A 54373-nucleotide genomic window follows, 5' to 3' on the forward strand; every position below is an offset into this window, starting at 1 on the left:
ATGACATACATCTACATGTCAGCACCTGAATTTCTATTGCTTATACTGAGGTGTGACAATGTCTATAAAGTTTAAGTTTGAAATGCCAAGTGTGGAATCTTATGAAATGTTAGTTGTGTAGTTAAAGTCAGTGTGTTTTTGTTCAGGAAGAGCGAGGATGAAATAAAAATGGTCATGCCACATGAGGATTGGTATACATGTATGTGAATATATCAAAAATAATACATGTAATAATAATAATTATTATTATTATGATGATTATGTGACTATTAATGCTCTGTTCCCATTGGAGACACTTGTCAGTGTAATGGGTGAAATGCATAAAAAAGTTGCAATTGCTGGTAGGCAGTTGCTTCAAGCACAAGCAATAGCTAGCCAAGCAAAGGATCATGCTGCAGCAATTGCTTTACCCTTTGCAATGTTTGAACCCTTTTCTTGCCTATAGAAAGCAATTGCTAGTGGTTTGAACAATTAATAGCGACATCAAGCTGGTGCAAGAAACGACTCACATAAGGCAGGACTCTAACGCATAGGTGTGGCAGTGCAAATTACTACTTCTCTCCTATAAAATCTTTTTCCTCAGACCAATAAATAAATTCATATATTTGGCATTTGCTTTGCGCTTATTAGGAAAACATGTACATGTAGGCTACAGTCCAACTTCGGGTTCTCTCTCAGGTGTATAAACATAATTTAAAAAGACGTGAAGGCCCTGATCAAGCTGCTCTGATGGAGCTTGAAACAACTTGGGTATTTATAAATGCACAAGCAAAATGTTTGCTTTATGCATAAGCTTTTAAGCAATAGCTTAATCGTCAAGAGAATGCTAGCAGTCAGCATTTGCTTGAACTTACTAGCAAAAGCATTTTCTCAATTTAATGCATCCGGAATCAAGCAAATTAAGCATAGCATAAACTACTTTTTATGCATCTGACCCCGGCCTTACTTCATGAATACCATTTGAAGTCAGTCTACTGGATCTGTAAACTTATCTCTTTGTGCATTGAGCCATAAACCCTCTGTGTGCTGCATCATTTTTAGCAGTGAACTCTTCCTACGTGGTATTATTCCCTCTTTAATATAGAGGGCTAGGTCTATAACTTTTGTCTAAATACATTAAAAGGAAATAATCAGCAGCAAAATTGATGATGATAGGCTATTACATAGCGCAGGTTCCGCCTCTGCTTGGCGCTCACGGCGCTCGCTCAAAAATAAGAAATATCTTTCAAGTTTCAATGTCTTTACAAGCATAGAATCATTGTTCAGTTCAAATACATAAATAAATAAATTTATTGCATGACTAATGTAATCCGGGACTGTACCGTAATAAAGCACGGTATATCATTTTCATAAGCACTCTCTTCTTACATTTCCTATAAAACTACAATTTCCTATTTTGTTTCTCATGTCAGGGGCATGATTTGGGATATTCATATGGGCAGTTCATTACACAAGCTATATATTGATATTACTCTCATGATAATCAGATCAAAGTATATTTCATAAATGTTAAAGCACCTATTTCACTTTTAGGTGTCATGATTTCACTTTTAGGTGTCATGAGTCATAGCCCCTAAGCACGAACTTGACCTTGGCATTGTTTGTGAAGAGGGATTTATTGATTTTTTTTCTCCTCTTTTTTTTTCAATGAACTTCCTGGGTCTAATGAAGATTGTATAGATTTTTATTTAGCTTGTATTGAACGTATGATAACTCTCCCTTCATTGTGGTTTTGAAAGAGAATGTTAAAAATAAGACATAGCTTAGCGGACAAAGGGGAATCAATACTGACAATAGGGAAATATGTGAGAACAAAACGCATCTACAGGTGTGCACTGATACGTATGAAGCACACAAAGAGTAATATAAAATTGGCCTGTGTTTCATTCTTCTCTTGTGCATTAAAGGTATCACAAACAATTGCATGTTCAGTCATGGATGTTGGTGAAGAGCATTATCATATGTTCACAGATCTATGATTGCGTCCCCCAAATACAAAAGATAATTCTCTACTCTGACGCCCATTATACATCAGTTTGGGTTTTTTGACAAAGTATAATGCATTTTTGAAAATATCATGCATATTGCATTTAACCAGTCCATTTCCATGCATGCTATTTACACAACATTAGCCTGAATTTATTTAAAGAGTTTTAAATCTTGAGTATGAAACCATAATTTATGCGGATTTCATGATCATTCATAATTCAGCATGTAAAATAACAAGTCCAATTATAAATGGCTGCATACTTGTGTCAAACGGTTCTAAGATCATGCATGTTTTGGTTAAAGCAAGTATAATAAACCCACTGATCATGTACATGTAAATTAATTTACCCAAACAATTGCCTCATCAGTAAGTGAAAACAAGTCTCGTCTTCACCTCTGGTGGGTGAGACACAAACATACTATAATTTGGTAGCTGTTTATTTACATGTACATGCCAATAGAAATCAAATACTTAGTATTCTACCAACTTTCTTATCTTTACTGGATTTTCCTCATAACCTTCACCGATAATTTCTATAATTTTTTGTGGTATCTTTAAAACAAACTTGTCAGGGTGAGCTTCCCCTTTAATATAATCTTTAATGAAATGGAATAGTGACACACAAAGTTATTTTTTGGGGGGTTACTAAAAATAAAGATAGACTTTAAGCACATCCTGGTTAACATGAAAAGTGTGTGAGATCGTTAATACAGATAACAAATTAATATATTCCAGGTCATCCCTCACATACTGATGTGTCATTACAATGTAATGTAAAAAGACATTGTAATGATCTATATTTGCCAAAATACCAATACGTTTTTTCTTGTTCCATTATTAATTACAGAGGACCTATGATTTGGAATAATTTAAAATCAGAACAGATATCTTGCCAGTCAATGTCTCAGTTTAAAAAACACTACAGATCATTTTCTATCCATCATTCAATAGACTTTTTGTTACCTGTTTGCCCTTTGTATTTTTTAATACTTTATTTGAATGTCTTTTGGGGACTAGCCTTGATAGGCCTTCAACCTTTGTTGGTCCCTGCATCTGATTTGTCATGCTCTTCATTTGTTATAGATTGTGATCTTTTGAATTGTATTTTGCGTTTTTTATCCAATATGCCTCTTTATAGTATTTTCAAATATTGTTTTATCATATTACATGTATGTTTTTATATTGGATGCAAATAAAATGCTGTATGGGCCAATCAATCTCGTGCAAAATGCTCAATAAGTATAGGCCTATCTGTGACATACTGGCAGGGTCTGCAGCCATGTCAGACTTGGACAAGCAAGATATTATATTAATCAATAAATATTAATCTTTATCACATAGTGGAGTGAGATTCATCAGGGGATGGTTAATAGACAAGCTGACCATTGTATGAGCGACTGCAGGGTGGGCGTATTCAATCAATGGACGAAATTTCTATGAGACGGCTCAAAGTATAAAGTCGCTAGAGCCATCTTTGCACAATTATGCGAGTCATTGAACTACATTGTACCTGCGTGTTCACCGATAATACTTCTCCTTAAATATCTTTCACAGATAAGGTAAGTATATAAACCTCAATGTAAATAATAAATGTACTCATATTTAATCAATAGAAGAGTTATGGAGAGACAAGCAACAGGCATTTTGGTAAATTTTCATTGTGCTGTGTGTTCACCATCAAGCCTACAGGACAATTAAATATACAGGTGGTACTATAGGCATAATACAAGCTTACGTCAATATCTATGTCAATCTGCGCATCAAATTTCGTATGAAGAACAATTCATATTGGAGATCTATGTTCCTAGAAAGATTATTATCTTAATAATACTGCATATATATATATATATATATATATATATATATATATATATATATATATATATATATATATATATATATATATATATATATATATATATATATGTTCATTGAACTCAAAGGCTATGCAGTTTTGGGCACATTATATATCCACCCAAAATTTCATGATTATGATTGTGTGCCTAGGTTGGTGTTCAGATCTGCAACTTGACCAATGATCATAGGATTTTACCACAAAAACCCCATTTTCTTACAAAAAAAAAAATCTTATACTGATATGTATTATAACTACAGACATAAGATATAGAGTCATGTTGCTGGGTTTCAATTTTTCATCTTTAATTTACACCATCTTTAGGAACTGAGTATGTAAAAGAAAACAGGATTTATATTAAATCTATTACGTGATAGGTAACATAACTCTGAATAAGTTTCAAGTGATTAAAAAGGAATTGACAAAGAGAAAGCATAAGGTTACAGAGCATTGATGAATCTGGTCATGAGTATTTTACAAAGTATTAAAGGTTAAACATTTGAATTGTAGATTTAAAAAAATTGAACACCAACTATTTCTGTCATTTTACTGAATGAAATATCTAATGGATGTTGTTCTTAACTACGTCTCACCATTTAATTTCCATTCTTTAAAGATTACTTTGTAGTTATTGAAAGCAGTGCATGTAGTAACTTAAATGTACATGTAATGTCATCAGGCAATTTATCAAAAGTCCACGTCCCTCATTTCAGCGGGACTCCTAAAATATGCCTAAAACAAGAAGAAGGAAGGAAGGAAGGAAGAAAGAAAGAAAGTTCAGTCAGTCCGAGTCCGGGTCCGACCTTCCAAGTCAGCACATGTGCAAATATAGTACATAATCAATCATAAACAAATTTCTCATTCAAAATATCTGTGCTATCAAAAATATTATATCTATATACAAATAATGCACAAAATAATTAGGGCGTAAGAATGTAGTTGAGTTTTGTTTTAAAATTACAAGCAGTTTATTAAGGAAGTCCTTAGAAACATACGAAGATGGCGATTTCACTTACTTCTCAGCACGCTTCCTCTTCTATTGGCAATAATTCCCAAAACATTTAATACATAATTCAGTGATTGCATAATCTATGTGCATGCATGCTCATTACGTCAAACCTCATTAGGGAGGTGACCGCACTATAGCTCAGGGCTTTGCTGCTGTCGTATATCCCAATAACAAAATCCTCGTTGGAGGAACCATTTCGATCCCAAGCACTATCAAAACTGAATCGCCCGATAATCCCTCTTATGTAACATTTCTCTTCCGCAGGCAAGCCCAAGGGAGAACATAAACAACAGCTGATATTACGTAATAGCAGCTCTGCCTGTAGTGGGCCTTTCAGAAATAAATTATTGTATTTGATATTTAATCAAGTTTTCAACATGACGAAAACCTCCATTTGAGAACACTATACCCCAGTTTTTCTCGATCAATTCTCTTCTCCAAGTACGACAAACCCTAAGTATCAAAACACCTGTTTCTTGACCTCGGTCCGAAGATAACACAACAGCCCGAGCATGGTCCCGGCAAAGCATGCCGCCATTTTTTATTCACTTACTTTCCTTATTTCGAGGTCGATTTTCTTCGTTCGAAATTGAAAATGGACAAACATTGAATTTTTTAATACAATATGCCTTTGAAAATGTGATTAAATATTGAATACAATAATTTCATTCTGAAGGTCCTACTACAGGCAGAGAAGTATCCTTTCTTTATCATTTCGTCCCTGACTCAACGCTCATAATCTGGCCTGTGGTGAGACGGTAGGGATTACCTGGCCAAGCGGGGTTGATCAGGCAGGTGTTTCCTCAAGCTGTTAGTAAGTTAAGAGCGACTGGTGATCCTGTCTTACGGTAAATGGTACACACCATTGGCGATGATCACCAGTCACTCCTAAAGTCGCTCTTAACTTACAAACAGCTTTATGAAACGGCCCCAGGGCTTGGAAATGATCTAGAACACAAATTGGGGTCTAAAACCGCAGTTTGCAATCTGAACTGTGGTCTTTCTCCAAACGGGGTTTGACGTAATGAGAGGCATATTGTATTTTGAAATCCAATTTTAATATGTTTTCAGTTTTGAACGAAGAAAATCGGCCACAAAATAAGGAACTATTAAAGAGAAATAAAAATGACTGCATGCAATGCTGACCTTGCTCGAATTGCAGCGGTTTAGATTTTTTCGGATCCATCGAGGTCGTCAAGAAACACATGTTTAGATACTTGAATAACTGGCCCTGGGTGATTTAGCTTTTCCATGGTTCGTAACAGGGATTGGCCTTCTCCAACGATGGTTTTGCCTCATATGCTAGCCCCTCTTCCTACGTGGTCTTCTGCGTCTAGGCAAGAGGTTTTTTTCAACGGATATTCACGCAGCTCGATCAGACTGCAAAAATAGGCAGCCATTGTGTGTGTGTGTACTATCACACCTAGTGTACTGCAAATACGGCCATTGCATAGACATTGGACTGCTAGTAATTAAGTACTCCATGAGTCAAGATTGAAGATTGAAGATTTGGTTTCCAATGGCCTTAACAATAAATATACACAAGATTAAAAGTACAATATATCATAACAATATTGAAAACTTTACATGTACAAAATAAATTATTAATAACTGTCAGCAATTACAAGGGTTTACGACAGCAGCAAAGCCCTGAGCTAGTTGGCCGCCTCTGCAACGAGTGTTTGATGTAATGATAAGATTTTGCCAGGAGGAGGATTCAGCCACAAGATGATTAGGATGAATCTGCCCTATTTGCTCATTAATGGTCTGACTGAACACTCCCCTCCCAATCCTTGTATATGCAGAATATATTCATCATTAAATTGATGATTGATTTGACTATGCTAAAATATTCGTGAGTGATGTTTGATAATATTGTCCAAATTTTTTGGAAATTTCAGAGAATTTTGGAGCAATATAGCACCAAAATTATCCAGTCTTGTCACATTTTATTGGCCTGTAATGTTATAATCCTAGTGAATGCAGGGCATGACTGTATTGTTTACTTTGTTTGAGACTTTTAGTTACTCCACTTCAGAATTGCTTCCAAATGCACAGCTGGGAGAATTCGATTCACATGTATTTTTCTGCTTTGTTTTAAAAAAGGATTTTATTTGTTGTGCAGTAAAACAACTGGCAGACTGCGACAGGCCAATAGCCTATGTGCTTTTATACACCACATATTTGCAACAAGGCAGTCATTAATCATTACAAGGTAAATTCAGTGATGGAGTTCATGCAATTTTTACATTTTGAATGCATTTTCTAAGATGAGAATTCAATAGATTTTTTAATTTAATTTGAAATGAAAACTAATACCTTTTTATTATGTTTATTACAAATACAGAATCAGGACCAAAAGATGGAGATCAAGAAGCATCAGGTCAAGATTTATATTGCACTCAGCTTTCTTGTATGTATAAAGAGTAGGCCTATGAGTGCCTCAACAGAAGTCGCAATTCGAGAGTGCCCCCAGTATCAAAAACTAAAACCGAAAGACTTTTGTGTACTGGACGCCCCTCAGTATGAAAATGACTTAAAAGTGGGAGACAATTTAAAGCTAGAGTGGCAATTCCGTTCTCCAATGAACTTGAGCGAGACGAAAGTCTCTATCTCAAACGAGGAACATATGATTATAAATGGAACAAGAGTCGCAACCATCTTGGAAAACCACAATAACTGGAGAGCAGAATGGAAATGTACAGAAAAAAATAGTTACTTTATATGTAACTATACTGTTACTGTACATCGTGCAGAATATTCAGACGAGATTGTGGCCCAGGTGAAGATCAATCTTCTTGGAGTACATGTAATACTTAAATCAGCCTTCTTTCACATTCGTGTACAACCTGAGAGCCCAACAAGTACAGTTCAAAGTACTGAAGTGAATACACCAGTACAACCTGAAAATCCATCTGAGCTATTGACTAGTACCACCACTACACTTCCACTCACTAGTACCACCAGTGCACATCCTAAACCCACAATCGTCAATGTACCAAGTGGACCATCAAACAGGGCAGTAATTGCGATTGTGATAGTTTCAGCTATTGTCCTGGCTGGTTTGATACTGAGAAAACAGATTCGCCGTGTCATATGTAAGAGCTGCAACTGGCATCCCGAAAGCCAAAGGACTGGTAAGAGCATCACAATTTTTCTGATGTTTCAAATACATTTACGATATGATAATCATGACAACAGAAATATCTAATGCAAAAGTGTCTGGTCATGGCAGGAAATAATATCCAGATCATCAGAATAGATTTACATCATTTCATTTCTTTAAGAAAAAAAATCTACTTGAACATATTTGTTCCCCTCTTCATCAATAACACCTCATTTTGATCTGAATATTATGGATTAAATAAATGATAGTCATCATATAATTTTGCACCATTTTTACACCAGCACATGCAGTCATTTTTATTCTCTTTAATAGTTTCCTTATTTCTGCATGGGTTGATTTTCTTCATTCAAAATTGAGAACGAATTGACATTGAATTTCAAAATACAACATACCGAATGGCCTACTACAGGCAGAGCTGCTCTTACATAATATCACAGTTGTTGTTTATTGTCTCTGGATCAACACTTAGGCTTGCCTGCGGAGGTGAAATTTAACATAAGAGAAATTAAATTGGTCATGCAGGCAAGGTTTTCATTAGTGGGGTATTAAATCATCCGCAAGTTCAGGTCCTCAACTGTGAACATACATGTAATGAACCGTTCTTCACTTGCCAAAGTGTAGAAACAATACATGTAGGTATAAAGTTTTATTCCCTGGTGCTTATATAATTTGCAATGATAATTTATATTGCATTCTAAATTCTTGTGTTTAGATTGAGTTAATGGCATTATTATGTGCATGCAATTAAGAAATTATCTCCAAATTTTATGTATGTGTGTAAGTGTTTTTCTTTTTGAATGTATCATTACTTCAAACCCTCGTTGCAGAGGCGACCACACGACCTTAGGGCCTTGCTGCAGTCCTATACCCCGATAACAAAATCGTCGTTGGAGGAACCATTTCATTCCCAAGCGCTATCAACCCTGTATCGCCCGATAATCCCTTTTATGTAAAATGTTTCCTTTGCAGGCAAAGCCCGATGGGTAGATCAACAAAAGCTGATATATTATGTAAGAGCAGCTCTGCCTGTAGTAGGCCTTTTGGAATTAGATATTGTATTTGATATTTAATCAACTTTTCAAAGGCATACTGTATTTTGAAATCTAATGTTATTCTGTTTTCAATTTTGAACGAAGAAAATCGGCCCCAAAATAAGGAAACTATTAAAGAGAAAAAAATGACTGGATGCGATGGCGAGCAAGTTTCCTTGAATCAGCGCGTTGCCTATCTGTACATGTAATTGCGTTTTAGTTTGTTGTTCGAGACTCATCAAGGTCAAGAAATATGTGTTCAGATATAACTGACCCGGATGATTAGGTTTCCATGGTTCGTAACAGGGTTTGCCTTCTACGACGATGGTTTTTGCCCCATAAATAATTATAATTCATTACTTTAGATGTTTTATGATACTTTCTGATATAATGTTTAAATTCGATTTAAATATATCAATTATCAATCTTTGTAATATGAAATGTGTAATTGTAAACCATTTCCTTCTGTACATAATCCAACCTTGTAAAATTTACAATAAGGTTGCAATAAAAGATTGAATTCCTGAAGTGCTTAAACTTGTTGGTCTTAAAGTCGCTCTTAACTTTAGAAAGGCTTTAAGAAACAGCCCCCTGTATTTATAAATGTACAGTGGAATGTATTCATTCTGAAGGAATCCCCCAATGTTGTAAATTTACTAGACTTCCAAATTAATCACATTCACATAATCACATAAAAGAGATTGTTGTCAGATAAAATAAGGTTGCCAATATTGCTTTACTTTTAAAAGACGGATTTTTCTTAGCCATTTTTTTTTTCCATTTTGAGGTTTAACAACCCAGGGGCCCATTGCAGTTCAGCTGTAATAAAAAAATCAACTTGATTTTCAACCAATGAAGCTCGCAAATTACTAGGTCTTGCGATTGACTTCTTAAGAAGCGTTAAAATACAACTCTTTCTGCAACAGACCCCAGGGATCTTGGTTATACTCCAGGATCGTGTCAAAAATTTTCAAAATGGTACAAAATTAAATAATTTACAAAGTTGCTAAATCTCACAAAATTTATACACTTTGAGAATTAATTATGCTAATTTACGCACGGAATAAGAATTTGTTTTTTAAAGGTCATGTCCACCCCAGAAAAATGTTGATTTGAATAAATAGAAAAAAATAAAACGAGCATAACGCTTAAAATTTCATCAAAATCAGACGTAAAAAAAGATAGTTATTCCTATCTAAAACTTGCATACAGTGTAATATAAAAACATAGCAGACGACATCAGTACAAACCTCGCGATCATCGTATGACTCATAGCGTGCATAGTGCAGAATGTTCCATAGCAGCTTTATGGGGGAAATCGCATTACAGAGGGATAAAATGAATACACAAATGATGTTCAGCATTGAATCGCAATATTTTGTGTCAATTTCATGAATTACAGTTGATTTGAACATTGAAAACATCATTTTAAAGTGTTAAAGTGAAAGGCACAAACACATGTAGGAAAAAAGACTTTGCCATGTATGCAGTGGTAAAGCTTGCATGCACCCCTCGTATGATGGGCCTGTCACAATATTCAGAGACATATCCAACTTTCAAAGCATAAAATTGATTTGTGGTGGCAAAAATAATGGTATCTGATATCATTTACATCTAGTTCGAACTGAAAATGTATATATATTTATACATTCCTCATAAAATGTTCAGCAAAGCAATGGAAAATGCTGGAAAACCTTCTACTTTGACTCGAATAACACACAGACGTATACAAAAGCTCAGACCAGCCCTATATGTTGACTACGTTTCGCATGCTCTTCGCACATCACTATCACAAAGAAAATCTCCTCTGATTTGATGAAAAAGGGGCAACATTTTCTTATTAACAAATCCTCATGGTTCTTTCATGAGGATTTGCCTTACAATGTGCCCTTTACAGGGGGCGCGGAACGGCTTTCAAAGTGGGGGGGCTGAGCCAAAAGTGGGGGGGCTGAGCCAAAAGTGGGGGGGGGCTGACCATGCTAAAAATCACAATCATATGGCCAATTTTACGTTTTTGTACACGGTTTTGGAAAAAAGGTGGGGCGACTGAAGCCCCCCCCCCAGCCCTCCCAGTTCCGCGGCCCCTGCTTTATTATAATCTGAATGGAAATTCTTGATATCATCATCTGCCCATGTGATGAATATAATCCACCCGCGTACAATAAAAATGTCCCCCAAACCCATTATCCCAATACATATTCCTGACTTCGATAGTTTTTGGTGGTTTAATGTCATAAAGTGCCACATTTCCCACCTATTGAATGTAAATAAAATTATAATCATCTGATAGAAGAAGTTGTTAACATCCATTTCAGGGGGACAGAAACTCTTAATTCAATTCTTGTCCTTGTTACACATTTGTTTGTGAAAAAAGGGTATGATGCAAGGAAATTCTGCATGTTATAAGGGTGCGCGCGTGCAGCGAGGACCTTCTGTCCGCTAGTTTTCCATATGCATTTTAAGATTTTGCTTATTTTTCACAAAATGGTGATATGCATGGTTCAGAGACATGCAAATCAGACAGTCAATGATGTCCTTCTCTCACTATTTATTTTGTTTTTCATTGTTCGAATTATACAATATTTCATTAGTGTTACATATTTGAAAATAAGGATCAACTTGACTGAACCATATTAACTATTACTATAAGCAATGCTAATTCCACAGTTTCAGGGAGAAATCAATTGTTGTTTCACTTGACAATGGGAGAAAATTTTAGTACTTCATATTTCATATAAAAAAAGTAATAGCAAGTGAATGACATCATCAGACCCCTTATTTGCATACCGACCAGGATGTGCATATCAATGTTTTGTGAAATTAAGCAAAACTTCAAAATATCATAACTTATTTCACACCGAATTTGACGAATTTTTCAGTGTTAGGCTTGTTAGATTTTTCTCTTTTTGTTCAAATCAATTTCTTGTTAGGGTGGACTTCTTCTTTAACTACTAATTTTTTGTTCAGAGGCTTTTTGTAGGATTCTGATAGTTTGAACAGTAAAATATTGGTATACAAAATTTCTATCCCTTTGGTGTTTTGTTTTCACTTTAATTTTTTTTCATTATTTAATGGCATTGTTGACGATACTATTTTTCAAAATAAAATACAACATGAAATAAATTGACTACAATTAATTAAATAAAAATAATGATGCAGTTATTAATTCTGGCTACAAACAGAATTTGCATTTGATTTGCACAAGAAATCAAAAGTTTTAAAGCAATTTTGGTTTGGCACACACTTACATAATGTTGTAACAACCTACCCAGGTATCACAAACTCACCCTAAAATGCTGTGCAAGGCTTTGAAAAAAGAAAGATGGGGCAACCCCCCCCCCTACTACTACACATTCATCACAAAAACATTGCGGTGGGCCATTATCCCCCTCTCTTAAGATAAGAATTGAAATTTAAGCTAGAGTAATATCCTTGGCAAATATGTTTTAAACCTTCCCTTTTAGCTGTAGACTCTTTTAACCTCTTTTTTAACATGGCCTACGTGTTAAATGAAATAGCACTTAATTACACTCATGCCAAATATTCTTTGCAACAGAGGACCGTCTTGCATCTGAAGGTGTAAACAAGATTGTGATAAATGAACCAACTGAACGGCTTCAGCGACAACTTAGATCATCTTCCACTGCAATAACCAATCAAGGTACAAGTACATCTACAAAATAAATCTAAAGTACATGTGATTTGTCTCAAAGGGGTACAGGTAGCTAAAAAGAGAAACATCCACATATTTCCTAGTTATTATGCACCATGCAAACATATTTATTTCTTTTGGGAAAGGATTACTTGTCAACCCATAGGAAAAGATCACCTAGTATTAATGTACAACTACCACAATGCTTATCTATTACTATTGACTAAAACAAATCAGAAACTACATGTGCATGTCAGGTTCAATAGATTTGATTACTTAATACCTTGATAACATGTATCTCCTTTATCAGTCACCTATGATGCATCAACACAAGCAATCCGGATTGGAACCACAGACCCTATTGAACCACTCGACCAACAACTGACACCAGTCAACCAATCTGTTCTTCCTGCTACAGGTATAACTCATGTTTGAATTCTAATTCCACAGTTTCAGGGAGAAATCAATTGTTGTTTCACTTGACAATGGGAGAAAACTTTAATACTTCATATTTCATATAAAAAAGTAATAGCAAGTGAATGACATCATCAGACCCCCTTATTTGCATACCGACCAGGATGTGCATATCAATGTTTTGTGAAATTAAGCAAAACTTCAAAATATCATAATTTATTTCACACCGAATTTGATGAATTTTTCAGTGTTATGCTTGTTAGATTTTTCTCTTTTTGTTCAAATCAATTTCTTGTTAGGGTGGACTTCTTCTTTAACTACTAATTTTTTGTTCAGAGTCTTTTTGTAGGATTCTGATAGTTTGAAGAGTAAAATATTGGTATACAAAATTTCTATCCCTTTGGTGTTTTGTTTTCACTTTAATTTTTTTTTCATTATTTAATGGCATTGTTGACGATACTATTTTTCAAAATAAAATACAACATGAAATAAATTGACTACAATTAATTAAATAAAAATAATGATGCAGTTATTAATTCTGGCTACAAACAGAATTTGCATTTGATTTGCACAAGAAATCAAAAGTTTTAAAGCAATTTTGGTTTGGCACACACTTACATAATGTTGTAACAACCTACCCAGGTATCACAAACTCACCCTAAAATGCTGTGCAAGGCTTTGAAAAAAGAAAGATGGGGCAACCCCCCCCCCCCCCCTACTACTACACATTCATCACAAAAACATTGCGGTGGGCCATTATCCCCCTCTCTTAAGATAAGAATTGAAATTTAAGCTAGAGTAATATTTCCACTATTAAACTGTCATATATCCTTGGCAGATATGTTTTAAACCTTCCCTTTTAGCTGTAGACTCTTTTAACCTCTTTTTTAACATGGCCTACGTGTTAAATGAAATAGCACTTAATTACACTCATGCCAAATATTCTTTGCAACAGAGGACCGTCTTGCATCTGAAGGTGTAAACGAAATTGTGAAAAATGAACCAACTGAACGGCTTCAGCGACAACTTAGATCATCTTCCACTGCAATAACCAATCAAGGTACAAGTACATCTACAAAATAAATCTAAAGTACATGTGATTTGTCTCAAAGGGGTACAGGTAGCTAAAAAGAGAAACATCCACATATTTCCTAGTTATTATGCACCATGCAAACATATTTATTTCTTTTGGGAAAGGATTACTTGTCAACCCATAGGAAAAGATCACCTAGTATTAATGTACAACTACCACAATGCTTATCTATTACTATTGACTAAAACAAATCAGAAACTACATGTGCATGTCAGGTTCAATAGATTTGATTACTTAATACCTTGATAACATGTATCTCCTTTATCAGTCATCTATGATGCATCAACACAAGCAATCCGGATTGGAACCACAGACCCTATTGAACCACTCGACCAACAACTGACACCAGTCAACCAATCTGTTCTTCCTCCTACAGGTATAACTCGTATTTGAACTACATACTATTTTAACTGACCAATTATGCTACTTCATAAACATCAATTTCAATTCATATCATTCACAATTAAAAACAATTACAAGGTAAAAAAATACATAAAATGGAATGTGGAGACAGTTTAGAAGAACATTGAAGTCTTATGAAACACTGCCATAAATGATACAATTAAAACCATGCAATATACAAGAACAAATGAAAAGAGAGTATATTTCAAATGAGTAACTAGATGATACATATGAAATAAATTGAGCGATAAACAGACATAGCATTAAAAGACACATGAAAATGAGCCTGATAATGCATGTAGTTTTGTTACAATAGTTTCTGATAGTTCTTTTCAAAAACATTTTATGAAGGACTTGATTTAATTTCTTCTTACAGAGCATTTCAAATTTTTGGTCCTTTATTAAACAAAACTGAATTTATGCCAACATTTATTTTGAAAAGAGGTAAATAAGAATTCAACTGCATGGTTTCAAATGTCATATGTTATTTCAGAAATCAGAGTGCATTTATGCATGAGACATATTAAAATCATATAACTTGAATGGAAATAACAGATAAAAATACCCTCTTTACTAACTACCTTCAGTACTACCATGCATCTCATACCCTTATTTCACCTATTTTTTAATACATGTTTTGACAGTTATTTCAAAGAGTACCCGTATTGGTGCACAATAACTACATAGGTGCTATACTTGCAAGCTTTGAACTATGACAATGGCATTTATTCCTACTTACCATATCAAAAGTGAAGAATTCATGACTTTTATAATGAAACTGCATTTGATTATTTTCACACTTTGAAACATTTACCTATATGTGTCAACAGATCAGACTAGGATTCTGACCAGAGACCCTAATGAGCCATTCAGCCAACAGGTAACATCATGCGCCACTGAAGGAATCGATCAACCTGTTCAAGGTAGAACCCATGCCAATTCAACTAAATTATTGCATTTATTTGTATTTACTTTATAGAAATTTAGGATAAAATGAAACTTTTCTTTAGTTGTCTCAGAATGAAAAAAAAAAAGAAAGGATAGATGGACAATTGACCTAAGAACATAATGCTTCTTGCATCCACTTACAGTGGGCGGTGGCATAAAAAAAACACAACAGCTCCAAAATATGTGAACATGAGATAAAACAAGATAAAAGTTGAGTTACTCGATGTGTTTCTGGAACAAATATATATTACAAGAATATATTACTGCCATTTACTGGAACAGTATTTCTATGAAATTTTACCAATGTATGGAAAAATAAGGTAACTTAATTTGATACGATTTTATAGCCTGTGCACAAAAAAAAGAATCAGTCCCAATCTAGATCTGGTCAGTTGTGTTAATCAAGAAATGAAGCACAAATTATTGGGCCAGCCCAGTAGAGAGCACTCAGTCTGGTTGTCTTCCAGTGTAATATATAACAAGATATAGTATTGGATATATGGGGAGGCTTCAATGGCTTGTATTTAATTTTATCTTGTTTTTCAGAACTGGTATCACACTTTATCACAAAACCATGTTTTTATTGTAAGAGACTGAGAACTCTGATTTGTATTGTTTGTTTGTTTACAGACATGGAGTCTTCCAGTATGGAAATTGAGGGTAACCTCTCTGAACGCATGACATCAACACTCGGGGAAAGAGAGAAATACTCTGGAGCTGATGAGCAACATAGACTGCTTCAACCAGAGAGTACAGATGATTGTGCTGATCATTCTTCATTCCTAAAAGGTCAAGTCCACCCCAAAATACATATATTGGTATGAATCAAAAGATAAAAATTAAACAAGCATAATGCTGAAAATTTCATCAAAATTGGATGTGAAATGAGAAAGTTATGACATTTTCAAATTTTAAATATTTTTCACAAAACAGTTATATGCACAACTCGGTGATGTGCAAATGAGAGAGTTGATGTTGTCCCTTATTTACAATTTTTGGGTATTGTTTGAATTATGGTAAAGTGTCAGCCCGTCGAACCAAAGATCGTGGGTTGGAGTCCACCCCGGGCGGATGACTAAAGGCAGTGCATTGTGTGTAAACATCTCTCCCCTGTTTCATAGGTGCAGGCTATGTTACAGTGTAAAACACTTTGTCCCTCGGAAGGGATGTTAAATGGTGGCCCCATGCAGAGGACAGTCACCAACTTTGCACGTTAAAACCCATTGCACTATTCGAATAAGAGTAGAGGGAAACCCCGGTGTAGTGGTCCACCTGCATTCCCCAAACCAGTTATATCGGGAGGAGAGACCAGCGGGTCGCACTTCTGTGTGCGCCTCCTTCTAGGCAACCAAGATTGGCTGGCTCCTACAAAAATGTGCCTTTGAATGTCTGACAGATATATGGCGCTATTCAAATGCTGTGCATCATCATCATAATTACATAATATTTCAATGTTTGCAGATGAACTGACCAGGATGGGCATATAACTGTTTTGTGAAGCGAAAATTGAAAAATGTCCTCATGACTTACCTATTTTACATCTGATCTTGATTAATTTTTATTGTTATACTTTTTGGATTTTTCTGTTTTTTATGACAGTCAACTTTTGTTTGGGTGGACATGTCCTTTAACCATTTAAACCTGAAAAGCCAGAATACCAGCTTCATGTCATGTGATTCGAAAAGCAAGGGTATTAGGTATCATTCATATTTGAGACAATTGGATGTGTACAAACAGGAATGGAGTGCAGCAAGATAGTCCAACCCCCTTTGTAGTAATTACAGAATGGCTAATAATTAGCTAGTCTTTGTAGATCACATAGATTGCATGTAAATAACAGTAGGTTTGACTCCACTTTTTAGAATGAGGAGCAATGTACTCTATGTTCATCTTTGGATATAGGGGAAGAATACCATTTGTATACCCATTTTAGGGACGTAGAATTTTCTTGCCAAGAAACTGATTCACATTCACACAGTTAATAAAGCTTGCCTTCTGAAAAGAACTGTGCAGGAAATGTGTAAAATACTTATGCTTCACCTTGCACATGGACCAAGCAGAAGGTGGTATATTTATGATTGATTACAGAACAAGGGCCAGTTGCAGAAAGAGTTGCAATCAATCGCAGCTCAAAAAATCATGCGCAACTTGGTTTTCAACCAATTCATCAGCGCGCATTTTTTACTTGCTATTGATTTTTTGACTTGCGTTTAAATGCAACTCTTTCTGCAACGGGCCCAAGATATGTTTACTTACTCATGGTAATTTTCAAAAATATTGGGTAAATAAAAATTGCATTTCACAGTGCAGCTCTCTCCCACATTCTCCATGGTTTTGTCAATGAAGAAATGTGACATGGCTCTCAATACAGGTGCCTATATACATACTTCCATTGTGTCTTCCTTATGAAGAAAATATATTTTCCAACTTCATAAGTTACAATCTATTGCTGAGAAGATTATTTTGATACAACATGTGTATATGTGTAGCTTGTTCCACAGTTGCAGAGTTTTTTAAAATCAATCTGTAACTGTTTATCTCTCTTATCCACTATCTTAGGTTTTTCTTCTTTCCAATGATTCCCCATTTCTGTATAACTACTTTATTTGGCTTTCTTTCCTGCATAATTTGCTTTGAAATGTGCAAAATGTTATGACATTAAAATATTCTTTAATTGTACCTAAAAATGTGTTTTTGCAAGATTTTATTTTATGGTACCAAATGCAGTATCTTCTTCCATAGACCCTTCAAATTCAAGCTTTTACGGGAACAAGGACACAAATGTAAAAAAAAATTGAAAATCTAACATTCATATTCTATGGGACAAAGGTGCACTTACATGTTTGGAAGCTTCACAAATTGTTCATGGGAATGCTTGGTGTCAGTTTTCCTTTGGAAGAAGTTCAGAAAAAAAAAAATCATGAATGAAAAGTAACTTTAAGTTACCCCCAAAACAGTTACCAAGGCTTCCAAACACGTTTTGGATACCATTGTTGCATAAATTTTCAAAGTCTGATTTTGCCTTTTACATTTGCGTCCTTGTAAAACCTTTACAAAACACTTGTGGGCCTAGTAAAAAAAAACTTATCAGCTGGACATAGATGATATATGACGTCATTGTAATTAAAAATCTTGGACTTTTGGCATGTCATGTAAATCTTATCAGTTGAAATCTTGTTCTTTTACAAAAAAATGCCCATATAAGTTTTATATGTAATCAAAATCAAATACATCTAGTTTTACGACTAGAAAAAGGCAGTTTTATTGAACAGCAATGCTAGAAGCTTCTATTAATTAAAAGAATACAGATGCATTGACTGTGATTATGTGTTTATTGGTATTCTTTGTCCACTTTGTTAGCCTATTATCAAGGCTATCTGCTATTGCATTATTTCATCAGAATTTTCTTTACTATTTATTTTTCGCACTTATGTTTGTCGCCAACTTTTCTCGGAATTGGCTGAATCGATTCTGCTGATTTTTTGTCATTTATAAAGTCTATCATAGAGACGTCATACTGAGCTTTTCAAGGTGATATGGTCATGATGACGTCATCTACGCGCCATTTTGTAAAATTCTTAATTTGATCATATCTTCATTATCAATTATCAAAAATTAACAATATTTACATGTCATTAACTTCAGGTCAAGGGTCAACTATCAATTTCATCAAAGGTCATGTAAAGGTCATGACGCACGCGTCAAAGCTAAAAAAATCTCCAAATGGCCTATAAAAATTTTTGGGTACGTTTCAGATCATTTTAAGCATTTCAAAAATTTGTGTGCGCGTGTTTCCGCGCGTAATGCCTTAATGTAAAGACACAGAAACACTTTTTTTTATATCATTGAATTGATAACATATTTCTGAGCAATTTGATACCTTGATCAAACTTCTACGACCATTAATAACGAAATTAACAGCCGTTAAAGTTTCCAGCACGTGTGCGCGCGAGCTCTCACTATAGGCCATATATGGGCAAAAACATGCCTATTGCAAATTCACTGTAGCTCTTTAAATAGACCGTTGACCCTAAGAAAATTTTTTTTCATATATCGATAGACTATGAGTTGTTAATTTGATTTCATGTCACCACTGTCCGTCAATTTGATCATGACGTTATGAAAATGGCGTCGGAAGTCAAAATATCAATTTTCCTTGTTATGACGTCATAATAATTATGCAAATTAGGCTTTAACTCTGTGAACATTGGTCAATTTTCGCCCGATTTTCGATATGATGTAGCTTAGGTCTTACTCTTTCTGAGTTATTGCCTTAATTTTTCATTTTGATAAACGAATCATCCTGAAAAATTGCAAATAATAAAGGCATGTCATTTTTCCTCATTTTGTGTGTAATCTCTAAGGGACATGACTTTTTCTCAAAACTACATTCGACATTCCTCTATTGCGTGAGCCATATCTCCATTTTTTCTTGTTAATTTTCCCTGAGCTTTTAGTATGTTGTATCTGAGATTCTGAGCTTTCGCAAATGTTCCCTTCATTTTTTGATCATGCCCGATTCTTGCTTGCAAAATTGGACTTGTAATTCTCAAAATTGCTTACATGTAATCTCTATGGGGAATATCGTGGATCAATGGATAACGCACTTGACTTGCGTTCTCGGGGGCGCAGGTTCGAATCCTGGGGTGAACAAGATGATTTTTTTTTCCATTTTTTTTTCTTTTTACCACCTCTTACATGATCCTTTATGACAATTGAAAGGTATAAAAGTTGAAATTTAGCAAGATAAAACAGATTATTATTACTATTTTTCATATCACATGTATTTTGCGTGTAATCCCTATGGGACATGACTTTTTCTCAAAACTAGATTCTACATTCCTCTACTTTTTGGGCCATTTCTCAATTTTTTCTTGTCAGTTTTCCCTGAGCTTTTAGTATGTTGTAGCTGAGATTCTAAGCTTTTGAGAATATTTCCTCCATTTTTTTATCAGATGCCGGGATCATGCCCGTTTTTCGCTTGCAAAATTGGATTTCCAATTCTCAAATTTGCTTACGTGTTATCTCTATGGGGAATATCGTGGCTCAGTGGATAACGCACTTGACTTGCGTTCTCGGGGGCGCAGGTTCGAGTCCTGGGGTAAACAAGATGATTTTCTTTTTCTTTTTTTTCTTTTTACCACCTCGTACATGATCCTTTATGACAATTAAAAGGCATAAAAGTTAAAATTTAGCAAGATAAAACAGATTATAATTACTTTTTTCATATCACATGTATTGTCATATATTGAATAGACCTTTTTCACAGTGCTTTATCATCTCCCTTCTTTCAGAAGCATTCTGTTAATAATGAATATTCAGTTGTCATCATCATGATGATCATGTTGATCTGCATGAACATGGCGATAGTGATCATGATGGCCAGAATACGGACAGACCACCTAATTCGTCCACATGACGAATTAAAATCTAGTTTAATCTTAGACTTGTTCTACATCTCATGATATCTGTCATTTTTTATTCCGATTAAAAAACAACCGTCTTTTTTGACTGAAAATACAGTTTCTCATGTTCTTGTGTGAGAAAAGCACTTTAAGCCCTGTTTTGGGCTCGATCTTCTCTTACAGCGTGACTTTCAGGTCAAAATGTCTGAGTTCAAAGACTATCAGATAGACAGGTTGTAACTCTTTCTTGCTATATAAGGTTCCACCTGATTGGTTGAAAAAAAAACGCAGTCTTTTTTAGGTCAAAATTTACAATCCAATGAACTTTTTGTACTTATCACGCATAATCTACGTTGATTAGTCGCACTCCGCAGATTGTCTTTTAGTATCCCTATCAACTGTTTACTCTTTCCTCTCCTATCAAAAATTGAAAGGGGGTTCAATATCCTCGTCCTAGATAAGAAGAGAACATTTTCTTTTAATTACATGTAAAATCATGCCCATTCTTGAAAAAAAAACCTTCGTCACTTTTAAGTTAAACTTTACAATGCAATTAACTTTTTTGTTCTTATCATGCACAATATCCATTAATTGGTCGCATTGTGCTTGATTGGATTTTTGTATACGATGTTCAACCTCGCAGAAGCGGCGTTTTGCGTTAGATTTGGAAATCCTCGTTCCCAGACAGGGATATGTAACATGTAAGTTTTTCATACTGTACAAAATTCACATTGATTAATATTTGGCTCCGTCAATTTTCACGTTAAATCATGCTTGTCTCATTTTAAGAAGCCAAATCCAGGGATAAATAATGTGTGCATACTGGTGCATATACGTATACGTGCAGCGCATGAATGGTGTATACACCACACAGAATACGCTGAATACAAGGTCTCTATATATGCAATAATCGAGTACACACAATGCGAGCAGTAGCAAACTACGCGTCGCTAAGACAACTGAACCTGAACTCGGGAGTATATCGAGGAAAGGAGCACAGAATCAGAGAAAATTATAGTCAATATTTGGTCAGAAAAAAATTTCCTTATATGTTTATATCTTAACATAAACAGAAGCTGCTCCGTTTTCCGTATGTCGTACCACAGTCAATATCATAAACAAATTACAGTGATTTATTCTATTATGTCACAATTAATAAACTTGATTAGGGCAATTTATGCACCCCCAAGAAGTAGTGTTTATGGCCTGGCCTATCTCTACCACACAGACCATACAGACTTTGCACAGTTCGGTCAAAGGCGGTACGCGTATCACTGCCAAATATAGCCGACCCAAGCTGAATAAAACCTTCAAATTAGCTGAACAAAATAGGGGGTAACAAATTCATATGATTGGGATGGAATTACAATTGTCATAGTAAAGAGCCTTGCATGTAAACTTTAACATTGACTTGAAAATGTCCTTTGACCATACCATGTGACCTTTGACTGCAGCATAACATGCAGGTCCCCCAAGTCCATCTACCATCCAAGTTTGGTTGAAAAGTAACTTAAAGTTGCGGAGTTAGGTGTCATAAGAGTCTTGCATGTAAACTTTAACCTTGACCTGATAATGACCTTTGACCTTACCATGTGACCTCTGAGTGCAGCATAACATGCAGGTCCCCCAAGTCCATCTGCCATCCAAGTTTGGTTGAAAAGCGATTTACGGTTACAAAGTTATGTGTCATTAGATTTGTGACAGACGGAAGACGAGTCTCGCCTTCACCTCTGGTGGGCGAGACAATAATGTGATTCTGGAAACCACCTGGAGATGGTGATGAGAATGCCAATGAAGCTATTTTCTTCAGTGTAAGACCTGTGATGTTCTCTGGTTTAATTTAATTTTTTTAATTTACATAAAAATACCAAAATGCGAATGTAGATGGCCTAAAAAAATCAGCTGAAAAATGCTGCAAACACCCAATTTACTACACTGCGCTATACTTACCTATACCATCTCATCAAATTGCTATTCGTTACCCTGACTCGAATAGCCACCGGTAAAAAACTCCCCGAAAGAGGCTAACTGCAATCAGATAGCCTGGGAAACCCGTCACGGGACGAGACCCATAAAACCCCCTCGCCACATATAAGCCTCCTCTTTCGTTACCGCGACGTCGTTGAGTTCACTCGAAACGTTTAGCCACCGCGCAAATTTTTTTTATGTATCACGATGTCTGAAGAAATAACTGAAATAAACATTATTAATTCCCAAGCCTCCCCCAACCCAAAAGATCTCAATAAAAAGGGGAGATCAACTCGGTCAAGATAAAGCCGAGGGCCATTATCTCGGTCAAGACAAAGCCGAGAAATAATAACAGCACGATGATAAGGCGGCCAAGATAAAGCCGAAGAATAAGAAGTCTAGCACTTATAACCCGGCCAAGACAACGCCGGCTAATGACACTACACAATCAGACACCCAGCCCCTTAGGCGGGAGGTAGACAAGGGTACGGATAAATCGGAAGAGGCTGTTTACACTCCTTCCGATCGGGTTAGCTCCTCATCAAAGACTAGGGCGGGCAAAAAGAAGCCTCGCGATGACCACTCGTGTTCTAATGACAATCGGGCTCGAGTTAACGACCCTACAACCCCTATATTTCATATCAGAAGCTTCAACTGGCCCGGGATTGTGACCGGTCAGTCCATTCATTGCCAGACCCCGCCGAGACGGGTCATCATCAGTTATCTATAATACAGTCCACCAGGTTGGTGTATCATCGTACTTGTAGAATTGTGCAGGAGTTCATACAGTGCTGTGGAATTAAGATCTATTCTACGTACATGCGGTTTAAAATAATAATAATAAAGAGGAATTATTAACAATTGTAGTAGTTGGATCTTGGAAGCCTTGCAGGCGATCCTCCCCCATCGGGTGCTGCAATCGACCCATCCCGAGCCGCTCGAGACAATGGGCTAATGAAAACTCGACTCATTCTAGACCATTTTTCAATGCTCTAGACGTAGAGAGAGAGGCCTAGATCGCCTCATACAGATCGCGGAGTTGGGGCTAATGATAACTCGCCTCGTACTAGCCGTAGATAATAGTTTTCTATCGTGGGAGAATCTGATTCGGAATTCGATTACCACCGACCCAATTCATTAGAAGAGATTGGGGGCGATTTCCCCCCATCAAATTCTTATAGCAGCTCCTTGCATTACCTGAAACAGAGCTGCCAAGTAGTACTGATTTTCAGTATTTAGTACCGAAAAGTGAGAAAAATACTGACAGTTTCATGTAAAATACTGATTTCTAAAGTTTCAGCTTTATGTGTTGTCCTATGGTATTTTTTTTGTAAAATACTGATTTCCTCACCAATATACTGATTTTCAACTTTAAAAATACTGAAATGTTCTTTTTCTGGTTGGCAGCTCTGCTGAAAGCTGCCCAGAAAATGGGATTCGATCGAAGAGATTCACCATTAGGGGTACGAGAGAGTTCTGGCTTACTCAAACGCGATACTCCGACTAGTGGGAACATGCCTTTTAAATACTGCCCTCATCTTCGGGCCGAAAACAGTATACCAGTAGCGTAGCGAATAATGAGCGAGAGAGAAGTCAATCTTCCGCCTGAACTCGTCCGTCTACGATCAAGATGGACGCTCCGTATATAGATCCTGCTTTCGGGACGTCCGCTCCCAGATAAGCAACACTCTCGGCTTATACCCATCAGTAAAGAAGTCTCGAACTTTTATCGGTTTGCCGCTCAAGACTTTGAGATTTTTTTGTGCATCCCTTCGGCCCCGGACGTTGCTTTCCGTGTCGGGGATGCGGGAGCGAGGAAGACTAGATCGGGCCGTAACCCTCGCCGCGGCACTGGTTACCACTCAGCCGACTATCAGCTTACAGTTGCAGCGCTGGACGTGGCCGTGGCCGCCCGGAGCGGTATGGTTTTCGCGATGTACTAGGGGTATCTGATATCCGCTCGTAGTGAGGCTGAGCGGCTTGGACTGAGTCTCTACCAATGACAAGAACTTATTGCTAGAGTCACAAAATCGCTGATCTCCAGTATGAGCAAGCAGCAATCAACACTGCTATGCACAAGGGCAAGGAGGGCTAAAGACTAGATGCTCTCAAGATGATTGAGAAAGGGGCAGCTACTGAGCTGGACTTCTCATTCTCAATAAGTTTCCTTGCAAAGGTAAGGACTTGTTTCATGGACACTTTCAAGAAGTATTGCACAAGTCTTTTTCAGCCAGCACCACAGCTGACAAGACATTTTATAAGCTCTCCTCGAGTAGACCTAGTCCGCCAGGCCCTAGTCCAGGGCCAGACCAGAGACCTCCATACGCTAGCTCTAGCTCCATACCCTAGACCTAGTGGTAGCGACGCCAGGAATGAAAGGGGCCGCTGGGAAAGTCATAGGAATCCTCATGGTGGGGGACGGGGCCGCCAGGCGTTCTTTCAATGCACCAAATTCAGGGCCCCCACTCATAACCGGGACTTATGACAATCTAACACTAACCCTTCCCCACAAGCAGTAGGGAGAAGACTATTTCTTTGCCTTTACTTTTCATTATTTGAAATCTGTTCCAAGTCCACAGCAATATGTAATATTGAGGTGTTCATGTGCAAAAAAAAAAAAATACCCTTTCATATCAGAAGAACATAGAAAGGAGGAAATAGTGGTGATGGATGAGGTTGTCAAAATCATACCAGGCAAATCATACAGGCATAATGGTAAAACTTGCCAAACTTGGGTTACTTACAAAGTTGCGTTCACTTGTATAGAATGTAGACCTAGTAATATTCTTGATAATTTTGTGGCATCTGAGGTATATATCTACACTATTTTTGGCTTATAAAGCAATGACAGAAGTAACTTGTAGATGTGGTTTATGGAGTGGTCTTTGGATGCTCAGACAGTCTTGAGATCTCAAACCAAGGCCTGAGGGTGGTGAACCCTTAAGAATTGCTGCTATTGTCCATCAGTTTCTACCACACTTGCCATAATGATATCAGCTTCTCCTTGGAAATATTTATGACATAAATCTACTGTGTGTTCCAATGATAAAGATTCCCATACAATCCCAGAGTTCTCAATCAGGGATTGTGATTAAGATAATATTTTAATGTTCGTAATAGAAATCTGAGTTTAGAAATATTCCAAAATTCTTTTTACCCAATTTATTGTGAGCCCGGCAGCCACTGTGCAGTTCCAGACCGATGAGGCTCTATACTCTAAATGTTGAACGCCGAACAGGGTGGTAGCAAATACCCCCCCCCCCCACACCTGTTTGTGAGAAGTACATTCTACCAACTGATCCAACTAACTGGTTCTGAAAGTGTACAAGGGGTGGTCAATTTTTTGCCTACATCAAATTGAAGGCCAATATGGTATCTCATATATTTTGCCTGCAACCTTCATTAGGAATTGGTTAATGATATTAAATCAGTTCTTGTTTAGCACATATCACATTATGTCCAAAGACCTGGATATTATTACCCTGGGTTTTCGAGGAATAAAGTCCTGCCAGGTACCCATTCATCTCTCTTGGATTGAGTGCTGCGCAATGTGGATAAAATTTGAAGGTAATTAAGCCATGACTGGGATACGAGCCCACGACCCTCTGTTACAAAGTTGGAAGACTAATCCACAGGTCCACAACGCCCCACATCATCTGTACGATATTCATTACTAAGCAAATGTCATTGGTTTGATCATGAAGCCCTCGTATGATATCAAAAAGTCGCTATGGACCTTGCAGCAATCCAACAACTGTCAAAAGGGTTGAGCAAGTGCTGTGTAAAGAGGTTTCCATCCAAAATAACTATTTGAAAAGGATAGAAAAGACAATTCTAGATTTGTTAGGGATTCCACCAGAAAGGTTATATCTTATGATATGACAGGTTTGTTCTCAAACCAGGGCCCTGTCTTACAAAGAGTTACGATTGATCCAATCAATCGTCCAATTAATCGTAACTATATTGAAATCCATCAGTGCATTAAAATTTTTTCTACAGGAATTTTGCATAATGTCATTTGTAAACAAGAGAAACTCACTGAAATTTTAAGATAACAATGAATGCATGAATATACATCATAATTAGAACACTCATGATTCTAGACTCCAGAGATACTTCAGATGGTGTGGCAGTTTACAAATTGATCCAATTTCTGCCTCTTTAAGTCAGATAGCAGATTTATTTCCTTATTACTTGATGAAGGTTTATCAGTCTCTTTTATAAGGGTTTACTGGTCAACCATAGCAGCCATTCATTCAGGCTTCTATAATAGGGAAACTACCTCAATTCAGCTGTCCTTACCAGACTAACAAGATCCTTCTTCTTAACAGATTCCTCCCAGCCGAAGACTCTTCCCCAATTGGAACCTGCCAAGAGTCATTCGGTGCCCTAGCCAAATTCCCCTTTAAACCCATACATAATTGCTCCCTTCTTGATCTTTCCATTAAGACAGCCTTCTTGTTGACTATAGCTTCAAGTCTAAGACGTAGTTTGCTTCATGCACCACGGTGAGACCGGGTCATATTCGTTGGGAGAAGGACAGAGTCCGCTTGATCCCTAGACCTGATTTCCTAACTAAGAAAAAGAAACCCCTAAATCCTGTGATGTTGTTCTTCCAACCATTAGGGGGATATCATGGCTGAATGGATAACGCACTTGACTAGCGTCCTTGGAGCCCCAGGTTCAAGTCCTGGGGTGAACAATGTGATTTTCAGTCTCTCGTCAGTTTCCGAAGATAGGTTATGTTGTCCCGTACGTGCCTTAAAGTGGAACATTGATTAAAGTACATTCGCACTTCCCACCAACTGTTCATTAGTTCAATAGAACCTCACAGCCCTGTTAATCCAATTACAATTTCTCGAAGGTTAGTGCAGGGGATCAGGTCAGATGGAGAAAATGCCATTTTATCAGGATCCTTTAGAGCCCACGATTCACGGGGCATAGCAGCATCTTGGGCGCTTTTCAGGGTACCTCTTTGGAGGAGATCCTCCAGGCATCCTATTGGACCTATTCAAGACCTTTGTATCTTATTACTTATTTGATGTAATAGCCAAGACACAGGTTTTGCCTTGGCGGTTCTTGTCTTGTCCTAATTTTTCCTAGGCTATTTCCAGTTGATATATTTCATTAACGTGGTTGATGATTCTTATCCCTTTATTACAAGAGTAGCTTCTCCAGTTGGGAGACTACTCCATTTTATAGTAAATCAGGTTCTTTATCATTGTTATGCCTACTTGTCTGGAAAGGGTCTCGTTTCTGCCCCTCCTCCAGTTTTTCCGTGCTATTCTAGCAATTTGATGAGATGGTATAGGTAAGTATAGCGCAGTGTAGTAAATCAGAATGCTCAGTAGTGAGCATATTATTTACTAACAAGCTATACTTACCTATAGCTCCCCACCCGTCCTCCCCAGCAGACCTCGCCCCTCCTTGGCAACGAAAGAGGAGGCTTATATGTGGCGAGGGGGTTTTATGGGTCTCGTCCCGTGACGGGTTTCCCAGGCTATCTGATTGCAGTTAGCCTCTTTCGGGGAGTTTTTTACCGGTGGCTATTCGAGTCAGGGTAACGAATAGCAATTTGATGAGATGGTATAGGTAAGTATAGCTTGTTAGTAAATAATATGCTCACTACTGAGCATTCTGGTTAACAACACAGCCCCTAGTCTGAATTTATCAAGAATTTGATCTTCCATGTCTCACCTTGGGATTTAATCCAGCTGACTACAGTTTAGTGTAACCCTGGTAAAAGACATAAACCATTAGTTTTCCAAGCCAAAATGCTCCAGATGGGAATGGGGTATACATAATAGTGACCACTACAATTATTGTATCTGTGTTCATCACACAGAGCAAATTTTGCACAAGAACGAATGGGGATCTCAGCAAAATATAACTCCTACTGCCCTTGATCAACAAGCAACAGGCAACATAAACTGTGATTACAATTGCCCTGTTGGTGAGCAAAGATCATTATTTGGCAATTATGGTACATGCTATGACTCCATTTTTTGCCCAATCAGATAATGGGATTATTTTACCTCTTTTAAAAGAGAGAGGTCTACAGATAAAGTTGTTTTCTAACCCTAATAAACTTTTTACAGATTTGGTAATGGATTCCGTAAATCTTAATGTAATAGGTTGACAATTTTGCTAAAAAATCGTGAAGAAACCATCATCAATTGGACTAATGTCTCCTCAACACTGAGAAACTGCCGAAACTGGCATGCAAGGGCCATATTTACATATGAATATGGCTACACAAACTTCAGCTATTCTGTAGAGATGGAGGATCTATCAACGGCGGATTTAACATAAGAGCTCAATTTGAGTTTGTGATCCAGGGAATTAGACAAGCGCTCATCAAATATTTGAAATCAAACAAACAATCCCAACAACTTCAGATAAACCAAAAAAAATACCAACAAAAGCAACACTCATCACTACCTTCTCGGAAGGAAATCAATTTGACACTATCGAGGAAAAATTAGAGAAGTGTGAAGGATATGCACTTTTCTTCAGGATATGTTTAGGAGTATTCTTTACCCAAATATCATTAGGCCTATTATTCCTTGTTGCATGGATTTTTAGGGATAGGATCAGGATACTTGTGGAGAATAAATGTTGTTCATGGACTCAGAGATACCCTATGTTCTTCTCAAGCCAACAGGGATCTAAGGATGATGTTGAACTACTACGACAGGGTAGAGTAAGTATCAACAGACTTCACCACATAACATAAGGCCATAGTAGAGTGGCACAAATGGGTTAGCTGTACTTCTGGAATATCCACAGGGATGTGGAGCAATTATTAATTTCCATGATACTTGATTACTCGTATGTCCAAGTTTCATGAATCAGATCCATAAACATTCAAAGTTATGATGGTAATTCAACAGATGCCCCCAATTTGGCCAAAGTTCCTTGACCTTTGACCTTTGGTCATGTGACCTGAAATGTGCACAGGATGTTCAGTGATACTTGATTACTCTTATATCCAATTTTAATGAACTAGACCTATATACTTTCAAAGTTATGATGGTAATTCAACAAATACCCCCAATTTGGCCAAAGTTTATTGACCCTAAATGACCCTTGACCTTATTCATGTGACCTGAAACTTGCACGGGATGTTCAGTGATACTTGATTACTATTATGTCCAAGTTTCATGAATCAGATCCATAAACTTTCAGAGTTATGATGGTAATTCAACAGATACCCCAAATTCGGTCAAAGTTCATTGACCTTGGTCATGTGACATGAAACTCATGCATAATGTTCAGTGATACTTGATTAACTTTATGTCCAAGCTTCATGAACTACATGTATGTCCATACATTTTCTAAGTTATGATGACATTTCGAAAACTTAAGCTTAGGTTAAGATTTTGATTTTGATTCCCCCAACATGGTCTAAGTTCATTGACCCTAAATGAACTTTGACCTTAGTCATGTGACATGAAACTCAGGCAGGATGTAAAGTAATACTTGATCAATAAATTGGCTAATTCTATAAGCATGTCAAACAGCATATTTATGTCATCTACAATACTTTAAAACATAATGATTGTATACAAGTGGTGAAAATAATTGACTAATATAATGTTCATAATTGCAAGGAGAAATAGAGCACATATTATACAAATAATGTGACATACTAATGAGAAAAAAATCAATTGACAAGAGCAGCAGTCAGAGAAATACCATACTATAGATGTGGGTTCATTATTAAGTCAATATAAAGTTATATAAAATCACAGGATTGTAGCCCTTTAGTACATAAAATGGGTATTGTATGAATAGCATAATAGATGGTACAATATAAGGTCAACACATATCAGCATAGGGGATGGTATTTTGTAAGGCAACCTACGATCATGCTAAGCAGAGACATCATGAAATCTTGGTATGTAAATATGTGGTTTTGTTTCTAGGCCCTCAACAACATTTGCCCTACATGAAATCCTATGATGGCAATACCAAATAGGCAATGTAAATACAAAAATTATAGCCACCTGTAACACAAAAAATTACAAATTAAACCATTGTATGATGATTCTAGCAAGATAAACTCGGTGTGTTGATTGGGATACTTAGTCATAAAGGAGAAGTAACGAGGAGTGTAGATAATTTGTAATTTGCAAAAAAAAAATTCAATCTATTCATGCATTCTTATTAACATATTTCTGCTGATTTGAACTATTTGCCAATGAATTAACATGCAAAAATCTGTAAGTTCCGGAAATTGTGTATTTCATAATAATAAAATATGACTTGGAACTCAAAGTTCATCAATATTCAGTAGCTTATTTTACATGAATCTATGTACATTTCTTCTTTCATTTGCTATCTGTGTTCATTTAGTGTTAAGTGAATTACTGTTCCTGAAGAAGGCAATGTTATTAATCTTACGAATTTTGAAAAACTGTTTGGTATAATAACTGATAAGTTTGTAACTTACATTTTATTGATTGTGAAATATTACATATATATTTGTAAGTTTAGAGGTGATACTCCAAATGTTGAATCCTTTAAGAATTTTATCAAATCTCAAAGGGAAACTGAATACTATATGGCCAAAAAAAAAGAAGCAAGCTCGTTTTACATAAAAAAAATTGAGATTTGAGCTTTAAAGAAGTTCACTTGTAAAACATGTTTTTTTTTTAAACCCCGCAAATACAGGTTAATTTTCTGCCATGGCTCATTACTTGATATACTGGTTGTCAGACTCTAATCTTATCAGTGATGTTACTTGTCATTTTTTCTTTATTACTGTTGTTGTTTTATTTTTGTTTGTTTACGATCATGTCTAATTATGTCAATATTGTGATTTCTTGTAATTGATTATTTATGAAAACAATAAAAACATAATTAAAAAAAAACATATTTCTGCTGATTTGAACTATTTGCCAATGAATTAACATGCAAAAATCTATAAGTTCCGGAAATTGTGCATTTCATGATAATAAAATATGACTTGGAACTCAAAGTTCATCAATATTCAGTAGCTCATTTAACATGAATCTATGTACATTTCTTCTTTCATTTGCTATCTGTGTTCATTTAGTATTAAGTTATTCAAATAAACATGTAAATATATAGAATTGTCCCACCAAATTCCAAAGTTTGAAAAGAGCATTACAACTCATGCTCATGCAATCTTCAAGTTAACAATTTTCAAGTGTCTTGGTATTGGTTTGAAATACACCCTTTATTAATTGATTAGGACTGTCAATTTGAGATTTTGTAACTTCCTTTATACATTACGAAAATTTCCCGTTTGATTCTCGACCGCACTTCGGACTGCAAACTGCGGTCGTATACCCCATTTTTCGTTTGGAAAATCTCAAACAACATTTCCAACCCCGATAAACCCATCTTGGCCAGGTAATCCCCTTGTCTCAATTTCACCACCACGGGCCAGCCAAACGAGCGTTGAGCCAAGGACGAAATGATAAACAACAGCTGTGCTATTACGTAAGACTTGTCTGCCTGTAGAAGGATCTTCGGAATGAAATTATTGTATTCGATATTAATCACGTTTTCAAAGGCATATTACATTCAGACATCCAATACTAGTCCATTTTCAATTTCGAACGAAGAAAATCGACCTCGAAATAAGGAAAGTAAGCGAATAAAAAAGAAATAAAGAAAGGAAGAAAAAAGTTTCTATCAACGCGTGTATATGGAACTCCATGCACTCACCAGAACTACACACATTGCAATCCATCGTGTGTGGCCCCCTGCTGTGACCGTTGATGCTGGGGTGTATTATCTTCGGACCGAGGTCAAGAAACAGGTGTTTCTATACTTAAATTTCATGCTTGAGGGCAATAGGGTTTGTAGAACTGGGAGAAGAGATTTGATAAGGGAAACTGGGGTATACTGCTCTTCAAAGCAAGATTTTCGTCATGCATACAAGTGTACTGTAATTGATAACCATGAGATAATCATATAACTGTGCACTAATGATAATATATCATTAACATTTTGTTGTGTGCAAACGATTTGTATCATTTGCCAATGCTTGTCATTTTAATGATAATTTTTCTGACAATATGCTATCATAAACATGACAATGATAGACAACATATATTGCACCATATATCTGTATGAAAATTCAAAGATGCATTATCAAATCACAAAGATTATATGACCATGCAACAAAGTGATAAATGTCAGTAAAACAAAAAATATTATTATCATCATTATATATTTAAATATTCACCTGTGCCTGGGAGGCGATCTGAATCACTGTGACACACAGGTCTCTCTTCCTGGTATAACTGATTGGAGGAGTGCAGGTGGACCACTACTCCAGGTTTTCCCCCTACTCTTATATGAATAGTGCAGTGGGTTCTTAACGTGCAAAAGTGGTGACTCTCCTCTACACAGGACCTCTATTTAACGTCCTATCCATCATGAATAGAATATAACCATTTAAGGGAGTTTGATATCAAATATCCAAATCATAAGAAATCTAATATGATTCGTGATCTGTTGATTTCATAAAACAACAGAGTCTGATGTCAGATAGTCATGTAACAATTTCATTAATCATATTACTAAAAGCATGGAAACTAATAAATACATGTATTTTTATATAAAATATATATAAAAAAATCCTACATCACACAGAAAAGGATTATATACATGTTGTGTTTGTTTTTTCAGCATTTCCCGACTCCATGTGTTTATACTGTGCTGTTTTGTGTTTTTGTCCTTCCACTATACTTAAATATTCTCACTTATGTTATAATGTATTTTATTTGAAATATTCATATTTCTTGATTTGTTTATTTTTTATAAAGATTCTGATTGTGGTACATAAAGTTTCAATTTCCATGCATCAGTTCTATTCATTAAAAAGTAAAATTCATGTTTCGCCATTACTTGTTTGTAATTCTTCACATAAAAGTTAACATAAATACAAACTTTCAATTCAACCATTGCCTAACTGGGCTTGCGTTGTCCTAATACAAAGCCATCGGGATCACAGAATGCAGTCAGTCAACAGGTTAATGTAATTTTGTGACCTAGTGAAGAATTAACTAAAAGTTTTCAAAAGTAGGAAAGGGTAGAAGCATCATGAGACAGTGACAAAAATTCCAAACCACAGGGTAGATTGATGACAAACATTGTGACATTATGATACTCTAATATTAACATCACTGCACAGATATTTATTTTGGGAGGCAGGTCTTTCTTTTTTATCATGTCTGGTGGATGGATTTCAATATTAAACTTCAATAGCTTTTATATGTAAATGGTTATTGTTTTCATTAGCACTGTGTTCGCTATTTGAAAATGCATACAAAAACAAAGCAAAAAAATATGAACACAACTTTAGAGAAAATATTGCAGATGTCCAGGCTGTCTGTAAAGAAAAATTAACAACACAGACTCTCTGCCTAATGTGTTCTTATTAGAGAAAATAAATAGAAAAATGTCTAAGTCATAATACTTTTCTTTGAGATGGATACTGATAAGCTGCAAAGATTTTTTAAGTATTATATACATGCTGAATCTCTCAGACTCGTAACCCTCTAGTATCATTTTTCTGTTCCTGCAGCATAAAGTTGTCCAATTATAATTGTTCTATGAAATGGAAAAATATGATTATAATGGATTTCAATGAATTGTTACAAGTATCATTTTTCCATGAATATGTAAGAAAGAAGATGTAACATATGGCTTTCCATAAACTGTGCACTAAAATTCTTTAGTCTCAGGTTAAAACAGGGTTTCATTGTTATTAGAATACAACCCACAAGGCCACAACAATCAAACTCTAGCAAGATCACTATTCTATTTTTCATTTTATTTCTGGAAAACACACCTTTTTATGCACCAATATCCATTGAGAAATGCTGTTTAATAGCAATGTCATCTATGGAAATGCACGTGAGGTATATGCGAAAATGTCTTTACAGTGATTTCTTTTTTTTAACAATAAATTTAGTTTAATGTCTTATCACATTATATCATTTCCAGGACACTATCAGCCAACAAGTCTTTTGAAATATTTCAACATTCTACATAAATAGTAGTACTCTTATCAATTATCCCACTTTTGTGTTTCCATTTAATCATTAAAGCAAATTCACCTCCATGTGGAAATATTGCTATAATTGAAGTAACATATAAAATAGCCCAAACCTATTCCAAGTTTTTATGCTACTTTGCTTCAGAGCATAGTTATGATTAGCTACACAGTGAATAAATTATGTCTACACAGATGCTGCTATGATGCCTACCATCTGTAGATATGCAAGATAAAAATTTATGTCAGATCATAATTTTATATCATATAGGAAAATAAAAAAGATATGTATACATGTAAGAATGATTCAATTTAAAAATAAAATTTGAAAATTTAAAGAATAAAAAAATCAAAGATAAAATGAATGGAGAATACTGACCCCGAAAACTGCAGTTTCCATGCTAAACAATAACATACTTACGTCAATTGACAATTTAGATTGATCGTAATTATTTAATACCATATTGAGGTCAGATTCATAGCAGTATATCTGTTTAAAAAATTTTAATACATGGGGTTCACCTGGGACAGTATGAATGAGCCCTTATCCCTAAAAAGATTGTTAGAATGATGTAAAAATGAAGACTTGATTCAATACTTCTAGGCCTATTAATGTTCACAATTTATACATTGTCATTCATTTGACATTTGAGTTTTATATTTCAAAACTACACCTCCTCCTTTTCTCAGGTTGAATTTGAATATGAGATAGAATCATCAATCATGCATTGAGGGTAAACACTCAATGGAATGACAAGATGACAATTTTTTTATCTGAAGTTTGAGGACATAACTTGGTGCCAAGCTTGTACCACTATTTATAATCTACAGCAGAACAAACAATATATAATGCCTCCCACTATGGTAAATGGAAGCATAGAAATCTAAACAATAAATTGATGATAGGTAAATAACCAAATCCTAGATTTGATACAATGCTTTGGGATAAGAAAACAGTCACTTGTCACTTTGCGATCCGTTTATTCTTTCAGATATTGAAGATACCATACATCGCTAGCCGGTCAATTATGGGAGTACATTGTACATAATCTATTTATCTCCTTCAAAAACTCTTTTAGAAAAGTTATTATGAATAATGAATGGATAAAAAATCCAATGATGTCTTATGGGATTTTTTTTACATATATTACAAACACAATTAAATATATTAAAAATAAAAATATCAAAGTCCAAAATCAACATGCATGCAAGAGCAAACACGATCCGCCATATTCCCAAACAGTTGATTCATCTCAGTTACATCGCAGAAGCTTTTAGACTGACGGATAGGATGATGTATTTTATAATCCGCATTATGACATTTGTCATATTATTTTCCTCTGTAATGGGAACAATGTCTATTTTGAGGCAGTGCTCTTTGGAGTTTCCATGCGTAAAGCATGGGTTTAGAACTCTCCGCGTCAGGGAGAAGTCACCGAGTGCCACAAACTTAATTAAAATACTACTGGCTACAGACATGGCAAAGCATCTGCCCTTGCAGAACTTTACGATGTTGTCTGGCTCACACAGCATTTCTGTTGGGCCCGATATAAATGAAGACTATTTTACAAGAGAGGAAGCGGAAAGATGGTCTTTGAACATGACTGTTACAAAGTCCACAGAAAACTTAACCCTACTTCTCATGGAATACACTGTACACAATGTGAAGTTGCTTGATGAGTTTCATTCTACAATAGTAATAAGTGCAGAAAGTGAGAATTTTACGTATCCACTGATACTCTTTGCTGTGGGCGAGGATTCTTCTGAAGCAACTGAAAAAGTTGTTACTAATGAAGAGGATTCCCCAGACCCAACCTCATCACCACCAACTAAGGACAGTTACAAGAACCTGTTTATAGCTTCATCCATCCTGAATGTGTTTTTTTTTGTCATGTGCTGGTGCTACAGGCATACATGTATGAAGTTGTGCTGCAAAACCGTACAATTTCTCCAAATTGCAGGTAAGTTGACCTCTGTAAGTTGACCCATGTCTTATATTTAGGCTAAATCAAATTTAGATTGCAGTCCTGGGGATCAGTGCCATTGGACAGTGGACAGCATGAGCAAGAAAAAAAATGGGGTGTTTTGGCAGGTAGGCATGGAACATGCAGAACATGTATGGAGTATGTCTCAAAGACAAAAACGAGTGGAACGCCTCTGGTAGTCTCACCGGCATCACGAGATTCGATATAGCAGCAGTGCTGACTTTGAAAACAGCTATTGAATGATTATTCACAAAATAAAACACTCATAAAATACTATGTCCATAGACTCCACAGGACCTTTGACAATTATCATGTGACGTAAGACATGTGCAAAACATACTTGATTACCCTTATGTATGTTTCATGAACTACATGTGTAGATCCATAAACTTTCTAAGTTATGATGCCAATTCAACAAATAACCCCAGCATGGCCAAAGTTAATTGACCTTAAATGACCTTTGATCTTGGTCATGTGACCTGAAAGGCACACAGGATATTCAGAGATACATGGTTACTCTTATGACAAAGTTTCATGAACTAGATCCATACACATGAAAATTCCACAAATACCCCCAACATTATCAAAGTTCATTGACCCTAAATGACCTTTGACCTTGATCATGTGACCTGAAACTTGTACAAGATGTTGAGGAATACTTAAATAATCTCATATCTAAGTTTCATGAATAGAACCATTACTTTTCAAAGTTAAGATGACAATTCCACAAATACCCCCAAAATGGTAACGAAAATGGTGTTGTAAATAAAAAACTAGAGATGCTCGGCGTATCGCGCAGCTGAGCACATGTATCCCCCGAACCCACCGTGTCATATGTCATTGCGATATATAGAGCTCACACAGAAATTTGACAAATAAATACAATTATCATGGTGACAATGACCCTAGCATGCAGGTCCCCCAAGCCCATCTACCATCCAAGTGTGGTTGAAAAGTGACTTATGGTTGCAGAGAAAGAGTCTTGCATGTAAACTTCAACATTGACCTGAAAATGAATTTTGAATTTACCATGTGACCTCCGACTGCAGCATAACATGCAGGTCCCCTTAAGTCCATCTACCATCCAAGTATGGTTGAAAAGTGACTTATGGTTGCAGAGTTAGGTGTCATATTTAAGAGAGTCTTGCATGTAAACTTTGACCTTGACCTGAAAATGACCTTTGACCTTACCATGTGACCTCCGACTGCAGCATAACATGTAGGTCCCTGGTTGGAACTTAGGTTATATAAATCAAAAGTCCAGTAGGCAGTTCTTTAAACGTATTTACAACAGACATTTATTAGGTGAGATGCACGATCACTACTGCGTCATCTTGACAGCAGCCATAACTTTCTCTATGCAAGTGGTCACGTGTAATAACAAAGTATAGTCTACGCTTGCAGACCTTTATCAGTTATCACCACACCTCCCTTTCTTTAAAGAGGTTTATATACACATATATAATACTTCTTAAACTACAGAGTGACAGGGTGGACTACCTGTACACTTACAACAGTACTAGGGGATTATTCTGCCCCTTAAAGCTGGAGTACTGTCACTGTCAAATATTTTAACATGCAACATTACAGTTCATATATATTTCATTTTTGCTGTTTGTATGATGCGACAATTCGTTGAACCGGTAGAGACATCTGTTGAGTTGAGTTTTGTGATAGCGATAAATTCAATCCCGTATTGCTGATTAACTTTAACATGCAAATTTATATCATGCAGTTATCATGGGGTTGTATTAGAGTTCAAACCATTTACAGTTTCAAGTTATTTTTGAACTCATGTGGCTATTTACAAAACGAAACGCGAAAGTTTTTCTGTCTAGTTCGCTTTCTTCTTCTTACAAGTTTAAACGATCTGGCGGTTTAACGACTCGTCCGCTTCTGGTTTTCGGGATGGTGACGAAGATGCGCGAACATCAGAAGCTGGTTCCGCTTCTGCGCTGTCATCTAGCTCGAAGTCATCCTGTGCTGGTAATGGAATAGACTCGGCTTGGTGTCTGGGATCTGGCCTGAGGTGACGTCTGTTTCTGCGACGTATCTCGCCTGCAGCTGTTTCAATTTGGTATGATCTGTTATGATTATTGACAGACTTTATGATACCATGTTGTGACCAGGTATTAGTTTTCATGTCTTGGATTATCACATGATCTCCAGGTTTTAGCTTTTGCAAGTCTTGAGCATGTTTATCGAATCGCTCTTTTTGTTTCACCTTCTGCTCATCCTTTCTTCCCCTCACAGATTTAGTATCAATCTGTTGGTTATTGAGCAATGTATCAAGCATGGGAAGGTTTGACCTAATCTGACGATTGTAGAGAAGTTCTGCTGGAGATTTTCTGCATGCTATTGGTGAACTTCGATAGACTTGTAAAGCTCTGTGGATATCTTGTCCACTGTGTTGTGACTTCAGTATGAGATTTTTGACAATCTTCACAGCATTTTCTGCGAGGCCATTTGATTGTGGATAATGTGGACTCGCTCCGGTGCAGGGTAATGTGGTATGGTGAAAATCCCATTCTTTTGCAAAGCTTTTGAATTCTTGGCTTGCAAATTGAGGACCATTATCCGACATCAGTTCACATGGTGTACCATGACGAGCAAATATTGCTTTCATGTGATTAATCACGGCCTTGCTTGTAGTTGAAGTCAAAGTACATACTTCAATGAATTGTGAGTAGTAGTCAACGACGACCATATATTCTCTTTTGTTCAAAGTGAATAGATCTACGGCAATTTTTTCCCAAGGACGATTAGGCACTGCATGAGGATTTAGGCTTTCAGCCTGTTGTTTTGGTTTGTACATTAGGCATGAAGTACAATTTTGGACCATTTCAGTGATGTCTGCATTGATTCTTGGCCAATAGATTACTTCCCTAGCACGTTTCTTACATCTCTCAATGCCTAAGTGACCTTCGTGTACTTGGTTTAGTATGTATTGTCTCATGGAAGTTGGAATTACTATTTTAGAACCTTTGAATATGATTCCATCTGCTTCAGAGAGTTCACTTCGAATGTTCCAGTACTGTTTTATTCTAGCTGGACATTGTTGCTTACTTTCTGGCCAACCATTTCTGATGGTGGCTAGCAACTCTTGAAGCTCTACATCTTTTTTGGTCTCTTCAACAATTTCTTGTCTTTTGTTTGATGTTACTGGCATTGATTGTACTATCATATCTACATAGACTCTGATATCTTCTTCAGTTTCAACATTCAATTCTGCTTTTGGATCTACTGCTCGTGACAGTGTATCGGCAGTGAACATGTACTTTCCAGGTGTATATGACACTTTGAGATCATATCTCTGTACTCTGATTAGTAATCTTTGAATGCGTAAAGGACAATCTGCCAATGACTTAACAAACAATGGGATAAGTGGCTAGTGATCTGTTTCAACTTCTATCTTTTAACCATAGATATATTGATGAAATTTTTCACATCCGTAAGTGATAGCTAAGAGTTCTTTTTCTATCTGAGCGTAACGTGTTTCTGGGTTACTCAGCATAATAATGCTGGATCTGACACCATGGTTGGAACCACTTCTGACACCATGGTTAGAACTTAGGTTATATAAATCAAAAGTCCAGTAGGCAGTTCTTTAAACGTATTTACAACAGACATTTATTAGGTGAGATGCACGATCACTACTGCGTCATCTTGACAGCAGCCATAACTTTCTCTATGCAAGTGGTCACGTGTAATAACAAAGTATAGTCTACGCTTGCAGACCTTTATCAGTTATCACCACAGTCCCCAAGTCCATCTACCATCCACGTTTGGTTGAAAAGTGACTTACGGTTGTGGAGTTATGTGTCATAAGAATTGTGACGGACGGACGATGTTTGGATCCTCCTCTAGTGAGACAAAAACTCTTGTTATCATGGCAACAATGTCTCCGCCCACACCAAAATCAATAGGCGGCTTTGCTTTTCCATAATGGACCTTCATGCCACATTAAAAGATGATCGGAGAAGAAATGCAGCTGGTAGAGCACTCACAAGGACATCTCTGCTATTTACACAAAAACTCTTGTTGCCATGGCAATGATGTCTCCGCCTACACTAAAATCGATAGGCGGCTTTGCTATACCATACTGGACCTTCATGCCAAATTTGAAGATGATCAAAGAAGAAATGCAGCTGATAGAGCGCTGACAAAGAGATCTATAATATTATCTGACCTCTGTTCGGGGGATACAATAACAGGATATTTGTGCACTATTAGTTTCAGTAAAGAATTATACATCTGTATGTTGTGGTGAAAGCATGTATTGCATCAAGAATTGGCGCTTGGATCAAACACTTTTTTTGCGGAGGGGGTGTCATTTTTAACAGCTTCGCCAGTTATGATTTCGGCTCGCGCTTCGTGCTCATGTTAATTCTTTGGTTAGATACACATCTTTTTCATAATTATGAGAACTGCTCGGAATGTTCAATTTTCATCTCTTTTTGAAATGTATTGAAAGGTGAAGATTAGCGCTTGCAACACCTTGCACGCGATGCCCTTTTTACAATATGGCTGACCCATAATTGAACAAAAATCAAGTTTTAGAATTTCAGATTTAAAAAAATTTCCAAACCACGTAATAAAGCCTAAATACATAAGAAAATCTTTAAAAAGAAGGCTTGCTCAACTTAATACAAAACACACAACGACATCACACAGATGATAATCCCATGGTGAAAAAAATCACCAAAAGGCTTATTTTGACATAAAATAAATACCCTTTTCTGGATTTGCCCCTCCAAGGAAATTACATTTGGCTGCGCCCCTGCCTGCCCATCCTCATAACAATTGAAAATGAAAAAGTGTTTCTACCCCCCCCCAAGCTTGCCCTTCTGGATTTCCCGGCTTCGCCATTGATATTTCACTTTTCGGATTAACGAACCTTCAGAATAACAAACCTTATTTCATTTTCAGATTAACAAACCTTCGGTCCTTCGGAACAACGAACTTTATTTCGTTTTCGGACTAACGAACCCTTCAGAATAACAAACCATATTTTTTCAGATTAATGAACCTTTGGATAATGAAGCTTCAAAATAACGCCACAAATGTTTGGATTAACGAACCCTTTTTTGTCTTTGGATTGACGATCATCCAGGTATAGGCAATTTGCCTGTTTCAGAATTATGAAACTTCAAAATAAGAATCTTCGGTATTAGAAAGTGTAACCAAATTTACTATCAGCCAAACAGAATGAAGCATTATATTTTTTTATAAAACAGGCACCTTATCTATTATTTTACAATTCATTTTCTGCTAATTGAAATATTTTCATTTATTCATATTATCAGGGACCCATTCCCAAGCATCTAATCAGGATGGGACCAATAACCTTTCTCACCAACTTGTCTCTACAGAGGAAGGTATGTTTTCAAGCTATATTGCAAACCAGGTCTGCATTATCACTGCTCAGTTATTTTGCAATCACTGTTTTCAAAGAGCCACAAAACCCTCCTCCCTACTTTTATATCAGAGTCACTAATAAATGTGGAATTTGAAATGCAAGGAAATTATCATTAATACACATTTTTATGTAACTATTATCCCATCAAGATAATAATTAATCTCAATGGCTTGCTAATCAATTCTTCAACTACAACCTGATCATTCTTTCTCTTCATCTTACACATACAGGGGAGCATGATTTTGAGACAGAAGTTTAAAAGTCATCCTGATGCAATAGAACATCAATGCATCTTCTGACCCATATTTGAAGAAACTTACAACTTCCAGTGGCATTCCTGGCATCATCACTTGAATTCAACTCATTAACATAGGCATTTTGTGTATCATATCATTACAGATTATTTATTTCCTGTAACTTGCACTTTCTTTTATGTAAATTTGCAGTAATGAAGTAGTACTTTTTTTATGTTTAACAATGTATTTCATCGGGCGATTTCCTCATGTTCTTGCAAGGATCAACCTTCACCACTCTATTGTTTTCTACTATATAAAACTCCTTTTACTTTGATCCCCTTCCTTACGTTTTGTTTTAGATACATACATGTAAACTCCCTTGATCCTGGCAATATGAAGACTATGAATGCAGTTTTTGTATTAAATTTAAATGTATATCATAGGATCGTGATATATAGTACTAGTATACAGGATATATCTAATGTATCTTCACTGTGTATAATTCACATGCCTTTCAGTTTTTTAAACCGCAATATGCGAAGAAGTTTAATACATACAATTTCCATCCTCCGGTTGAATAAACTTCCCACTGACCCAACCAATCACCCCCCACCATATGCCATTGTTTCTTACTAGCATTCCTTGCCAAAGAATATACATGGTATTTACATGGGCCAGTACTATATTTAGGATACATCATACTTTATATATGCAGATCTACAAAAAATTATGAATCCAAAAACAAATATGAAAGCTTCCAATTAAGAGAGCCTTATTTATGTGAGATACAAGGTGCTCGTACATGTACTTTTCAATGGGCATTCATGGTGCTAAATAGCCTTGGTTTGGTGTCTGTTACTCTTGCCCCAATGGCCTTTTTCTGTTCTAACTTGGTATTATTTATACATTTTTAGGTGACCATGATGGGTAATAGGTTAGCAATGGGTTATACATTTGGAGAATATATTTGTGATAAAATTTATTAGAAAAAACATTCTACATTCTTTGTGTAACTATACTCGATTCCAAATTCACCACACTAGATGTTAAACTTTTTGCTCAATTCACTGCATGTTATTGCATATCTTATCGCATTTTGCAATTTGGTTCTATTTTATTGTATATCCATGGCATATTAATCATGACTGATGACAAAGCTGCTTTATTTGTCAATCACCAACATGTACTCATAAGATTTAAAGATAAACAATAGTGTAAATTCTAGACTGTATTATGTGCGGCACCATAGCTTGTTCAAGACTTCTACCAAGTGCTTCTTTTAATGTACACGTATATAATAACTTTCTCTTCCTTAATTGTTTTTACTTTTGGGGGGGGGGCAACAACAAATGATTCTCTGTTACTGTCAAGACTCTTGAAACAAATTTAAGGGGTGATCTTTTCCAGCAACTGTGTGAAAAGTGTGTGACATAAAGTTGGTGCCTTTGAATGTCTTACAAATAAATGGCAATACGCAAATACTGTTAACACCATACTTTGCCCTAGATGTGGTCAGGTATTTTTGTAACTACATGTAAATGCAATAACACTAATTGCAATATTTGTACATATATTCTAACAAGTTGCAATTAATCAACTTGTTTATCATACTATGGTGTATCCTGTGTTTGTCATTTTTATTCCATTGATGATAACAATACCTTGAGAATTTGGCAGGGTAAATCAGTGCTGAATTGTATAATTGCCATTTTCATTATAGCCGTCCACCTGACTTTATTAATATCCTTGAATTACCTTCCTACATTTTACCATTAATGATGTATATGGACAGTAGTTATCTTCATTTTTTGTTATATTACTTTGTATATCATTCCCTGATATATACATGCATTATGCAACCAATGGATGTTCACTGATTGTAAATTTTACTCCATAGGCCTTAAACAAACAAATTATCTCCAACATAGCAGAGAAACATTCTGTCATACAGTATACAGGCAAACCAAAACCGTCCAGAAATAATCAGAGAGGCAGTTGGTTATATTCATAAAGGATTTAAAAATGTATATCTCTATATTCATCTCCTTTATCAATGTCATGCTTTACAGTCTTATCTCAAGTTCTACATTACCTCTACCTTTCTGTATACAATGATCTATCTCGATCTCCTGCTTTACATTCCTTCTACCTGGGCCCGTCTTACAAAGAGTTGTGATTGATCCGATCAATCGCATCTATGGATGGCCAGCAACATCAACATCTATAATGCATGTTTGTTCAAAATATTTTCTAAGATTTCAAGCATTCATTGTTTTCCTGTACTTCTCTTTGTTTACAAAGGACATTGGGCAAATTTCCTGTAGAAAAAATTATGACACTGATGGATTTCCACAGTTAAAATTGATTGGATCAATCGTAACTCTTTGTAAGACGGGGCCCTGATTTCTGCAATGTTCTTTAGTCCCTCTCTTCATGTTCATTCCATGGATCTACTAGATTTACAATGAATGGTTTGGCCTAATTATGATCACCCAGTATTTAAGAATGAATGTAATGTTTATTTGTAGCTCATTTAAAATCATGTACTTCCGATTCTACACAAAAATTGTTAACCAAATATATATATATATATATATACGCAGGGCTCGACACTAGCGGCGGTCCGACGGTCCCAGACCGGTAAAAATCGCTGTTGGGCCAGTAGATTTTCAGAAATTGGAAGATTTACTGGTCCGACATGACCAGTAAAAAATATCATTGTCGGGCCAGTAATTTTTCCAAAAATAGCAAGATTTAAGGGTCCGACATGACCAGTAATAAAAACCATTGTTGGGCCAATAACTTTTCCAGAAATGGTCAAATTCACAGCAAACCATTTCCCCCCGTTCAATTCTGCAATTCACACACAGAATACACACAGAATGAATCGCACGTGTTACTAGAGTACTATACAGCATGCGTACAGTGTATGTAGTCAGCCACACAATCCACATGGTGAATTCTCCACTGGCCGCACGAACGAAGCCTGGCTAAACTCTGGCAGAAATCTCTCACAGAACTGTCAAAATTCACGGTTCATACTCATGAAAGGCTCTTATAATGTCCATATTTCCTAAAAATTGGAGTAACTCTGTCATCTGTAAGCAGTAAAAGGGTAAATTTTCACTTATTCTGTTTGGTTCAAACAGATCGGGTCTCGGGTGGTATCGTCTGAATACATATAGCCCCACATATGCATTTATGTGTGTGTTGATACACTTGGTTTCTGACTTTCTTTCGTAGCTATTTTAATTGAGCCAAAAAAGAAACAAATTATTTATGATAATAGTTTTAGCTTTCTTCCTCTGTTTTCTTCCTGTTTTCTTTCATTCTTTCTTTTCAATCTTTCTATTAATTTTTTTTTTCTCTATTTCTTTCCTTCCTTCCTTCTTTCCTTCCTTCCTCCTTTCCTTCCTTCTTTCATTCCTTCCATACTTTCTTTCTTACTTTCCTTCCTTCCTTCTTTCCTCCCTTCTTTCCTCCCTTCCTCCTTCCTTCCATCCTTTCTTTCTTTCCTTCCTTCTTTCCTTCCTTCCTTATTTCCATCCTTCTTTCCTTCCTTCTTTCCTTCCTTCTTTCCTTCTTTCCTTCCTTCTTTCCTTCCTTCTTTCCTTCCTTCTTTCCTTCCTTCTTTCCTTCCTTCCTTCCTCCTTTCCTCCCTTCTTTCCTTCCTTCTTTCCTTCCTTCCTTCCTTCCTTCCATCCTTTCTTTCTTTCTTACTTTCCTTCCTTCTTTCCTCCCTTCTTTCCTCCCTTCCTTCCTCCCTCCTTCCATCCTTTCTTTCTTACTTTCCTTCCTTCTTTCCTTACTTCTTTCCTTCCTTCTTTCCTTCCTTCCATCCTTTCTTCCTTCTTTTCTTCCTTCCTTCCATCCTTTCTTTCTGACTTTCCTTCCTTCTTTCCTTCCTTCCTTCTTTCTTTCCTTCCTTCTTTCTTTCTTTCCTTCCTTCTTTCCTTCCTTCCTTCCTCCTTTCCTTCCTTCTTTCCTTCCATCCTTTCTTACTTTCCTTCCTTCTTTCCTTCCTTCTTTCCTCCCTTCTTTCCTCCCTCCTTCCTTCCTCCCTCCTTTCTTCCATCCTTTCTTTCTTACTTTCCTTCCATCCTTTCTTACTGTCCTTCCTTCTTTCCTTCCTTCCTTCTTTCCTTACTTCTTTCCTTCCTTCCTTCTTTCCTTCCATCCTTTCTTTCTTTCTGACTTTCCTTCTTTCTTTCTTACTCTCTTCGTTTCTGTCTTGCTTTCTTTTTGTCCTTCATTCCTTCGTTTTACGGGGGGGGGGGGGGGGTCACGAAAGGCTAGAAAAATAAACTTGCGCCTTTTTTTAAATGTTTTCTTTACTTTTTGGGACCAGTAGATTTTAGGTTCGGACCAGTAAAAATTTGAAAAACTGGGTATCTACTGGTCCGACATGAATAGGTTGGACCAGTAGAAAAAATGGGTTAGTGTGGAGCCCTGGTATATGCCAATAAACCCTGGGGTGATTTAAGTGCAACACTTCCAGGCAGATCACCAAAGACAAGCAAGGAGTAAACATGTGTATTGTTTGAACTCTGTAGGATACCAAGATTGTACAAAACATTTCCTTAACATATAATCAAAGTTCAAAAGTCAGCTATATTGAAAATGCATGGTATATTCATGAGCTTTATAAATTACAATACTGACTAACTCATCAACATAAATTAGACACTTTGCATCGACATTGTCACTAATCACAGAGCTATCATCCTTCGAAGGTGAAGGGTACGAAAATTACTTTTTTTAAGATGTTGGCTTGTAAACTACAAAACCACTTTTATTGTTAGTTATTGGTGTATTTTTTGTATGTTATTGATTTCATCATGCTTTTTCACAGCATGTTCAGTAAAACGTTATCACCCCTGCTAACTTTTTGCAAGGGAATGAAAGGTTACATAACTGTTGTCTAGCTGCAATCACTTTTGAGCATATGTATCCTTTTGACTTGCATGCACATCTCAGGCATGAGATCAATTTTCTTTGTCATAATTATTCAGCAATGGTTAGGAGAGTAGTGCAAGACATGCAGCATCAACAGGGAGGTAGTCACATCATAGTTGTTAATACAAAGGATAGGGGATATGATATGCTCACTAGCAACTGGAAAGCAGATACTGTAAATGACATTAGCTTGCAAAAAGTTAACAGAAGGGATGCATTTCAGACAATTTTGTGTTGATAAAGAACAAACAAATGTTGAAACTTTAATACAGAAAAAGCAGCTTTGTACTTTATTAAACCATAAACTTGGAAAAGTGGGTTTTGTTCCACCCATCTTCCAAGAACCCTACATCCATTGACAATATGTAAGCTAATTTTCAAAATGATCATGCAGTCAACATCTTAGATCATGATGAAGCCTGGGAAGCCCCTCCCAGGCTTCAAAAAAGCCTGGCCTATTAGTCCAATCTGAGAGACCTGGTGGGTGTTTCATAGAGCTGTTCGTAAGTTGAGAGCGACTTTACGAACGACTGGTGATCCTTTCTTGTGGCAAATAGTATATTATTGGTGATGGTTTAGCGCGTATGAAAGGTTCACCAGTCGTTCTTAAAGTCGCTCTTAACTTAGGAACAGCTTTATGAAACGGCCCCCAGGTAATGAGGATAAATTCCTTGCAGAATGGCACTAGCGCACCAAGTGCTAATCAATCCTGGGTCTCCATAATCTGAACTCTCTGTTCCACTGACTGAGCTATTACGCCTCCATAAATGTAATAATTTGAACCATTGTACTGACTTAATATATAAGGTACCTTATATGTAATTTACCTTAAATATAAGGTACGTCATAGCAAATTGTCATGGATTTGTCTCCAATCCGCCCATATAATACATGAATATGAGACATCATCTTATTTTAATGACAAAAGAATATCTCTGTAAGTACTTGATAAAGCAGGCCCATAGCAAGGGGTTTCAAAATAAGAGGGTTCGATCCTTTCTCTAACCTCTTCTCTTCTCAAATTTTTACTTGCTTTTGAAAATGTTAGGGGGTTCAATTGAAGCCCTGATTACCCTTGCTACGGGCTTGTAAAGTATATACACCTTTATGCAATCTGAATTATCCCTGGAAGTGTTAGGTTCTCCACACAATAGTTCAAATGAGAGAACTTTAGTTCTCATGCTCTTACACTTTCAAAGAGTTTAACATCTCCCTTAACCACTTGACTGCCATAGTGGGTATACAACCCCTCTGTGCTGAGCCAATTCAATACACACTCAAATTTCACTATAGAAGCAAGTGGCTTTGCAGCTTCTGTAAATCACAGGGGAAGTCAGAGAACTTATTGTTATAGCGCCATCTGTTGTCCAAATCCGCAGTTTTGATAGTCCTGTGCTATTTCCACCATAGGGGTATTACAACGTGATACTGACACTTAAATCGGACAGTGTTGTAAGCACGTAATATTACGTGGTCCACACGGAATGCAAACTAGCCAAGCATGTAATATTACCCCACAGCAAAGAGCTTAAAAGACCCATCTCCATGTCACAAGTTCCTAATATCCCAAGTACATACTTATTACAGACAGTACTTTGGCTGAGGTAAAAACAGGCACTTCAGCACTTCTTTATGTTCTTTGCATGGGTTGTGCTATTTGAATAGAGATGATAACTAGGGCAGTAGTTTTCCATTATATTCTGTTAATATAAATTTCATTTTCAATTCAAATCCAAGTTTGTTTTCATTTCATATTCCTTTTACAAGTATAACATTATTCATACATGTATAATGCCAAAGATATATTCATTCAATACCATTCATTCAGTTTTATTTAAGTGTCCACTACATGGTACTTTTTTCATTAACTTTTTTCGATCACAATCAAATTTGTTGAAATTATTTGAGGATATCTTCGCAAAGCAGTGAATTCATGCAAAAAAAAACTCAAAGAACTATTTTGTTGAAAAATTTTACAGACAAGGAATGTTTGACGATCACGTCTTCTGTGCACTTTGTTGGCGACATAATGGTAACCCTTCAAGCACACCTCGTTGCAATTTTTTCAGATATATACTGATAGTGATACACATTGATATTTTTGTGCAAATTTGACGGTAATATGTCAAAACCCAGGCAGGGCCATTTGTGCTAACTTTTGTAACTCTTTATACGATGGGACCCTGTATCAGACAATTTCCAGCAAAATATAAAATCAATCTTGGTTACGCTGTTTACACTATTACACAAAAGTGATAGTAGCAATGGCTGCTTTCTGTAGATTATGCATGTACAAAAATATATATTTACATAAGATTTTCAATGGAATATAGAGATTTTTCTATGACTTACCTAAAATGCATTCACACACACCACATCCATTTGCATCCAATTGGTATCCATGGTGACAATGTAGATCACATGACACTACAGGACATCTTGTAGTCAAAGAGGAAGAAATTAGTTTGCTTTTCAATGTACTCCTCAATGGAAAATGACTTGCTGCAAATGGGAATCAAGTATCAGATATACCAGTCAGTTTTACCCACTGGGCCTAAATTTCAAAAAGAAGCTAGAACATTTTAAGGCCACCACACACCTTATGACCCGACTGGTCTTTGACTGGATTGCAACTGAGTGAGTAGATGAATTGCAAGGTGGTCATAAGCCTCGACACCACACACCTTGCGATACGACTACCATGCTGTCTGCGACTCAAGCGTGCGCTTTTTGCTTTTTGACATAGCAACTGAAAAATGCGCTTACTACTGTGTATGCACATTGTTTATCATATACGCGCCATGCAACTGTCTGATTGGCTGGAAGTTATAAGCTTACGATCCAGTCAAAAGGATTTGACATGTCAAATCCTTACGATTTTCCTTGTGACTTGTCTCGGACCGGTCTGCGACTCTCAAGCTGACAATAGCTGTGATATCACATCTCCCCTCACTCAGTTGCAAGCCAGTCGTAGACCAGTCCAGTCATAAGGTGTGCGGTGGCCTTTATGCCCCATAGTGTGACGTACAGTATAAAGCAAGAAAATACTGAAATGGAAAAATGTAAATTAGGCATGTGCATGTGAATTATGTGAAATTGAAAAAGGTTCTGATTTCCTTATACGTATGTCTGACAGTATGGGACATACATGTACAGGACAATGCGGCCAAGAAACATCATTAACTGCTTCAAAATATCAATCTGATTGGTCAAAAGTATTGTTTGACCATACACTGAACCTGCCTGAAAGAAAATGAACAATGCCCTTCCCAGGGTGGGATAGAAAAAAGATGGGTCTGAGTAAAGTTAACCTTCTGAAATTTGGAGGGATTCTGAGGTACAAATCTTCCTTTGGCCATCTCTTGGATATGTTGGGGTATTAGCTTTTTGGACATTTGGGGATATCTGGACTTAGCTAAAGTATTTGGGGTAAATTTGTATTTCCGACCCTTATTTTAACACGTCTCACTTCACTTCATAAACTGACCAAGTCATGGTCCTTTGAGAGCATTACAGATTGTAAAAAGAACAAGAAATTGGAGACAGAAAATATCATGAAGGGATCGGATGTACATGAACATATTTAAAAAAATTGCCCAAACAAATGAAAAGATACATGTAGATTATGATAAACATCAATATTGTGTATTATCACCCTGCCTATTGCCAGTGAAGGGGAATTTGTCCCATAATCACTGGCAGAGGACCTGGGTTTATTGTAACTTCTCTATTTGACTATGAAATAAAGATGATTTATATATCAAAAACACATAACCCGACATTCATTTTAAGTGATTCTACAGCAAATTCTTGATTCTCATTGCTCAAACTTCTGTTGTTTTCTTGATTTCATTTCACACCATAAATAGCAAAGAAACTCTCTTGCCATATCAAGGCCAAGGGGCAATAGGCATAGTTTACATAAAGATGACTGTTCTTTCATCATTTATTTCCATATTCATTGTCGCAAAACCAAGCTGAAGTATATTCTCATCTTCACGCAAAGAAATACCTGTGACTAATAGCTTGCAAGAAATTAATATCATTACAGATTCATCATGAACTTTCAAAACACATGTGTACATATTTCAACAGAAGCCCAATAAAATACCAGATCTGAGACATACTTCTCCATCTCTTTTATAGCTATACTATATTCTGACTAGAATTCACTTTCCTTCCACTATTTATAACGTACCATTACATAGAAACAACCCACTGTTATAAAGGAATATGTAGAGAATTCTCTACCCTATGTTTCTCCTTGTCCGAAATTACATAAACTACTCTAGCCAATCAAGGCTCAGGACTGACTTATATAAGTTATATTATTTGTTATCTTGGGATGGATATAAAGGGAAGGGGCGGATCCAGCCTTCGCCAATAGGGGGGCCCGGAATTTTTTTCAGCCATATTTTCCCCGATCGGCCACTCGAATATGATATTTGCCGGGATTTTTGGTTTCTTTAAAGGGGTATAGTCCTATAAGTCACTACTTGGCTTTATTCTCATGAATAAACATAAATATATAATACCATAATCATTATTAATGCGAGCGCGAAGCGCGAGCTATTTTTTTTTGGAATCTTATGTACTTTTTTCTAAACGTTTTGAACATTCTGGGCAATCCTGAAAAAAGATGTGTATGCAAGTGAATAATTATTACGAACGTGAAGCGCGAGCAGAAATGAACTGATGGAAAATGTACTGATAAGGACTTGCTCGCAGTTAGCCATGAAGACGTTACATATTTTAAAAAATCAAATAATGCGAGCGCGAAGCGCGAGCTGAAATTTTTTGACATTTTTACTTAAGGAATGGAAATTCTAAGCTCTTTTTGTTACTTAACAGAATAGGTATATAACTAAACGATTGGTGCGAGCGCGAAGCGTGAGCAAAAACTTTCATGATTTAGACCTACTGATTTAGACCTTCATGATTTGTAAATCATGAAAAGGACGAGGAAGTGGGGATCTTCCTTACAATAAAATGCGAGCGAGCGCAGAGCGCGAGCGGAAAATTTTTATATACGTTTTAAGCTGATAGAAAATGTATTTGTTATGGACTGCTTGAACTTAGCCATGAAGAGGTTACATATTTCAACATTCAAATATTGCGAGCGCGAAGCGCGAGCTGAAAATTTTTGACATTTCTACCTGAATAATGGAAATTTTAAGCACTTTTTGTAATCGTGGAAAGGATAAGACAAAAACTGAACATTATTGATGCGAGCGCGAAGCGCGAGCGGAAAAATTCTGGACACTCTATTCATGTTTTGTAAATCATGAAAAGGTTAAGCTATTGGAAATTTTCATACATTAATAATGCGAGCACAAAGCGCGAGCAGACAAATTTTTTATATTGTTATCTGAAACTGGATAATTATTTAAATGGAGAACAAGCTGCGTATCTGAATAAACGTGTGTTTGAGATATCGACCTAGAATTTGGGTATTCTAAATACCTTTTTTACCATGAAAATCAATAAAGCGAGCGCGAAGCGCGAGCTAAAAATATATGATATTCAGATCTGAAAAGGGGTCACTTTAAGCTCTGTATTGCAAGCACTTTGTGGAAAAATTGTGAGGTGAAAAAGGATCACAGTTAAAGCTGATATTTTCAATTATTGTTACTTTGAGTTTTGACGTAGGACCGGGAAGGACATTATGTCATCATAAGAAAATGATTACTATCTTCCTAAGCATGAGAGCGCAAAATCTATTGATATTATGGCCTGAAAACTGGACACTTAAAGCACTTTTGTAATTATGCATAAAATGCATGACTTTAAAATCTATCAATGCGAGCGCAAATCGCGAGCAGAAATTTATGATTGTCATCAAATGATGATTTTAAGAAGTTTGTTTTAGAATTAATATTGAGATATACATAACTCACTAATCAAAATGCAAGCGTGCAGCGCTAGCTGATACGTTTTGACAATCTGACCTAAATAGGGATATTTTGAGAACTTCATGGAATACAAGAAAATGATAGGTACCTGACAAATCAAATTTGCGAGCGCTCAGCGCAAGCAGAAATTGTTAATATTCAGACCATAAAACAGAAATTTTTACTCGTTTCAGAAATCAATTTGTAAATAAAAAATATAATGAAAGTTCAATTTCCCAGCTGAAATATGTTTTGTATATTGACTTCAGAATTTGATATGTTAAGGTCCACATTGAGCAAGATATCACCTAAAAGGCAATGCGAGCGCAAAGCGCGAGCGAAAATTTTATATCCCGACATGAAAGATTAAAAAAAAATTAATTTCAAAGTCTTCCCCTTATCTTATTTTATTCACTCATCTTCCTCCTCTTATGCTTGCCTTCCTTCTTTTCTCCTCTCTTTTCCCTTTTTCTTTTTTCCCCCTTTCTTTCTTTTTTTTGCTCCGCCAATAGGGGGGGGGGCCCGGGCCCCTCGGGCCCCCCCTGGATCCGCCTATGAAGGGATACATAGAGAAACTACTTGGAACCAATCATCTCACAGGACCACCTTACATAAGCATTGGGAGGTGCATTTAAAGAAATACAGAAAGGAACTTCTTTGGAACAATCATATCATAAGAGTTCCTTATAGTTGTTCCTTGTCTGGAGATGGATATATGGGTAACAAAGAAAAAACACTTTTGGCAAATGAAAATATAGGGCCATCTTGCATTCCTGTCTGGAAATTAACTAAAGTTTTGTAAAGAGAAACTCTTTCTATGCAATCACAGTTTAGTACTTTCTAACATAAACTGTGTTTTCCAGACAGGGGTAATGAATATTTATCCCCCCACCCCATCGATGTTTGTATCAAGGACAAAGACTCCTGCAGAAGGAGAAAAGACCCTGGCCTATTT

At 36.3% G+C, this 54373-nt stretch overlaps 3 protein-coding genes across 5 annotated transcripts in view; 1 reads left to right on the plus strand and 2 right to left on the minus strand.

The window, feature by feature from the left end:
• The first annotated feature begins 2012 nt into the window (after positions 1–2012).
• Positions 2013–15588, plus strand: LOC121431562. Of its 3 annotated transcripts, XM_041629079.1 has the most exons (7): positions 2013–3549; positions 7202–7991; positions 12569–12673; positions 12975–13082; positions 14034–14138; positions 14440–14547; positions 15404–15588. In XM_041629079.1, exons 2-7 carry the CDS (start codon positions 7217–7219, stop codon positions 15550–15552), a joined length of 1350 nt encoding a protein of 449 aa, XP_041485013.1. In that variant the 5' UTR covers positions 2013–3549; positions 7202–7216; the 3' UTR covers positions 15553–15588. The 3 variants fall into 3 exon arrangements, with proteins under 3 accessions (XP_041485013.1, XP_041485014.1, XP_041485015.1); XM_041629080.1 differs by lacking the exon at positions 12569–12673; XM_041629081.1 differs by lacking the exons at positions 12569–12673; positions 12975–13082.
• A 23189-nt stretch (positions 15589–38777) lies between these two features.
• LOC121432202 (uncharacterized protein K02A2.6-like) lies at positions 38778–40190 on the minus strand. Its single transcript, XM_041630056.1, has one exon. It carries the CDS (start codon positions 40188–40190, stop codon positions 38778–38780), a length of 1413 nt encoding a protein of 470 aa, XP_041485990.1.
• Positions 40191–48874: 8684 nt separating this feature from the next.
• LOC121431574 (cysteine-rich motor neuron 1 protein-like) overlaps positions 48875–54373 on the minus strand; it is a 39203-nt gene continuing 33704 nt past the window's right edge. The window contains exon 12 of the mRNA XM_041629116.1: positions 48875–50029. Coding sequence (XP_041485050.1) covers positions 49869–50029 — 161 coding nt within the window. The 3' untranslated portion in view covers positions 48875–49868. The remainder of the gene's footprint in view (positions 50030–54373) is intronic.

Source organism: Lytechinus variegatus, chromosome 18 (assembly GCF_018143015.1).
Source record: "Lytechinus variegatus isolate NC3 chromosome 18, Lvar_3.0, whole genome shotgun sequence".
Lineage (NCBI taxonomy): Eukaryota > Metazoa > Echinodermata > Echinoidea > Temnopleuroida > Toxopneustidae > Lytechinus > Lytechinus variegatus.

Excerpts from the sequence above, each read along its gene's own strand:
- LOC121431562 (XM_041629079.1), top strand. The coding sequence starts at position 7,217 with ATGGAGATCAAGAAGCATCAGGTCAAGATTTATATTGCACTCAGCTTT. Across the intron at positions 13,083-14,033 it reads ATCTGTTCTTCCTGCTACAG|AGGACCGTCTTGCATCTGAA; the intron begins GTATAACTCATG and ends TCTTTGCAACAG. Across the intron at positions 14,139-14,439 it reads CACTGCAATAACCAATCAAG|TCATCTATGATGCATCAACA; the intron begins GTACAAGTACAT and ends CTCCTTTATCAG.
- LOC121432202 (XM_041630056.1), bottom strand. The coding sequence starts at position 40,190 with ATGTTCACTGCCGATACACTGTCACGAGCAGTAGATCCAAAAGCAGAA.